At 34.9% G+C, this 72,089-nt stretch overlaps 1 protein-coding gene across 1 annotated transcript; it reads left to right on the top strand.

The window, feature by feature from the left end:
- Window positions 1–35,020: 35,020 nt before the first annotated feature.
- Window positions 35,021–36,088, top strand: LOC101281772 (cofilin-1-like). Its single transcript, XM_033405538.2, has one exon. The coding sequence runs from the start codon at window positions 35,131–35,133 to the stop codon at window positions 35,587–35,589; it is 459 nt and encodes a 152-aa protein (XP_033261429.1). The 5' UTR covers window positions 35,021–35,130; the 3' UTR covers window positions 35,590–36,088.
- The last annotated feature ends 36,001 nt before the right edge of the window (window positions 36,089–72,089 follow it).

Genomic DNA, 72,089 nt, shown 5'->3' with positions numbered 1-72,089 from the left:
AGTCTTTGGCATAAATCACAGCAAGAATTTTTTTGATCCACCTCCTACAGTAATGAAAATAAAAACAGAAATAAAGAAATGGTACCTAATGAAACTTAAAAGCTTTTGCACAGCAAAGGAAACCATAAACAAGATGAAAAGACAGCCCTCAGAATGGGAGAATATATTTGCTAATGCAGCCACTGACAAAGGGTGAATCGCCAAATTTACAAGCAGCTCATGCAGCTCAATATCAAAAAAACAAACAACCCAATCCAAAAGTTGGCAGAAGACCTAAATAGACATTTCTCCAAAGAACATATACAGATTGCCAACAAACACATGAAGGAATGCTCTACATCATTAATCATTAGAGAAATGCAAATCAAAACTACAATGAGTTATCATCTCACATGGATCAGAATGGCCATCATCAAAATATCTACAAACAATAAATGCTGTAGAGGATTTGGAGAAAAGGGAACCCTCTTTCACTGTTGGTGGGAATGTAAATTGATACAGCCACTATGGAGAACAGTATGAAGGTTCCTTAGAAAACTAAAAATAGAACTACCATATGACCCAGCAGTCCCACTACTGTGCATATACCCTGAGAAAACCATAATTCAAAAAGAGTCATGTAGCACAATATTCATTGCAGCAATACTTACAATAGCCAGGACATGGAAGCAACCTAAGTGTCCATCAACAGATGAATGGACAAAGAAGATGTGGCACATATATACAATGGAATATTAGCCATAAAAAGAAACAAAATTGAGTTATTTGTCGAGAGGTGGATGGACCTAGAGTCTGTCATACAGAGTGAAGTAAGTCAGAAAGAGAAAAATACCGTATGCTAACACATATACATGGATTGTAAAAAAAAAAAAAAAAAAGGTCATGAAGTACCTATGGGCAAGATGGGTATAAAGACACAGACCTACTAGAGAATGGACTTGAGGATACGGGGAGGGAGAAGGGTAAGCTGGGGCAAAGTGAGAGAGTGGCATGGACATTTATACTCTACCAAATGTAAAATAGATAGCTAGTGGGAAGCAGCCACATAGCACAGGGAGATCAGCTCTGTGCTTTGTGACCACCTAGAGGGTGGGATTGGGAGGGTGGCAAGGAGGGAGATGGAAGAGGGGAAAGATATGGTGACATATGTATACATATAACTGATTCACTTTGTTATAAAGCAGAAACTAATGCACCAATGTAAAGCAATTATTCTCCAATAAAGATGTTAAAAAAAACAAAACAAAACAAAGAGCTCAGAAATGAAGATAAGGAGTATTTTAATGCAATATTGGAAAAGATAAAAATTAATACAAAAATTCCATGATGAACAAAATATCGAATTTTTAAAAAGAAGTTTAAATAAGATTTTTTGTAGATAATAGGCCCTCAGAAAGGAGTTCATTTGAGTCAGCCCTTTGCTTCTAGGTGAAATGACACATAAAATTATTGCATTTTGGTTCAATGGTTTCTTAAGCACCCTAGTACACAGAGTGAAAATTTTTATTCTCATCAAAGCAATATTGCATACCTATCTTAGTCTGTTCAGGCTACTTAACAGAATACCATAGACTGGGTAGCTTATAAACAACAGACATTTTTTTCTCACTCTTCTGGAATCTGGGAAGTCCAAAATCAAAGTGCCAACAGATTCCATGTCTGATGAGAGTCTACTTCGTGGTTCATGGCCTCTTGTCACCATGTCCTCATGTGGTGGAAGGGAATCCTGTTAAGTCTCTTTTATAAAAACACTTATCCCATTCATAAAAGCTCCACCCTTGGGACATAAACACCTCCCAAGTGCCCCATCTCCTAATACCAACACATTGGCACTGGGTTTCAACATATGAATTGGGGGGGGGGACAATTAAGCAGTTTACAGAAATACTGTTTTTAAAATAGAGAGAATAAGTATGTGCAATAAAACCAACTTTGTACAACTACTGTTATTTTGTGTTTTCATATCAATCTTTTCCCATATATACATATTTATATTTCTGTAATTATGGTCATATATACCATTATTGTAAGCATTACTATATCTTTAAAAATATAGCTTGGATCAATTAAAAATTACATTTAATGCTTTTGTTCTTCCAGTTTCATTGAGATATAGTTAACTTATAACACTGTACAAGTTTAAAGTGTACAGCATAGTAATTTTAGTTATGTACATCATGAAATAATTACTACATCTCATATAGATACAAAGTAAAAGAACAAATATTTTTTCCTTGTGAGAAGAACACTTAGGATATACTCTCTTAACAACTTTCATATATAGCATACATCCATGTTAATTATATTTATCATGTTGTACATTATATTCCTAGTACTTATTTATCTTATAACTGGAAGTTTGACCCTTTGACCATCTTTATCTAATTCCCTCTCTCCCTTTATACCCGCCTCTGATCTCTTTGTCTAAGAGTTTGTTTGTTTGTGAATCATACTTGACCTACAACCCTGAGTTCCTGGTGCACAACTTAGTGATTCGATATTTCTATACATTTCACAATGGTCACCACAATAAGTCTAGTTACCATCTGTCACCATAAAATGATATTACATTGTTAATTACTATATTCCTTAAGTTGTACATTTCATCCCCATGACTCATTTATTTTGTACTTGAAGTTTGTACCTATTAATCTCCCTCACTTATTTCTCTCAGCTCCCTACTACCCTCCCCTCTGATAGCCACCTGTTTGTTTTCTGCATCTATGACTGTTTCTGTTTTGTACCTTTAGTCATTTTAATAATTTTTTAAAACTCTTATTTACCTACTATTAATATATATTTTTGTAAAAGCTACACGTTTTTGAATGCTACTACTTTCCAAGAACTGTATTCAGGGTCAGCTACATAATTTTCAGAGCCTGGTGCAAAATATAAATGTGGAATCCCTTATTCAAAAAGCAGGAAAAAATGCTGTGTCCTTTGTCTGAGGTCTCTCACTGCAAAACTGTTTTTCACCGTGCCTACACCATTTTATCTTCCTACCAGCAAGGTGTGAGTTCCAGTTTCTCCCCATCCTTGCCAATACTTCCTCCATTCTAGTGTGGGTGAAGTGGTAACTCACTATGGTTTTGATTGGCATTTCCCTAATGAATAATGGTGTTGAGTATATTTTCTTGTGCCTATTAATCATTTGTAAGTCTTCTTTGGATAACTAGCTATTCAAATCCTTCGCCCATTTTTAAATTGGTTTCTTATATATTTTTGACACAAGTCTCTTACCAGATATATGATATACAAATATTTTCTCCCATTCCATAGGTTCTCTTTTCACTCTCTTGGTAGTGTACTTTAAAGCATAAAGGTTTTTGATTTTTGAGGAAATACAGTTTATCTAGTTTAATTTTTTTGCCTTTATTGATTGTGTTTTTCCCCAAATGACCAATCATTTTATTGAAACTTGCAACAAAGTTCAATTGTGATTTTGATGTTATACCTAAAAAGACATTGTCTAACCCAAGGTCACAAAGATTTACACCTACACTTTCGTCTAAGAGCTTTATAGTTTTAGCTCTTACAGTTAGGCCTATGATCCATTTAAAGCTAACTTTTTTATATGGCATAAGAAAGGGGTCCACCTTCATTCTTTTACATGTGACTATACAGCTGTTCTTCTTTGATCATTTTTTAACTTGATATTGTAAATGTTGCTGTTATATCCAACATATCTCAGTGAGACATTTTTTAAAAACTTTACTACAGTGTTGTACTGGAATGTCGAAGTGCTAACAGATGCTAAGCTGGCCTCAAACTTTTTTCCTCCCTCCCATCTTCTAGTTATAGATTGATAAACGGATTTCAAGCCATGGCAAAAATGAGGTTGATGGGGTAGAGGAAAGCAGTACAAATAGCTGAGCACATCCACAGAAGCTTGAAAGTGTCGAGTTAAATATCATAAGCTCCACGTTCTTTAATTCAGCCTTCATTAAAAATTGAAACCAGTCAGAGTTTAATTGCAAAAGTCAGAGCAATATCTAGAGATGTTGAGAATACAATGAAATGAACTAGTCCTTAGACTAGAAAATATTTATCAATCAGATATTTTAAAGATTTGAAGAACGAAAACCTAAGCCAGTTTGGGAGTGAAAGTTCTCTCATTGTATATATACCTATTCTTTATTTTATAAAACTAATTACTTTGCAAAGTATACAAAAAATCTCTCTAGATTCTACTCTAACTTCATTTTTCCCAGACAAATGCGTGTAGACTGATATTTCATTGTAACTTTATTTGTATGCCATCTATATTTGTGAATTTGAATCTTGTTACATGTTTGTTGTCCATTTACATTTCCTCTTTTGTGAATTTCTTATCAATATAGGAAGCTTCTTAACGATTTAACCACCAGGATGGAAGATTACAAAAAAATTCTACCAGGATCTGGTGTAGCTTTACTTTTCATTACTCCTTGAAATCACTACCAAGGATTCTTTCCTTTCAGATGGTTTCATGGGTATTGTTTTTAAAGAATAAAGACTTTATTGATTTTATAGAAATGATATATTCACATCATGAAAAATTCAAAGAACACAGAAAAGTACAAAGAGTACAAAGAGGTAAACCAAACTCACTCTAAATCTTACTCCCTTGAAATATCCATTATTAACATTTGGATACCAGAAGTCTTTTCATGAATATTTTAAAAGAAATTATGGATAGAAGGTTCCTGCAGCTTCAACTCACTGCCTTTTTCAATGAAGTTATCAAAAAGTTGTCAATTTGATAATACAGAATGGACGTAGACTAATACACAGATTAATGTGATTTCTTTATAGCTTCAAATAATATTTGTAATTTTTCTAATTAACAGCAAACATCTAGGTAAAAAGTAAGCAGTCATCAGACATTTACAGCAATCTGGAGTCATGTAAGCAAAATGTCTGAATGGGTATCTGCACAGTTGCATTTGACTGTGTAGAAACATCCAGATAAATGTATTTGTAGAAAGATAGCATTCTTGAATATTGAATGTTTTCTCTTTATTCCTATTTTATCAAACTAACAATTTATCCTAGTGATAATTCAATTTTAACATGTATTCAAAGAAGGGCCTATTAACTTCCAACAAGAAAATAATATGCTACAAATCATATTTTGTCCTATAGCATAGTGTCCACTGGTTTGTAAAATTGTACATACAATCTCCCGTGGAGGCACTGCTCAGTCTTAAATTAAAATAGCTCCACGCATCAAATGAATTTTCTGGAAACCACTTGGTTATATTTTTCTCAATCCCAAGAAAATTATGGGCAAAATAATTTATTATTAATAAGGCTGTGACTCAGCTTTTAAATATATATAATATGTATTATATATATTTCTTATTGATTTCATGCTTAGGAACAAAAAGACAATCATTAATGATGGAAAAGTCCTCAAATATCCTTCACTGATATTTAGATACTTTACACGTAATGTCCTCCATCAATTTAATGCTCCAACTACCACCCAAGGAAAATGGGGCATTTGTTTAGTGAAGAGTATGCTCACTTACAAATTTTATGCCTTTTTCAGGTGAAGAAAGAAGAACAAAAGACTCCTTTGCATTCTCCCTACTGGCCTGGTTTCATTTGAATGTGGCAGGTCTGAACCTGGTAGAAATTATATTAAAGTAAGCCCAAGTTACAACTAGGTAGGAAATGCTTCTTCTCACTGAAGAAAGAGCAGTTTCAAACAATTTCTACTATTGTATAATATATTTAATAATAGTATCTACTTCATAGTATTGTGAGAATTTAATGAGATAATCCGTATATAGCACTTAGAATAGGACTCAGTGCATAGTAAGCACTCCATAAACTTTGGCTATTATTACCCAACACTATACAAATAAATTGGTCATTTCCTTTTGAAACGTATTAGACAGTTCTAACTAGCGAGGTGCTTTTTGACCAATGGGGTAGGGGATAAAGTTCTATTTTGTATGCACACTCTTATTTTAAAGTTGCCAACTAAATGATTTGCACAGTGCCTTTGTTGATTCTAAACGTTATCTCTTTTTAGGATCACAATTTCACTTTCTGGCAGATTTTATGATACCAACAACCAAAGTGTACACAAGACTCTACTAAAGAATAGCAAGGAAAGGACTTCAGTACAGGTAATATAACTCAGTGTCTTCATGAAATTCTTTTTTCTTGAAAGGTAGAAAGCCAGACTCACTGTGTTCCTTAAAACATTTCACTTATTCGTGTTTTCATGTCTTTTATAATGTCATTTGCCTCATCTGGATTGGTCATACCTCTTCTTTTCAACCATCCAAATTCAACCCAACTTTCTTTTTTTCTTAATGGGTCAAATAAAATTGAAGTTTATTTTTTGTTCAGAACAAATATTTCTGATTTTTGGGCATTCCTCCTTCAACTGGTGATTCAGAAACTCAGGTTTCTGCCATTGTGTGGCTCTATTGTCTATAGTCTTCTAAGTTTGGATTCCAAGATTTTCACCTGCATCAAGCTGCAAAAGAGCTATTAAGAGGCAGAACTGAGACACAACCATAAATTCCTGTTAACCAAAGATAGATTGAAACCTCTAATAAATAACTCTCATATATTTAAAGTGATATTCACAGCAAATACAAAAGTACAAAAACTTTGAGTCAAACAGACCTGGTTTTGAATCTGGACTCTGCGATGTGCTGACTATGTGACTTAAGCACAGCTATTTCTTCATCTCTAAATGGAACCTAAATTTCCCTCCTCACAGGGTTATTCACTGATGCCTTGTAAATCTTGGTAAATGAACCTAGAAAATACCACCTTGACCTAAGAAAAAATGAGAATCAACATATGGTTTTTGTTTGGTTTGATTCTGAACAGGGTCTCTGAAAAGCTATAGAAGCAAAGTCGGCTTTCTTTTTTTTTATAGATTTATTTATGTATTTATCTATTTTGGGCTGCATAGGCTCTTCGTTGCTGTGCGCGGGCTTTCTCTAGTTGCGGTGAGTGGGGGCTACTCTTTGTTGCAGTGCGCGGGCTTCTCATTGTGGTGGCTTCTCTTTGTTGCTGAGCACGGGGTGTAGGTGAGTGGGCTTCAGTAGTTGTGGTTCACAGGCTCTAGAGCACAGGCTCAGTAGTTGTGGCACACGGTCTTAGTTGCTCCGTGGCATGTGGGATCTTCCCGGACCAGGGCTCAAACCCGTGTCCCCTGCACTGGCAGGCGGATTCTTAACCACTGCACCACCAGGAAAGCCCCCAGCTTTCTTAACAATGTTTGAGCCATGTAGTCATATTTGAAAATGGATGCCTAAAGAAGTTATTCAGAGTATCCTATCTGATTGAAATACAATAGTAAGAGAGCGGTCATTCTCTGTGACTTACACCTGTGACAAAACTTTTTCTTTTTCCTCCTGGTCACACAGGTAGGCTACATTTCCCAGGCTCCTTTGCAGTTTCATGTGGCCCAGTGACTGAGTTCCGGCAAAAGAAATGTGAGCAGAAATGATGCATGTCACTTTCAGGACCTCCAATAAATCCTTCTCTGTACTCTACCCATCTTTAAAAGTGTATCTTAGCACTCTTCTCCTCCATGGAGCTTTCTTTGAGTAATTCAGTGCTATTTCTCAAAACTACTATAGCATTTGGTAAATTTATTACACAATTTACGTCCTTGATCACATACTGCCTTTTATCATTCATTTTGCTTTAATTGTTTCAGGCCTGCTTCACTAATCAAAGTATAAGTTCCTTAAAGGCAAGGATCATATCTTCTAATTGCTTTGTACCTTCCACAGAGCCTAGCCCATAGTAGATTTTCAATATCTGTTGATTAAACTGTGCGACCTTGGACATTCTCTTCCCTTAATGATAATTTTCTCTTTATAGTGTTGCATAAAGCTGTCATAAGATAGAAACAAATACATATGTGCCTGTATAAAGATAAAACTACCATGAGATAAGTGAATTTCAAAATGGAAAATTATATATTGCCAAATTTGTTTTAATGATATTCTCCTGCTTCTGTTTTGTCTGGATTGTAGTTTTCCTGAATGATGAGGGTAACATGAATTACTTTGACCTCTGATACAGTCTGAAAATTAGGCTCCACAACTTAAGGTCTTGTAAACACTTCTTAAAAGCTTGGTTTCGTATTTTCTTGAATGATAGGTCACCACAGTAAAGCTACTGCTAAAGAAACTATATCGTGAAATTTTAATATCTCATTCAATAATTTGGTAGCTTTGGGCTATTGACATTCTAGGAACTACACTCATGTCTATTAATAAAGTGATGAAGTTTGAAACTGCTTTTTCCTTTTCACAACATGTAGCAATTTAAATCTGGTATATCAGACTTGTAATAAACCACACTCATTTTAATAAATTTTTTCTCTGTATAACTAAACTTCTCAGCAGCAGTTTTTTATTTCTGTCATCTTTGTTTCTTATCAGAAAAAAATACTATCCATTTGTTCTAAGAGTGGTACAAAGACCTCCACTCTATTCAAGAATAAAACTTCCACAGTACAGAGTTACATGTACTTTCAGTATTCTTACAGGTCTTTGCCTTAGCTATTATTTAATACATTATTCAAGAATCAAAGCACTGGGTAGGTTACTTTAAATGAACCACTAAGCTATACATTAAATATTTATTAGAGGAAAAATAAGGAAATACTATCATTTTTCTAGAATTATAACTTAATACAAACTCAATTTAGTCCACAATCATAATTATTAGAAATTCAATTGCCTTACATGCATATCTTAGAAAACATAATCTCAAGTATGACTTTTAAAGGGAGGAACATTTTCTCTCTTGTTTAAGTTAAGATCTTAGGATGTTCAGTTTCAAACCTTTGAGAACTTTTTAGTTAAGCACAGTAGCCTCATTTTTGATGTTGAAAACTGAGACTCTGAATGATAAAGTGACTTGTCCAAGATTGTGCAGCTGCATAGTTGCAAAGCTGAGACTAGAATCTACATGTTTTAATTTATTTTCTCATGCTCCTTCTACTATATAATATAGGAAAATCAAATTGAAGTGATTTAAAGCCCTTATCACTGTAACTTTACCAATAGTCCTATTTTTACACTTTGGAGCAAGACAGAATTAAATATTTCTTCTCCAAATATTTGCAAATGAAGCAACTGACAAAGGATTAATCTCCAAAATTTACAAGCAGCTCATGCAGCTCAATAACAAAAAAACCCAAACAACCCAATCCAAAAATGGGCAGAAGACCTAAATAGACGTTTCTCAAAAGAAGAGATACAGATTGCCAACAAACACATGAAAGAATGCTCAACATCATTAATCATTAGAGAAATGTAAATAAAAACTACAATGAGATATCATCTCACACCAGTCAGAATGGCCATCATCAAAAAATCTACAAACAATAAATGCTGGAGAGGGTGTGGAGAAAAGGGAACCCTCTTGCACTGTTGGTGGGAATGTAAATGGATACAGCCTCTATGGAGAAAAGTATGGAGATTCCTTAAAAAAACTAAAAATAGAATTACCATACGACCCAGCAATCCCACTACTGGGCATATACCCTGAGAAAACCATAATTCAAAAAGAGTCATGTACCAAAATGTTCATTGCAGCTCTATTTACAGTAGCCAGGACATGGAAGCAACCTAAGTGTCCATCAACAGATGAATGGATAAAGAAGATGTGGCACATACATTCAATAGAATATTACTCAGCTATAAAAAGAAACGAAATTGAGTTATTTGTAGTGAGGTGGATGGACCTAGAGTCTGTCATACAGAGTGAAGTAAGTCAGAAAGACAAAAACAAATACCGTATGCTAACACATATATATGGAATCTAAGGAAAAAAAAAAAAAGGTCATGAAGAACCGAGGGGTAAGATGGGAATAAAGACACAGACCTACTAGAGAATGGGCTTAAGGATATGGGGAGGGGGAAGTGTAAGCTGTGACAAAGTGAGAGAGTGGCATGGACATATATTCAATACCAAACGTAAAATAGATAGCTAGTGGGAAGCAGCCGCATAGCACAGGGAGATCAGCTCCATGATTTGTGACCACTTAGATGGGTGGGATAGGGAGGGTGGGAGGGAGGGAGACGCAAGAGGGAAGAGATATGGGAACATATGTATATGTATAACTGATTCACTTTGTTGTAGAGCAGAAGCTGACACACCATTGTAAAGCAGTTATGTTCCAATAAAGATGTTTAAAAAAATTAGGGAAATATTAAGGAAAAAATGATTTCTTCTCCCACATACAATTGCTCATATAGCTAAAAATTGATGGTACTTTGCCCTCCCTCCTTCCCCCCATGTTTAATCTAAATACCTCCTATTCTTGGTTATTCTCTTTTGGACAATCTCTAAGTTGTCAAAATCTCTCCCAAACTAAACACACATTACATAGATGTGGTATGGACCTAACCTTCTTAATTTCCTCCCATGCTTAGATTTTTCTTCATTCTACAATAACATTTTAAAATAGGTATTATTGTTATCATCTTCATTTTATGTATGAGAAGATAGAGATTCAGGGATGTTAAGAAAGTTGTCTATGGTCATCTTGCGTTTAAGCTTGTGTACTCATTGTATATTGTTCTAGTATATTCCTAAAAATCCCTAAAAAACAATTGACAAACTTATTTATTAAGCACCTACTGTATAATAGATACTGCTATATCTACAAAGAAGTATTAACCACTTCCTCCCACTGCCTTCAAGGAAATTACATTCTAGGTGAAGTTACATAAAACATACAGATATAAAAATATCCCTTAGAATGCAAAAATTATAATAGAGGTTTAGAGGAAGGAAGAAAACAGGAAGAAAAAAACCCCTAACATTTAAACATTTTTTATAATTTATCATGTGCCAGATGTTGTGTTGTTTATTTTTTCATACAAAATATAAATCCTTACAAAACCACAATGATGTAAGCACTACCCACCCCATTTTAAAGTAAGAAAATTGATTCTGAGACTCAGAAGGAGACTGGATGAAGAAAGGTAAGAGATATACAAGGTGCAAGGTGTATTTGTCAGGTACAGAATTAAACAGTATTAACTGGAGGAAGTTAATATTGGGAAATAGCATGAGATAAAACTGCAACCAATAGTAAGTAAATGAGTTGAATTTCAAAGGTGTTATTGCAAAAGCATTGGAAACAATTAGTTTCAATGTCATATGCTCTAATACTTCAGTACATCTGAGTCTAATAAAGAGAGGAATCTTGCACCTCTGCTCTCAGCAATTTTCAATTTTGGTAGTGAAGGGAATGGAGGAAAGGAAGTATGTTAAAATGTCAAAAGAGTCTTGCTTTACATGACCAACTGCAGTAGTGGGGCTCTATTTCCCTAAGCTCACCTGTCTCTAAAGATTATTACTGACATCCCCAAACTGGGGATCTCAGAGCACATGAACTATATATATATATATATATATATATATATATATAGTGTAATGACGAGTAGTACAGTTTTGGTTTGGGAAATAAGTGGTAATATAAATATGTTGATCTCATACACTAGTGAGGTAAGAGCTTTGACTTCTCAACAAACTGAGACTCTAACAAGTCAACCTATACTATCAAGGTCAGTCTTATATGCAAGCATAAGGGATTACGGCTTATGTAATGGAATTTTTTGGCCATCATGTGAAACCTATATCCCCAAATTTCTGCTGTGTCGATTTGTCAAAGTACTTCCCATTTATCATTTTAGAATCAATACCTTGTGTTAAAGCATTTTACCTACAATGTTACCCTAAAACTTTACCATAAAATGTAGTTGAAGGGGTACATCATAGATCAACCATTAACTTGTTTGCATGAATTCTGTTTTTAGATTATCTAACAAGGTCTAGAGATATGTTCTCCAACATGAGAACCTCTAGCCACATATGATTTCCTTAAATTCAAATTATTTAAAATTAAGGAAAATAAAAAAATTTAGCCCCTCAGTCATATTAGCCCCACTTCAAGTGCTCAATTGGCAAATGTAGCTAGTAACTACCATACTGGACAGTGCAGATATAAAATGTTTCCATAATTGGAAAAAAGCTCTCTTGAACAGTGCTGGTTTAATGGTAATATTTTGGGAGTAACAGAAAGTTGGAGAGGATCAGAGCCTAAGGATACATCCTGACAACAGCAGACCTGGGTAGGGTTCTGCTGTAAAGGATGCTGAATCCTGGGTTAAAGTAAGGTAGTTTAATGTACTAATCATAATTATACTCTCCTCTGGTCATGATTACATCCTTAACCTAGGCCACCATGTAAAACCTATTTTCCCAAAAGGCCAACTACCCAGAAACATCACTCTATTGCTTAGTATGAACATCTTACATGTACAACTTATGGTGAATCCATAACATCACCTTCATGTTTAAAACATATTGATTAATATCACAAATATGTCAACTTTAAGGGCTCTCAGAGACAAATATTTAAAAACTAATCATTTTTACTCCACTGCAGAGTATACTCTGTGTTGTATAACTATTATGAGGCAAGAACTTAAACTTCTCAATGATTTTCATTAATGAGACATTACTTGTTGAGATGAATTCACAGTAAGTACACTGCAGTCACATTTTGTCCAGTGTTAACTTGAAACTAGGTGATATCTGAGAGCACCACATACATACTTAAATTTAGCATCTATTTTCATGTTGTTTGCTAGACATTAAATTTTATTTCTTGGAAGTACATGCATAGTTAACATTGCTGTCTATATCTATCTATCTATGAGATAATAAGGCTTTATTTACAATGTAAATAGATAATCTAATTACTCCTCTACCTTTAGTTGAAAATCCCTTCTCCTTTGAGGCCTGTAGTGTCCAGCCATATTACTGCTATCATCTTTTGCCCTTCCTTGCCATCTTCACCCACTGATCTATTAGCAATTTTTGAAGATTCTGGTACCTAGAGCACAATCTCTCTCTCCATCCCAAATACTGAAATCATCACTGGTAACTTTAAAGTCCATGTAGATAAGTCATCCTAACATCACATATCTTCACCTCAACTCTAACAGCTTTCATATCTCAGTCATTCATCCATGCCCAGAACTGCTTCAGATTTGAACTCTTAAACTGCAATATGTCACTATTCTAATCCAAATCTGCCATTCTTCCAACTCACTTCCTTTCTTATCTAATCAAGAACTTTAGCTCCTTAACCTGTCCATTTTCTCTCAATGCATCAGCTCTTTTCAGTTTTCAGTTCCTTTGCTATACATACAATATCACATTTCCCATTATTATTCCTCTTGCCATGTTCTATAGTCCTTCTATTGCCCTCACCAATCATGCCCTAAAATCCTCAGTTAGTTCTCTTATCTACTTTTTTCCCATTTACCTCCAGGTTTATGATAACTAATGGAGAAGAACACAACAGTGCATGTAGGCATCACTACAAATCCATACTTGCTCATCTTACCTGTGCTCAGTAATAACTTTTATAATGTCACTAGTCAGCTCCTTATCTTGTTCTCCAGAACAGGTAGTTCAAATTATCACCATTTTAATCTATCCCTCTACATCCTCATTTTAATAGACTATTTCACATCTTATTCCACCAAAAAAACAAAAAAGTCCATCAGCCATGGACTCTTTCATCTTCCTCCCTGCCCCTGACAATCTTATCTGCACATACTCTCATCTTGCCTTCCTTCATTCCAATTTCAGTAAAGAATGTGTCTGCATTAACTTGATAGGGCTGTCATAACAAAGTACCACAAACTGGGTGGTGTAAGCAAAAAAAAAAAATGTTGTCTCAGAGTTCTGGAGGCTAGAAATCCAAAATCAAGGTGTTGGCTGGGTTGGTTCCTTCTGATGGCTCTGAGGGAAGGATCTGTTTCAGGCCTGTCTGCTTGATTTGTATATGGTCATCTTCTCCCTGTATCTGTTCACATTGTCTTCTCTCTATGCATGTCTCTGAAAATCTCCCCCTTTTTTGAGGGCACTGATCATATTGGATAAGGGCCCACTCTAATGACCTTATTTTTACTTGATTACCTCTGTAAAGACCCATTACCCAAATAAGGTAGAATTCCAAGGTACTGGAGGTAGGGGCTTCAACATAAAAATTAGGAGGACACATTTCAACTCATAACAGTGTCCTTTCTCTTATTACAGCATACTGCTTGCATCCACATGTGTTCTGGATTTATTCCACTTTGCCTCTCCAATGATCTCATTCCATCAAGTATTCCTCTCTGTTCCTCGGTCTTCAAACCTCTTCTCTCACTGGCCCCATCATGAAAATCCTCCTTTACCATGTGTTGTTATCTAGCCATCTCTTTCTTTTTCTTTTTACCTTGAATTAAAACCTCTTCAAATAATGGTTTATATACACCCTTAGCATGTGTTCACCTTCATTCCCTTCTCAGCCCACTGGCTTTCATCCTCATTGCTCTACTTAAATTACTCTTGCCAAGGTCATAAGTGACCTTCTATTTGCTAAGTCTAGAGACTTTGCAAACATTATCACAAAATTAATTCCACCTTGTATGTTAAGATTCCTCCATTGGTTTCCACATCACTTCTGGGTTTTCTTCTATCATTATTACTATTCTTTCTCAAGCCTCTTTAGGTTCCTCTTCTTCTACCTGTGTCTTGAATGTTGCTTATCCTTGGAGATCAGGCTTATTGAGATATAATTAGCATATAGAAAAATTTACCTTTTAAAAGAGTGCCTTTTAAAGTGTGCTGTTTTGACAAATGTATACTGTTGTATAATTACCACTAAAATCAAAATATATAACATTTCCTTCACCTCAAAAAGTTCTGTTGTTTCCTTCGCAGTCAGTCTTTTCCTTCTCCATCCCTAGCTTCTGACAACAATTGATCTGATATCTGACCCTATAGTTTTGCCTTTTTTTTCAGGATATTATATAAATGGAATCATACAGAAGGTAACTTTTTGTGTCTGGCTTATTTTACCTAGCATAATACTTTTGAGATTCATCCTTGCTGTTGCCAAGTAGTATTCCATTGTATGTGGATGTATCACAAATTAGTTTATTAATTTACCAGGTGATATACATCTGGGTTGTTTCTTATTCCACAGAGTTTTATTCTTGTCCCTATACTCTTTTCAGTGTATACGTTCACTCTTGATTATTTTATTAGTACTAATGGTGTTAAATATTTTAACCTTTACAGTGCTGATTCCACAAACTCCATAACCAATCCAGATTGATTTCCCTAGCTATAGACACTGTATAGGCACTTCAACTCTTGTCCAAAATTGAATTCATCATCTGTTTTTTACAGTCATCCACCTATCTTACTCTCACCCTTATCTCAGCCTACCACCTACCCAGTTACTCAAAGCAGAAACCTCAGAGTTAACATAGGTTCCTAATGTCAATTAATGATGAAATCCTTAGTTGTGTTTCTCTTTTGGGTTTGATGCAGTTTAGAGATTGAGCCACTCCAACTTTTTAACTGATATTCAAGTGGCAAGAACCTCCATTATTGAGAATACTTCTCAAGAAGTGATCATGAGGGATGTGAGTAAATGACTAGATTGTGTTGCGTCCGATTCAATTGCATGGGGTGAATAGAGACTGTTATTACTTCAATCCTTAATAGTAAACTCGAGGATATAAAATCCCTAGGTTTCAACAGAAGGACTTTAACAGTCCTTCAACAGGACTTTTATCTGATAATATCATCTACCCAAGTTTAGAATATGTTTGAATCTGGCTATAGTCATTAGTGTTGTTTGCCAAATATGTCTGCCTCTCCATCTTTTGCACACAGAGTGGGATTGCACTTCCTTGTCTTCATGCACTTGGGTGGGGCCATGAGATTAGTTTTGGCCAATGATTTTGAGTCAAAGAGATATGTGTCACTTTCATGCCAAAATATTGAATAGTTGATGTGAGATTCCCAGTGCTTTCTTTTTCCCTTTGGTATGGTGACTAACAATGTTATGATGGCTATGCTGTCAGTCTGGGATTTTTAGTGACTATGATGATCAGAGACACCCCTGATCATCTGTACTGAACCTGTAGAATGAGTGAAAAATAAACTTTAGTCGTTTTAAATTAGGTTTGGGAATTGATTTTTGCTGCATGACAATATAGCCTATTCTGATTGATACCAGTTCTTTTTTCCATACTTATTCTCTCTGAGGTCAAGTCATATCAGTTCTGGGGAGAATGCAAAATATTATTGTTATTTAAAAACATTGATGATAGGGTGGTTGGAAAAAGAGAAAGTAGTTAATACATTTTAAAAATATATTGGAGGGCTTCCCTGGTGGCGCAGTGGTTGAGAGTCCGCCTGCCGGTGCAGGGGACACGGGTTCGTGCCCCGGTCCGGGAAGATCCCACATGCCACGGAGCGGCTGAGCCCTTGAGCCATGGCTGCTGAGCCTGCGCGTCTGGAACCTGTGCTCTGCAACGGGAGAGGCCACAACAGTGAGAGGCCCGCGTACCGAAAAAAAAAATATATATATATACATATATATATATATAGGAAAGATCTCATAGAAGGCATATAATAATCATAATAGTGATAATAATGACAGATAATACTGAGTGAAACTTACCATGTGATAGGAGCTGTGCTAAATACTTCACATACATTATGTTATTTTTCACAACTTTATAAGAAATTATTAGTATTATTATCATCATCATCACTTTATAGATTAAAAAACTGAGGCACATACAGTTTAAATGACTTGTACAAAGACACACATAAAGACATTTCAAAAGTTTAAAACTGAAAATCAGGCCCCATGGGTCTAAAATAGGAAGAAAACTTCACAAAGTTTGTAGAAGATTACAGACGTTGCTCTGATTGTATTCTCTAAACAATTTTGTATTCAAAGATTAGACCTTCTGCAGAAAAGATGGAAAATTAAATTCAAAAAGCCTATTCAAGGACATTCAGATTCATTACATAATTACCACTGAAATTGCACAGCACCTCATAAAAAAAGGAGTTTTGCTACTAAGATTTCAAAGAAAGCACAAGTATATGTGCAAATTCAGCATTTTAATGGTGTTCTTTTTAAAAAAAGATTTTTTTTTTTTGGAAAACATTACATCAATGGGACAAGTTCTTATGTCTGTGTTATACCTGGTCTTTAAATGTACAAAATATCACATCCAACCTCTGCTTCCGTAAACATTTTAATATGACCAATATCATTTTTATTCATGTATTTCATAACTTGCTGATATAACAAGGCAAATTCTTTTAAAGTGTAAGCAAATTCATAAAGTGTAGTTATTTCAGAAATGCCATTAACTTATTTCAGACCATTATCATTACAGTTTGAATTTTATACTGTTAATAATAGGGAACCATTGAAAGACAGAGACCTAAATTAAGGCAAAGGTACTTTGGACAGAAAGGAGTAGACATATTTGATATGCATTGGGAGGTAGAATGGATAAGACTTAGGATACAGAACAGGGAAGATTGAATTGAAGGAGGAGGGAAAGATTGGCATGGAGTATGTTCCTACCCACATATGATAAACCTAACAGAACACCATTATGGGGATTTTGAGACAACAAAATAATAGCATAAGAATATCTGGTACATATAGGGACAGATGGTGTATACCTGAAAGGGTTGGGGGCTGATGACATAAGGTAGGAGCAGAGTGCTAAGAGAGAAATGGGAAGCTGTTTCCACAGGTTTTCAGAGGGTCAGCTTTATTGTTAGTTCTCATGTGGAGAAATTTGCTTGTCAGCAGATAGGTTTTACTACACAGAGGTAGCACAATTCATCTTTAAACAGGAGGTTCCTCTTAATTTCTTGTCCCTGTCAGTTATTAAATAGCCCATTCACACTGATTGTCCTTCCTAGTCTAACATTTCTCTAGATTCTCTGTCAGTCTCAGTTGCATGGCTTCCTGGTTAGACATCTTTATGTCTACCATCTATCCGATTACCCAGTTTCACTCACATACCTCTACTCTCTGCTCCCTTCCCTTTTTTGTTGCTGTGATGAAACAAGCTAGTTGGATTAATTCATACTGGTCATGACCCAAATATTGCCTGGACTGCTGAAATCTGAAAATAAGTTTCATATTTATGCTATAAAATAAAATGTGTATTCCAAACACAGCAGGTTACATTTTTTACATTTTCTCCCCAAAAGAAGGCTTTTTAATGCCTTCCTTGTAATGCGAGTGCTTTTTTTCTCTGCTGTAAAATTCCTTCTCCTCACTTTCCTAAAGAACTCCTGCTCACCTCTCAATAGCCAATTCCATTGTCACCTCTTCCTTGAAACCTGTTTTGGCTTTCGCTAGGCAGAATGATTAGTTCTTAATCTGTGCTTATAACATCCTGTGCAGTTATCTAAATAATTTATAATCCAGAAAACTGCCTGGTACATGCCCAATTAAACTATCTCCCTCCCTCTCTCTCTCTCTCTCTCTCTCTCTTTCTCTCTCTCTCTCTCTCTCTCTCTTTCTCTCTCTCTCTCTCTCTCTTTCTCTCTCTCTCTCTCTCTCTCTCTCTCTCTCTCGCTCATCACACACACACACACACACACACACACACACACACACACAATTATGTGCCCAATTCAACGGTGCACAGCACAGAAAGAAAAAAAATAACTTCTATAATTCATTCAGCTTAGTCAGGAATCCAGCCTCGCTTTATTGTCATTTATTCATCTGAGATATATAAATTTTGAGGCACTGGGAACCTCATTCTTAGCCAGATTTTCTCCATCTTCTCTCTCCACCTTCTGAACCTGGCCCATATTAGTATGTGTTAAACTTCATTTCATGCATGTGTATTTATGGTACAGTCAAAATTAATAGACATTCATCTTCATATGCCAGTTCTACAAATCTATTGGTTTACATATCCATGCAAAATTCACAAGACACTCTCTTAACACATAACTTAATTCATTTGCCATATCGTGTTTTATTATTTGCCTACATCAGAAAGCCTATGTCGCTAAATAACTTACTCTGTGAAATTAGAATACATTTTTCTTTAACTGTCTGTTTGCCTCTGTCCTCTCCTCAAAATAATATTCAGCATCTGCTCTATCCTCTGGGTAAATCAACAGGCAAACTGACAAAACAAGACAAAAGTTAAATAGTGATGAAAGTGATGTTCTTAGTGTTTTCATATAGAAAGACACATTGTTATGGAAACTGTTTTTCTTTGTTTCTCTTCATAACAAAAATCATTTCAACAATATGGGATATTGTATGTCTTGGCAACATGAGGAAAAGGGCAGGTGTGTGTTTTTGAAAGTCAGATATTGAAAGGAGAAAAATGTGTTAGCATACTCCTCTGACTAGTTAGCTGTCCCATTTGGCATGAGTGTGTTATGCTAAACAGTTTCATAATGTTATTTGGTAAAATTATGTAAGAGAAATATCTAGCTTGAAGAGCATTAGGATTTATATTGCTTAATGGAAGGCTTCTTTTTTAAATGTATTAGGATAGAACTTAGAGAAGACAACTTAGAAATAAAGAACTTAGAAGTGATTATGTAATATAGTATGTGTGTAACTTTGTCTGGCATACCACACTATGGGTCAGTTCATTCACCACCAAATATCTGAAAGAAAACTGAAAACAAAAATAATTCATCTAGATTTTGATGTCAGGTAGGAAACACTTGCTATTTTTAAGGCACACATGATTTTCAATATTGCTTTCCAACTTACAGTCCTTGTTCCCTATGACAGAGAGCAATTAACATTGTCACTAGTAGCTTTTCCTCTCTGGGAGCCACTCCCCGCTGCTGTAAGATTCAACATGTTCTCCAACTCTGTCTAGCCTTCTTTTCCTGGGAGAGTTAGATTTCTAGATATAAATTATAGGGTAAAGAAAGTCCCTACAGTGCACTCTGCACATTGAAGAACAAAGTTCCCATTGTAAAGCCTTAAGTTCAATGATACATTCCTGTAGAGACCAAATGTTTTTGAAGGTAAAAAAGACAATTCTCTAATTCCACATGAAATAAGCGTTTCAAAAAGGGGTGAAGCTCTTTCAGGTATCAGAGTGTCAGAGAAAATGTGGAGTCAACAGAGGAAAGGTGGAGTCAAACGAATGGTCTTGGCACTCTGAGAATAAAAATGTATCAGATCAGTATCAATCATTTGGAGAACCTTCTCCATAATAGAGTATTCAGGGCTACTAGACCACCTTTGCTTGACACTGTCTGAGCCATGGAACCAGAATTCTATGTCTCATTTGCCTGACCTTATTCTCAGCCTACCTTGGCCATTTCCCTCCAACCATCAACAACTTCTGAATTAACTCAGCTATCTCAATCAGTGCCCTTCCTGACTAGCCAGCTCAAGGTTTAAGGTAGTGAGGCTCTCTATCTGATCTGCCCTTGAATTATTCTTTGCTGATTTCTAGACTCCTGTTTTCAACTACTTCTATCCTGAGATCCCTGAACTGGGAAACCAATCCCTAGGCTGTTACCACATGGCCCATCATTTCAGCAGCAAGCCACCATATTCTGTCTCTCATACCTTGATCTAAATAAAACAAAGAGACAACAAACAACAATACCAACAAAATCATTGATGCTAATACATTGGATAATTTGCACCTAAAAGGAATTTTCCTGTGCTAAACTTTTTTTTTTTTTTTTTTTTGTTTGTTTGTTTTTTTTTGCGGTACGCGGGCCTCTCACTGTTGTGGCCTCTCCCGCCGCGGAGCACAGGCTCCGGACGCGCAGGCCCAGCGGCCATGACTCACGGTCCCACCCGCTCCGCGGCATGTGGGATCCTCCCGGACCCGGGCACGAACCCGTGTCCCCTGCATCGGCAGGCGGACTCTCAACCACTGCGCCACCAGGGAAGCCCTTTTTTTTTTTTGTTTGTTTTTTGTTTTTTGTTTTTTGTTTACCTGTGCTAAACTTCTGAATTACATTTTCTGTTATTGATACCTGAAGAAGATTCTAACAACATTCTGCACACATGTATTACTTTTGGGTTTTGAATAATCAAAAGATACCTTTTGTGACTGGACATTACCTTTCTATTAAAGAAAACACTAAAAGTTGAAGTAGAGTGGTAGACAAACAGAGGCTTTACTTCTGCAACACTACGTGGTGCCCTTTCAAGTGTGTAAATATTTTTGTCAGCAGTGTCTTGAAACAAATATGGTCATGTACTTTCACAGTGCTATAGTTTTGGCCACACAAGCATACCTTAATTGTGCCTTTTTAAAAAGATATAATTCACATAACATAAAATACCATTGTAAATTGTAGGATTCAGTGGTTTAGTATATTAAAAATGTATAGCTATCACCACCATCTAATTACAGAACATTTTCCACATCCAAAAAAGAAATATCTTGCCCATTATCAGTGACTCCCTTCCCTATCTTCCCCCTTCCAAGCCCACGAAAACCACTAGTCTACTTTCTATCCATATGGATTTGTCTTTTTCAAATATTTCATATAAAAATATTCATACAATATGTGACATTTTGAGTCCAGTTTCTTTCACTTGAAATAATGTTTTCAAGGTTCATTCATGCTATAGCACATGTCAATACTTTTTTTCCCTTTTTATGGCAGAATAATATACCATTGTGTAGATATACCACATTTGTTTATCTAGTCATCATTGGATGGACATTTAGATTGTTTCCGTGTTTTGGCAGTTTTCAATAATGCTTCTATGAACATTCACGTACAAGTATGTGTGAACACATTTTTAATTCTCTTGGGTATATATATATATATATATATATATATATATATATATATATATATATATATATATACTGGGGAGCTGGGTCACATGATATGTTTGTGTTTAACTTTTAGAGGAATTGCTGAACATTATTACATAGTGGCTGAAACATTTCACAATGACACCAGAAATGTATGAGGATTCCAACTTCTTCATATCCTTGCCAAAACTTGTTTTCAGTTTTTAAAATTGTAGCCATCCTACTGGGCATGAAGTGATATCTCGTTCTAGTTTTGATTTACATATCCCTGATGACTAGTGATGAGAATCTTTTCCTGTGCTTATTGTCCATTTGTATAAATTCTTTGGAGAAATGTCTATTAAATCATTTGCCCCCTTTATAATTTAATTGTCTTTTTATTGTTGAGTTGTAAGAGTTCTTTATTCATTCTGGATGGTAGTCCCTTATCAGATATATAATTTTCACATTTTTTCTCCCATTCTATGGGTCATCTTTTCAATTTTTTCAAAGTGTATTTGGATGCATAAAAGTTTTTAATTTTGATTCAGTCTAATTTATCAATCTTTTTGTTTTTTTGCTTATGCTCTAGGTGTCATATCTTAGAAAGCATTGCCTAATACAGGGTAAAGAAGATTTACTGCTTTATTTCCCCACAAGTTTTATAGTTTTACCTCTTACATTTATGCCTATGATCCATTTTGAGTTGATTTTTATGTATCGTGTGAAGAGAGCAAAGTCATACTTTTCCATGTGAATATCCAATTATTCCAATAACATTTGTTGGAAAGACTAAATCTTTCCCCATTGAATGGTCTTGGCACCCTTTTTGAAAATCAGTTAACCCAGATAAATGAACTTATTTCTGAACTTGTAATTATATTCCATTGATCTGTATGCCTCTCCTTATGCCAGTACCACACTGTCTTGATTGCTGTAGCTTTGTAGTAAGTTTCAAAATTGGGAAATATGAGTCCTCCACGTTTGCTGTCCTTTTTCAAGATTTTTTTTTTTGTTATAGTGGATCACTTGCATTTCCGTATGAACTTAAGTATCAATTTGTTAATTTTTGAAAAATAGCAATTGGAATTTAGATAGAGATTACATTGACTCTGTAGACCAATTTGGGGAACATTGCCAGCTTAATATTAAGTCTTCCAAACCAGGAACACAGATTATCTTTATATTAACTTAGGTTTTCTCTAATTTATTTCAATAATGTTTTGTAGTTTTCTTCTTCTATGACTCTCATATCACATATTTTGGTTTTCTTAGTGAGGTCTCATAAGTCTCTTAAACTTTCTTCACTCTTTTTCATTCTTTGTTTTCTTTTTGTTCCTATTATTGGATAATTTCCAATGACCTATCTTTGAGTTCACTGATCCTTTCTTTTGCTTGATCTAGTTTACTGTTGAGCCCCTCTAGTGAATTTGTCAGTTCAGTTATTGTATTCTTTAGCTCCAAGATTTCTGTTTATTACTTTTGAAATACTTTCTGTCACTTTGTTGAAATTCTCACTTTGTTCCTGCATGTGCTCCTGATTTTGTTGAGCATCTTTATGATGGTTATTTTGAATTCTATGTGAGGTAAATCATGTATCTCCATTTCATTAGGGTTGGGTTCTAGAGAATTATCTTGTCCGTTTGTTTAGAACGTATTTCCAGTAGCCCCTGTAGTGAGGGGCTACTACAAATACCTTCATACTACTTCAAACTTCTGTATTTGTTCTCAGTGGTGCTTAGGTATCTAGAGTATGCTCAGTTTCATCAGCAGTCTGAGACAGGTGAAACAGAACCAGTGCCTTTGGCAGCCCCCAGTAATTTGGAACATTGGATATGCAGTCCAACTCTTTCTCTCCCCAAAGAGAAGCTGGGAGCTAGGTGTTTCCTCTCGATCATATGGTACTGTGCCAAGGATAGGGATTATGGTAAGAGTATATTTTCCTACTGGCTTTGATGTGACTAGTTTCATGCTTGCCCAGGGTGTAGAAACTTCTCAACTAGGTTCTGGACTTCTCACAAAAGGAATTTGTTCATTTATTGTTGTTTCAGTGTGCCTATGAGGGAAAGTGGGGTCTAGTGTTTCTACCATTTTGACATCACCCACCATTTATTCTTTTTTAATGTAGACATTTACAGCTATACATTTCCCTGGAAGCATAGTTCTCTCTGATTCCCATTTGTTTTAGTATGTTATGATTTCATATTTATACTTCTCTAAGTTCTTTTTTTTCTAATTTTACATGTAATTTATTTTACCCATTTGTTATTTAGGAATGTGTTGTTACATTTCCACATATTTATGAATTTCCAAAATTTCCTTCTGTTATTGATTTCTAATTGCATTCTGTTCTGGTTGAAGAACATACTTCGTGTGATTCCAATCTTTTAAAATTTATTGTGACTTTTTTATGACCTGACATATGGTCTACCCATATGTTACATAGTAAACTGCTCCATGAACAATTAAGAATACTGTGTATTCTGCTGTTTGTGGGTAGAGAGTTCTATAGATGTCTGTTAGGGCTAGGTTGGTTGATTTATAGTGTTCAAATCTTATATTTCCTTGTTGATCTTCTGATTATTTTTTCTATCCATTATTGAAAGTACATTATTGATGTGCCCAACAATTATTGTTAAACTTCATTTATGTTAGTTTTTACTTCATGTATTTTGGGGCTCTATAGTTAGGTTCACGCATGTTTAGAATTGTGTGTTTTTTTGGCCTTTTTTTGATTATAAAATGTCCCTTTTGTTTCTAATAACAAATTTTGTCTTAAATTCTACTTTAAACTAATTTTTATTAGAGTATAGTTGATTTACAATGTTGTGTTAATTTCTGCTGTACAGCAAAGTGAATCAGTTATACATATACATATATCCACTCTTTTTTAGATTCTTTTCCCTTATAGGTCATTACAGAGTATTGAGTAGAGTTCCCTGTGCTATACAGTAGGTCCTTATTAGTTATCTATTCTGTATATAGTAGTGTGTATATGTCAACCCCAATCTCCCAATTCATCCCACTCCCCCTTTCCCCCTTGATAACCATAAGTTTGTTTTCTACATCTGTGACTCTATTTCTGTTTTGCAAATAAGTTCATTTGTACCATTTTTTAAGATTCCACATATAAGTGATATCATATGATATTTGTCTTTGTCTGACTTACTTCACTCAGTATGACAATCTGTAGGTCCATCCATGTCAGTACAAATGGCGTTATTTTGTTCTTTCTTTATGGCTGAGTAATATTCTATTGTATATATCTACCACATCTTGATATTTGTATAGCCACTCCACCTCTATTTCGGGTACTGTTATCAAAACATATATTTTTCCATCCATTGTTAACAGGGTGCAGAGGTGGTATGACTGCTTGGATTGTGGGAACACTGGTGGTACCAAATGTGCAGGGAAGCTGGTGGCCACGGGCACAAGAAATATGGCCCTAGTGAGGGCCTCTTCTGGCACCCAGTGTAAGGCACATGAGGGCCAGCACTGGCTGGGGTTTTTCTGGCACCCAACAGCAGGCACGTGAGGGCCAGCCCTGAGAGGGTTTCTTTTATTGTCATTGGTAGGCAAGAGAGAGGTTACAATAGTGGCTCCTCCCCCTGCATGTGACTCAGCAGCAGCACCCTGCCTCCATCGCAGTCCAGTCTTCCTCCACAGGCACTCCCTGCTGCTGATTTCCTCCCTCCCATCCCCCCAGTCTATCTCCCCACAGCCAACAGCAGCCCCCACTCTGGACCTGTTCTTCAATCCCCACGCACTAGCTCCCAGCCCCCTTGCACATCTGTGAACACACGTCGCAGTCCAGGGCACGTAGGGCTGTTGTACAGACCAACTGTGTATTTCTCACTCTGTCCCATCTGCCACAGATCAGCCGTTTCACCCTCTTCCAACAGCCTCAAATGCTTCCCTTCTGTCCCAAACGATTTCCCTGTCAGAGCGGGGTTTCCCCGAATTTGGGAATCTCTCCTCTGCTTCAGCTCCCCTGCCCCGGGGTGCAGGTCCCATCCCTCTTCCTCTCCTCCTCCTTTTCCCTTCTTTTTTTTCCGTCCTACCCAGTTATGCAGGGATCTTTATAGTCCTTTCTGGTGTCCAATCTTTTGCTAGTTTTCAGCCAGTGTTCTGTGAGAATTGTTGCATCTATAGATGTATTCCTGATACATCCATGGAGAGATAAACTGCACATCCACCTACTCGGCTATCTTAAATCCTCTCTCTTTCCATCTTGATTTAATTCACTAATACTGTGTATTAAGTCTTCCAAGTATTCATATTTAATTTCACCTTCTTTGTTAAATATTTTCCATTAGAAAGCTAAACAAATAAACTATTTCATTAGTAGTGGACTTTCACATTTTCTTCATAGAGTCACTGCCATTTATTATATACTAGTGTTTGAAATGAATGTAGGTAGTAGTTTCTCAGACTTAATTTTAGAATTTCAATTTACAGTTGTTTATAATGCAGGAGTTATGCATTAAAAATAGTGACTGTATAAACAACTTTTAAAATTTATTATTTTACTCTCTAGATCAATAATTCCTTCCAGATTTCAAATAAAGTGAAATGTAAAAAGATTTGAGATTAGCATCTATATTTTTAATTTCTTGGGATGAATTTTGCTCTTCTACTATCTTTCTCATATTCTGAAGATGATTAGTCTGGATGATATTAAGATTTTAGGGCCAAAATAAAGTGGTCCAAAAATTTTGTGTAGGTTATTTATATAATAAACCATGCAGCTTGCTTGGCACAAGAATAAAAACAAAGCAAGTAACTGTATTCCTATTGCTCTCAAAATAAATGTTTTTATTTGCTTATTTATTTATTTTGCTCTTCTTTCCACTTTTCTTAATATTATGGATTTATACCCAAGAGGCTACACATTTTGAAGAAGTTTCAGTTTATAATTTTATTAATTAATATTTTACCCAGTGAGTTTAACTAGAAAATATTACATGCGATTTAAGTAGAAAGACAGTAGTACAGTTGTAAATTATGTTTTTTTGAGAAGTTAAGATCATATATTTAATTTACAGAAGATTGGAGCTGGTAATATAGAATGGATTTGCCACAAATGGAATTAATTAATGGTGTAGTGAGAATGGAATAATCTGGTTGTGCAGTCATGAATCTCTTTTTAGACAAAGATACATTTGAAAAGCAGATGCTTTTATTTGTGTATGTATGGACAAATTTGTATTCTCAATAGGATATAAATTTCATTCATTTTATTTTTTAAGAAGTTCTAACATAACATTAGTATAGATAAAAACAATATTTTCCAGTCATTGGTTATGTAAGTGTTATCTTCATTCATATTTTCCATTTACTTCCCTATATTTAGTATTGTTTATCCATTAAAAATTGACTCAATTTTAAAGCCATGTATTTAGGCTATTTATATTCTTTCTAATATATTTAATTTTTAAAACATATATGTTTATTACAAAAATGTTTGCCTATGTATGTCCTACAATACTCTCACGTATTACCAGTGTTAATGGACCACTTAGTCCTTTAAATGGAGACACTGTTAGCAGTCAACTACTCTCCCTCCATCTTGGTTAAGTTCACAAGTCCTGTGCTATCTGTTGAGAAACATCAAGTAAAATACTCTGTAGAGGGAACTAGGGTGTAATCATTTTATAATCTTAGAGCTGGAAAGGTTTTTTGAGATCAATGAGACCAGTGATTTTTTAAAGTTTGTTTGTTAAAGTTGTAAAGCTTGTTCATCAAATCTTCTACAAACCTCAGTATATAAAAGCAATAACACCTGAGTTGTTTGAGCTGAAACTGGTTATTTATTGAGTAGCTACAATGTGTTAGGTACTATGCTCAACATTTTACAAATGTCATCCCATTTAATCGTACAAGTTCCCAATGAGGCAGGCACTATTATTTGAAGAAACTGAAGTTTTGAGTGAGTACTGTGCCTCAGTTCAATGCCAGTCATTTTCTTATTTGCTCCACTGTATTGCATTTTATTACACACTGATATTAGTACCTAAGAGAGTGCATAAACGACTTTACTATCTGAATCACAACCAAAGGAAAGCTAAGAAAATATTCTTCCATGATTTGCAGGAAGATGAGCCCACTTGGACCTGAATATTTTCCACTTAGGAGAGCCTAGAATTGATGAGGGAAATCAGTCTAGGCAAAACCTTGGAGCCAGCTGGCAATACTACTGCTTATGAAACCAAAGCCATAGTTGCCAGTTTCTATGTATTAATGCACCCAGCTGGCTTTTTCTGCAAGTCGTAACTTCTTTGAGTCGTGAATGCCTTAAGGAGATCAACGATGTCAGTTCTGATATACCCATGTAACAGGTCAGGTAGAGAATTGGACTGAGCATTTGTCAATGTTGATTTTCTGTCCTGCCACCTTTTGTCTCTTGAGATTTCAGAATAATATCACCATTTGAATAGTTTGAGGAAAAACCTTTCACAACTTGATCTTTGTTCCCCTTCAGTATGACACAAAGTGGTGTTGAGAAAAAAGAAGCCACAGAATACATTCATTCAAATAGACACCCCTTTCTACACACAGCAAGGAGTATAGTCAAGCACAGTCATACATGCAAGATGATGTGAAGAGTAGTCTAGGAGCCTCTCAGCCCTAAATGAATGTCCCCATCCAAATGCCATTATGACTTAAATTCCACCATTAGAGATTTATTCCTTTGAAACTTTTCATTTTATATTTCTTTGAATATGTCAGTGAATCTGATAATAATCAATGAAATGCTTTATTAACTTTTCTCCTTATATTTATACAGGTTAAAAGAGGCAAACTCTATATAGAAAGGGAAGGCTAGGTATACCAAATACAAACTGCTTTTATTAAAATTTTAGGTATAGCTGATTCTATATCTTAAACTATTTGATTCATTTCTCCCATGTTCATAACAATTTTTTCTACTCTATCCATCGTTTTTTTTGCCCAACTAAAATTGAAGTGACTAGATCTTCCTTTCCAGCTCTTAAAAGAATTTTAAAAATCAAGATGAACACAATATTAGAACTATTCTAATTTGCTAAGTTCAGTTGTTTTCTTGACAAAATATTTTACTCTTTCAAAAAGCATCAAGTGAACCAGTATTTACGTAAAACAAAACAACTAAAAAAATTGAAATATGACCAAATCAAATTTTCATTAAATAGAACCAATTCACACACTAGTATATTTTCCTAAATTCAGAGCATTTATGAAATTTAATGTCCTGAGCATAAACAGTTCAATGATTAAAAATACTTCTCAGTTGTCTTTTCCCTCTTCATCCAATTTAATGATTAAGATTTTCTTAAGGATGCTTTTAATGGTCAACTTCAGAATAATTGTTTGGATCCATTATGTCAGTGATACAATTTGATTATGACAAAACCCACAAACTTTTGAAAAATTATCTATACAAAGGCCAAAATTTAAGATCTTTAACTAATGTAGTTTTAAAGGATTATTCTCTGATTAAAGTATATTCTTAGAAAAAAAGATGATTTAAAAATTTAACTTCTCCCAGTCTTTCTAAAAAAAGAAATATATAAAAATAAAAATTTAACTTCTTTTATGAAGAGGAAAACAAATTTTTTCATGCATGGAGATTTTGTGCATGATTCAGCTCATTCAAAATTTATTTACTTGCCATACAATGATAAAATAAGCAAAAATTTGGACAGAAATAATAGTCATACATTCAAGGTTTAGTGGAATGTCTGAATTTATCAGTCTTCTCAGTGACCTAGGATCAACATCTATAAAGGTATTTTTTAATTCCATTAAGTGATTATTAATAAATATTTCTGTTAATGTGGAAAATGGAAATTCTACATAGACCGGCTTTCTATGTTCTATCATTTGACCTGGTTTAATTGTTTTAGATATATTAGTGCATTACCCATCCCACTTCCTTTATTAGCATATCTTTATAACTACTATGAAATGTTATTTAAAAATGATCAAAGTTGAACAGTAGTTTTGCCTGCAGCTTGAAAGATTTATTTAACAAAGGGTTATTTAACAAAGGGGGATTATGTAGATTTCAAGTGATTATCAAAATATGAGTCAGCTTCATTTTACCTTCAAGAAGAAAAACAAAAAATAATAAAGGAATAAAAGAATCAGAGAATTGGTCAATATAGCAACTGTTGTGATAAAAAAAATTAGAGATAGAAAAGTGGGTCAAAGTTTTCAGATATTATTTATAGATTTCTAAAAACAGCAGGAAGTAGTGCTTAAAACCAACAAAAACTCAAATAACGCTCTCTTTTAGCTCACCATAAAAACAGTATTACAAATAATCTCTTATAAATAAGATACATAGCTAAAATAATATTACTCAAAACTATAATTTTCCTATAAATAGCCCTATAAACCATACTTAGGATATTATGCCATTTAATCACTTACACTCAGGAGGAAGCTAATATAATCACCTAGGACGCCCCCCCCCAAAAAAAATCTTAGCTGACAATTTCTTTGTCTTCAGTGTTATATAGTGAATTGTATATCTAAATGGCAATACTGACCTTAAACCTCTGGTTACAAAATTCTGAGTAACCTTTGACATAGGCGTGAGTTTTTCACTGATGCTCAAAAGGGAAAAAAATGCCAGAGAAACATTTTAAAATGTAATTGTGCTAATTTAGCTGTTTATGAATGGCAAAGCTATATGTTTCTAATAATTACCATGGAAAACAAATGTATATAATTTATTAGAGCATAACATAATGTTAAAGGTTAATGAGATTTATTATTTTGTAAAATATGTAAAATTAAAGAGAATAAAAAGTTAGTTAAAATTAATGCTATTTACCAGTACATACCAGATGCCACTTGTTAACCCTGAAGTGGTTTGGTGATTTGTAGATCAGTTGTCTAAAAATAGACTGGCTCTCTGGATAACTGACATTTTGGAGATTCATTTTAGTTTTTGATCTTCTGTGATTAAGATGGTGAGAAATATCTGATTTCATCCTAATAATGTTGAGTCAGGGTGCCACACTGGCAAGCCAATGGATTACAGAGGATAGAGACCTCATAGGAAAAAAATGCGGGTTTGAAATGAAAGTTCAAAGTGATGCAGAAGTTTCACCTTTTAATATTCACCTTAAGTGAGGATCTCAGCTACCTTGGAAAAAATAGGACTTATAGACAATACTGGAGTATTGTCTAGTATACTAGGAATTTTTACCATGTATAGTTCCTTTTGTCATCTCTACAAGATTTATAGAACTCTTTAAAAGTGCTTACAGTGAAACATAAGAGTTTTAAAACAAAACTTGTTTTATGGTGGTCAGTCTTCATTAATGTTCAATGTGTGTTTTCTGTTTGTTGGTTGCAGTGTTTTACGTAAGTGCGATAAATCAAGCTTATTTTGTTTTTCAAATCTAGTATATTTTTTTCCAATTCTTTAAAGAGAACTGTATTGACTCACTATGTTGGTGGAATTGGCAATATTTCCTTGCAACTGTATTAATTTTTGCTTCATAAAATGTGAGGCTCTGCTATTGGGCAACAGAAGGGTAACACAATGTGCCACCCTAAAATATGCCACTTTGGCATGTGGAGCTGAAGGCAGTCAAGACCCAGTAGACTCAAGAAGAGCTTTTTACCTCCCATTTAACATCCCAGAACCTATTAGTGTATAGGGAAAATTAAAAATACTTATTCTTTTCTTAATTTACATACTATTGTTTTTCAGTATTTTAGTTTTCCTTTGCTCCAGTGACTTATTGGAGGTGTCCCTTAATTCCAACAACAAAAACTACATTTTACTCAGAATCTAGAAATTTTGTGGCAGAGTAGCTTGTCCTGGGCCATACTATACAAAAAAAAGGTATTGAGAAAACAGGAGTTAGGAGTTAGTAATTCAAGTCATTTTATTGACAAATACATTTTTAAATAAATAAGTTCAAAGTAGTTTTCTTGAAAATAAATGACCTTTGTATTCAAAGTAAATGCAGATCAGAAAACATAGAAAAAGAAGTCATATGACCTTATTGATTTCTCTTTACTTATTTAGTTTTCCTTTAAAACAAGTGTAATAGATCTGGTAAGTTATGGACTGATATCCACAGTAATTGCTAGAAATTAATTAATAGAGACTTACTTGACATTTGGATGTGAGGAGAGATTTTTTTTCCTAAATGTGGCTTTTACATATTTTGGCATTTGACGTATGATTCATATTTCACTTATGCAAACATTAAATCTATCATTAGGGATGAATAAGTTATGTGACATTAAATAAGGATTGCCTTCTAATTTCTATACCTATTCCTAAATTCCTTCACCTGACAATTCTTTGCTCAAGTAAATTGATACGTAAGGAAAATAATTAAGAAGTTTTCATTTTACTTAAGTTCTAAAAAATGATTTCTTCAGTCTTCTTCAGTATTGTGTCACTATGTCACAACTTAAGCATGAGTATACTAATATTGAAATTAATTGCATTTTAACACAAGTAACCTTCATGTTCTTTATGTCTAATTTCTTAGCTTTAAAATAAATTGGTTTACTGAGTAATGATTGACCTCAACATACTGATTTTTGCCATATCCCCAATTTTGCTTTTTAAAAGTCAAATCCTTCTTTGGTGAGATTTAATTGCTTTATATTTAGTTTGTAGGTGGGAAAACAATATAGTTGATATGCACAAAGGGATATTGCTTCCTTGAATATTCATTCATACTTATGTATGTGCAGAGGTGGATGACATTCTGTCGAAATAGGTAATCATGAGTATCATTAGGTAAGAAGATGAGATATTCACTGACGTGTCTCCTCTTTAAGTCCAGGAATAAGAAAAACCAAGGCCTTTGGGAAATATCTAAGATTAGGTTTATATCCTAAAAGCAATAAGGAGCTATTGATGGGTTTTAAACATAAGGCTGATGTGGTAATATTTATGTTTTATAATATTATTGGCTTAGACTTCTGGTTTCTGGTCCAGCGTGTAAGGGGTTTGGATGTCAGTTCTCTCATTCACACAGCAAGAAAAACCCTGAACACACTGAAAATCAGCAACTCTTCTTAGATCCATCAGAAAGCTGAGGTCTCAGGGCAAATGCAGCCCCCAAAATTGAAGAAATAGTGGAAAAAGAGAATCACAATTTATCAGAGTAGAAGCTCAGAAGCAGAAAACTCCATGGGAACTGGTGCCAGGGTAGGAAAACCTAATCTGTAACTGATGAATTGCTGGAGGCTCAGTATGGACTACTTTGAAAGTTCAAAACTGCAGGGAAGTGCAGTCTTAGGGGAGCCCCCATACTTTTCATGACTGTTTGAACATCAGAGGAAAATCCCTTTGTGCCTCCATCAGGGAGAGGGGAAATACAGCCATTTTAAGATATGCCCAGAGCATTCAGTTCTTCTTAATAAGGCCCACCCTCAATAGAAACCTAGGTCAGAGCCTAACCTACCTGAGTTTTACCAGGGCCTTAACAATCTGGCGGAAGGGAAATACCCAACTCCAATACTTTCTAGCCTTCCTGTCACTCCTAAGGGGGCAGGGGCAAACAAAACTGAGATATACGTGGAAAGTCATAGGCTAGGGCCAAAGACTCATTAGAAGGCTGAGACCTAGTCATAGGAATATAGAACACCTCACCTCCCCCACACCTCATCAGCACATCAATAGGTATCCTATATAATAACAGAAGAATACAACTGAAAAAAAAGGTGCATCTCAGGCAATATTTAAGAAGTCTCTAGGGAAACCCCAGAACAACAGGGAAGACAAAAACAAGGACACCAGTGGAAATTTTAGTCTCTGATACCTATTGAAATCCTTGGTGTATATACAAAGGTCTTGAAGAGATATTTGTACACCTATGTTGATAGCACTATTATTCATAATAAGGAAAAGGCGGAAGCAACCTAAGTGTCCATTGTTGGATGAATGGATAAACAGAATGTGATATATACATACAATAGAATATTATTCAGCCTTAAAAATGAAGGAAATTCTGATACATGTTGCATCATGGACAAACCTTGAGGACATTATAGTAAGTGAACTAGGCCAGCCACAAAAAGACAAATACTGTATGATTTCACTTATATCCACCTATATGAAATATCTAGAGTAGTCAAATTCACAGAAACATAAAGTAGAAAGGTGGTTGCCAGGGTCTGGGGACAGGATGGAATGAGGAATCGTATTTTAATGGGTATAGAGTTTCAGTTTTGCAAGATGAAAAGTTCTAGAGAGTGATTGCACAACAATGTGAATATAGTTAACACTACTGAATTAAACACTTAAAATCATTAAATTCATTAATTTTATGTTACACATATTTTATCACAATTAAAAAGTCATTTTAATTGACATGAATGTCTATGTAGAAAACTGCAAAGAATTGACTCAAAATAATTTCACTGAACTTATAAATGACTAGCAAATTTGAAGGATACAAGATTAATATATAAAAGTCAATTGCTTTCTTATATACCAACAGTTAGCAATTTGAATTAGAAATTAAAAGCATAGTACAATTTATCTTTGACCCCCCCAAAATGAAATCCTTAGTTATAAATCTAACAAAATATGTATAATGAGGAAAACTACAAAACTCTGATGAAAGAAATCAGATGATTCTAAATGAATGAGAGATATTCCATATGCATAGATAGGAAGAGTTCATGTTAACAAGATCTCTGTTCTTCTCACCTTGATTTATAGATTTAATGAAGTCTCAATCCAAATCCCAGCCAGCCATTTTGTGTATTTTGACAAACTGATCCTAAAGTTTATATGGAAAGCAAAAAACCTGGAATAACCAACATAATATTTAAGAAGAACAAAGTTGGAGTACTGACACTAATCGACTTCAAGGCTTATCATAATGCTACGATAATGAAAATGTTTGAAACTGGTGAAAGAATAGACAAATGGATCAATGGAATGGAATAGAGAGCCCAGAAATAGAACCACATAAATATAGTCAGCTGATCTTTGACAAAGAAGAAAAGGCAATTTAATGGAGAAAGTATAGTCTTTTCAATAATTTCTGATGGAACAACTGGACATCCACATGGAAAGGAAGGAAGGAAGGAAGACAGAAAGTAGGTTAATTAATTAATTTAGACAGACTTTACATCATTCACAAAAATTAACTCAAAATGAATCTGAAAATTAAATGTAAAATGCAAAGGTATAAACCTCCTGGAAAATAACATAGGAGAAACTCTAGGTGACCTAGGGTTTAGTGATGACTTCTTAGATACAACACCAAAAACATGGTCCATAACAAAATTTGATAATTTTTAATTGAGTATAGTTGATTTACAATATTAGTTTCAGGTGTAAAACATAGCAATTAAATTAACAGATTATAGTCCATTTAAAGTTATTATGATAAGTTGGATCCTGGCAGCAGCTGCAGCAGCTCTTGTCTTTTCTGGCTCTCCTTGCTCTCTCCTTTTTGCTTCTGGAAACATAGCCTCCAGTGTGGCTGTCTCTGAAGGGGTCATCAAAATGTTCAATGACATGAAGATGTGTAAATTGTCAACACCAGAGGAGGTGAAGAAGGACAAGAAGGTGGTGTTCTTCTGCCTGAGCGAGGACAAGAAGAACATCATCCTGGAGGAGGGCAAGGAGATCCTGGTAGGTGATGTGGGCCAGACTGTAGACGACCCCTATGCCACCTTTGTCAAGATGCTGCTGGACAAAGCCTGCCACTACGTCCTCTATGAGGCAATCTATGAGACCAAGGAGAGCAAGAAGGAGGACCTGGTATTCATCTTCTGGACCCCTGAATGTGCACCCTTTAAGAGCAAAATGATGTATGACAGCTCCAAGGGTGCCATTAAGAAGAAGATGACAGAGATCAAGATGAATTACAGGGAAACTTGTAAGGAGGTCAAGGACCCCTGCACCCTGGCAGAGAAGCAGGGGAGCAGCGCTGTCCTCTCCCTGGAGGGCAAGCCTTTGTGAGCTCCCTCCAGCCCCCTACCTGGAGCATCTGGCAGCCCCAGACCTGACTGTGGGGGTTGCAGGCTGCCCCCTTCCTGCCAGACCTGAGGGGCTGGGGGGATCCCAGCAGGAGGAGGGCAGTCCCTTCACCCCAGTTGCCAAACAGCAACCCCACCTCCTGGATCTTCCTCCTTCTCCCTCCATCCCTGACAGTTCTGGCCTTCCCAAACAGCTTTTGATCTTCTGATTCCTCTTGGGTTGAAACAGATCAAGTGCTCCCCAGGGACCCCTATTTGGGGGGGCTGTATTTTTTTGACAACAACCCAACTTCCCACCTGTTCCTCCCCTTTCCCACGCTGCTAACGTCTAACCACAATAGTGACTCTGTGCTTGTCTGTTTAGTTCTGTGTATAAATGGAATGTTGTGGAGATGGCCCCTCCCTGCACCACTTGGTTCCCCTTCCCTTTTTCCCCTGGTCACAGCCACTCATGGAAGCAGGACCAGTAAGGGACCTTCAATTAAAAACACACACATACACACACAACAATAAAAATAAATCAATAAATAAAGTTATTATGTAATATTGACTATATTCCCTGTGACGTACAATATATACTTGTAGCTTACTTATTTTATACATAGTAGTTTGTACATCTTGCCCCTCCCTCCTTCCCTCTCCCCCTGGTAGGCACTAGTTTGTTTTCTATATCTGTGAGTCTGTTTCTGTTTTGTCATATTCATTTGTTTTATTTTTTAGACTCCATATATAAGTGATAACATAGAGTGTTTCTCTTTCTCTGACTTATTTCACTAAGCATAATACCCTCTAGGTCCATCCATGTTGTTGTAAATGCCAAAATTTTATTATTTTTATGGCTGAGTAATATTTCATTGTATATATACACTGCATGTTCTTTATCCATTCATCTGTTAATGGACACTTAGGTTGCTTCCACATCTTGGCTATTGTAAATAATGTTGCTATGAACATTGGGGTGCATATATCTTTTCAAATTAGTGTTTTCGTTTTCTTTGGATATATACCCAGGCATGAAATTAGAGGATCCTATGGTAGATCTATTTTTGACTTTTTGAGGAACCTCCATACTGATTTTCAAAATGGCTTCACCAGTTTACATTCCCATCAACAGTGTACAAGCCTTCCCTTTTCTCCACATCCTCACCAATATTTGTTACTTGTGTTCTTTTTGATGATAACCATTCTGACAAGTGTGAGCTGATATCTCATGGATTTCATTTGCATTTCTCTGATAATTAGCTATGTTGCACAGCTTTTCATGTGCCTATTAGCCATCTCTACAGCTTCTTTGGGAAACTGTCAATTCAGGTCTTCTGCCCATTTTTTAATTGAGTTTTTTGTTATATTGAGCTGTTTACACATTTTGCATATTAACTCCTTATCAGACATGTCATTTGAAAATATCTGTTCCCATTTAATAGAGTGTCTTTTTCTTTTCTTAATGGTTTCCTTCCCTGTGCAAAAGCTTTTAAGTTTGATATTGTCCCATTTGTTTACTTTTGCTTTTGTTTCCCTTGCCTGAGGATACAGATCCAAAAAATATTGCTAAGACATATGTCAAAGAGTGTACTGCCTATGTTTTCTTCTAGGAGTTTTATGGTTTCAGGTCTTAAATTTAGGTGTTTAATACATTTTAAGTTTATTTTTGTATATGGCGTGAAAAAAATGTAATTTCATTCTTTTACATGTAGCTTCCCAGTTTTTCCAGCACCACTTATTGAAGAGACTGTCTTTTCACCATTATATAATCTTGCCTCCTTTTTCATAGATTAAATTGACCATAAGTGTGTGGGTTTATTTCTGGGCTCTCTATTTTGTTCCATTGATGTATGTATATGTTTTTGTGCCAGTACCATACTGTTTTCATTAACGTACCTTTCTAGTATAGTCTAAAGTCAGTGAGTGTGCTACCTCCAATTTTGTTTTTCTTTTCCAAGATTTCTTTGGATATTCAGGGTCTTTTGTGTTTCCATACAAATTAAAAATGTTTTTGTTGTAGTTCTATGAAAAATGCCATTGGTATTTTGACAGAGATTTCATTGAATCTGTAGATTGCTTTGTGTAGTATGGTCATTTTAACAATATTAATTCTTCCAATCCAAAAACATAATATACTTTTCCATCTGTTTGTGTTGTCATTAATTTTATTCATCCATGTTATAGTTTTTCAAGTACAGACTTTTACCTCCTTAGGTAGATTTATTCCTAGGTATTTTCTTTTTGTTGTGATGGTAAATGGGATTGTTTCCTTCATTTCACTTTCTGATAGTTCATTGTTAGTGTATAGAATAGAAAGACACTTATTTTTATTAAATTTGTATCCTGCAACTTTACCAAATTCATTGATAGGCTCTAGTAGATTTTTGGTGGTATATTTAGGATTTTCTTTGTGTAGTATCATGTCATCTGCAAGCAGTGAAAATTTTACTTCTTTCTTTCCAGTTTGGAATCATTTTATTTTTCTCTTGTCTGATTGCTGTGGATAAGTCTTCCAATACTATGTAGAATAAAAGTGACAAGAATGGGCATCCTTGTCTTGTTCCTAATCTTAGAGGAAATGCTTTGAGATTTTCAGTGTTGAGTATGATGTTAGTTGTGGGCTTATCATAAATGTCCTTTATAATGTTGGGGTATATTCCCTCTATACCTATGTTGTTGAGAGTTTTTATCATAAATGGATGTTGAATTTTGTCAAAAGATTTTTCTGCATCTATTGGGATGATCACATGATTTTTATTCAATTCATTAATGGGGTGTATCACATTGATTGATTTGCAGATATAAAACCATACATGCATACCTGAGATAAATCCTACTTGATCATGGTATATGATCCTTTTAATGTATTGTTGAATTCAATTTGCTAATATTTTGGTGAGGATTTTTACATCTATGTTTATCAGTGATATTGGCCTGAATTTTTCTTTTTTAGTTATATCTTTGTTCTGGGTATCAAGGTGTTTCTGTGCTTGTAGAATGAGTTTGGATGTGTTCCTTTTTCTGCAATTTTTTGGAATAATTTTAGAAGAATAGGTGTAAACTTTGTTTGGTAGAATTCATCTCTGTATGAATCAGGTCCTTCGCTTTTGTTTGTTGGGAGTTTTGTTTTGTTTTGTTTTGTTTTGCTTTGTTTTTATGGATTCAATTTCATTACTGGTCATTGGTCTGTTCATGTTTTCTATATCTTTCTGGTTCAGTCTTGGGAGACTGTACACTTATAGCAATTTGTCCATTTCTTCCAGGTTGTCCATTTTATTGGCATATAGTTGTTCACAGTAATTTCTTATGATCGTTTGTATCTCTGTGTTGTAAACCGTAACTTCTTTTTCATTCCTGGTATTATTGATTTGAGACCCCTCTCTTTTTCTTCTTGGTGAGTCTAGCTAAAGTTGTATCAATTGTGTTTATCTTTTCAAACAACCAATTCTTATTTTCATTTGTCTTTTCCCTTGTTTTTTTAAGTTTCTATTTCATTTATTTCTACTCTGATCTTTATGATTTTTTTTACTTCTATTAACTTTGGATTTTGTTTGTTCTAATTTTTCTAGTTCATTTAGGTGTAAGGTCAGGTTGTTTACTTGCAATTTTTTTTGGTTTCCTGAAGTAAGCTTGTATTACTATAAACTTCCCTCTTAGAACTGCTTTTCCTGCATCTCATAGAATTTGGTCACTGGGTTTTTGTTTTCATTTGTCTCCAGGTATTTTCTCATCTCCTATTTGATTTCTTCAGTGATCCATTGGTTGTTTAGTGGCATATTATTTAGCTTCTATGTGTTTGTGTTTTGTTTTTTTTTATTGGGGTATACTTGTTTTATAATGTTGTGTTAGTTTCTACTGTACAGCAAAGTAGAGTTCCCTGTGTTATACAGCAGGTTGATATACAAAATAGATACCTAATGTGTTTGTGTGTTTTTTTCTGGTTTCATAGAATTGTATTTGGAAAAGATGCTTGATATGTTTTCAATTTTCTTAAATTTACAGAGACTTTTGTGCCCTAGCATGTGATCTATACTGGAGAATGTTCCATGTGCACTTGAAAAGAATGTGTATTCTGCTGGTTTTGGATGGAATGTTTTATATATATATACAGTAAGTCCCCTACTTACGAACCTTTAAGTTGCGAACTTTCAAAGTTGTGAACGTGCATTCATATGTCCAATCACGTAAGTTAGTTCATGTGTCCGGTGTACATTGTCACATGCTTGCATCCTCTACAAGTGGTTATGGTTTTGTGTACTTTAGAGTACATTAGTACAGTATCTTTATTTCAAGCCCAGGATGTCTGGAAGCAAGTGTAAAAGCAGCAGTGATGTAGTTGGTACTGCTAAGAAGCGCCAGGAATTGGAGGTCCAGAGGAAGGACGAAGAGAGACAAGAGGAAGAAGAAGTAACTGAAGAATGAAAAAGTTTCATGATGCAGGAAATGGCAAGAGGATTTTCTTTATTTGAGGAGGCACTGTTAGTTTTTGAGGCACAGGACACAAGTGTAGAATAGTGCACGAAGGTTGCAGCAGCCATTCAGAATGCAATCCAGTTCTACTGTGTCATCTATTACAAGAAAAAAAGAGCTATTACCCAGATATCACTGGATTGTTTTCTCAAGAGGATAGATAGAATTGAATCCAGCAAGGAACCAGAACCTGTGTCATCAATGTCAGGTATGAGTGAAATTGCAGCTTGCCCTCTGTCTCTTATTGCTGATGATCCTTCAGCTCTACTATCTCCCACCTCCTCTCCTTCCTCCAGTCAGTAACTCTTCTTGCCGGTTCACTCAATGCCAACCCCTGTATGCCAGCTGTTATACTGTACTACTGTACTTTTCAAAGTACTGCACTGTAAGATTAAAAATGTTTTTTTTTGTATTTGTTTTTTATGTATTATTTTCATGAAAAGTATTATAAACCTTTTATATACAGTACTATATAGCCGATTGTGTTAGTTGGGTACCTAGGCTAACTTTGTTGGACTTACAAACAAATTGGACTTACAAACACACTCTCTGAATGGAACTTGCTTGAATGTAGGGGACTTACTGTATATAAAGTCTATTTGATCTAATGTGTCATTTAAGAGCAGTGTTTCCTTATTGAATTTCTGTCTAAATGATCTGTTCATTGATGTACTGGGGTGTTAAAGTCCCCTACTATTATTGTGTTCTGTCAATTTCTCCCTTTATATCTGTTAATATTGGCTTTATGTATTTAGGTGTGTCTATGTTCAGTGCATATATATTTACAATTGTTATATCTTCTTGGATTGATCCCTTGATCATTATGTAATGTCTTTCTTTGTCTCTTGTAAGAGTCTTTGTTTTAAAGTCTATTTTGTTTGTTGTAAGAATTGCCTCCCTGTCTTTCTTTTGATTTCCATTTGCATAGAATACCTTTTTCCATCCCCTCACTTTCAGTCTGCATGTGTCTTTAGATATGAAGTGAGTCTCTTGTAGGCAGCATATATATGGGTCTTGTTTTTGTATCCATTCAGCCAGTCTATGTCTTTTGATTGGAGCATTTAGTCTATTTACATTTAAAGTAATTATTTATAAGTACGTATAAATACTTATTACCATTTTGTTAATTGTTTTGGGGTTGTTTTTCTACTTTGTTTTTCTTCTTTTGTTCTCTTCCCTTGAGATTTGATGACTATCTTTAGTCATATATTTAGGTTACCTTTAGTGATATGTTTGGATTCCTTTCTCTTTTTGTGTTTGTGTATCTATTATAGATTTTGGTGTGGTTACTGTGAGTTTTACATATATAAGTGTGTGAGTGTGTGTGTGTGTATAGTTATTTTAAGTTGCTGATCTCTTAATTTCAAATGCATTTCAACAAGCCTGCATTTTTCCTCCCCTCTCCCCCCCGAGTTTACTGTTTTTGTCATCATATTTTACATCATTTTGTTTTCTATATCCCTTAACTACTTTTTGCAGATATAGATGATTTTTACTACTTTTTTTCTTTTAATCTTTCTACTAGCTTTGCACATGGTTGATTTACTTCCTTTACTGTATATTTGCTTTTACCAATGAGCTTTTTCCTTTCATACTTTTCACGTTTCTAGTTGTGGCCTTTTCTTTTTTGCTTAGAGAAGTCCCTTTTACATTTCTTGTAAAGCTGGTTTGGTGTTGCTGAACTCTTTTAGCTTTTGCTTGTCTGTAAAACTTTTGATCTCTTCATTAAATCTGAATGAAAGCCTTGCTGATAGATTATTCTTGTAGGTTTTTCCCTTTCAACACTTTAAATATATCATGCCACTCCCTTCTGGCCTGCAGGGTTTCTGCTCAAAAGTCAGCTGACAGCCTTATGGGAATTCCTTTGTATGTAACTTGTTGCTCTTCCCTTGCTGTTTTAATATTCTCTTTATCATTTGTCATTTTAATTACAGTGTCTTGATGTGGTCATCTTTAGGATGATCCTTTTTGTCCTTCCTGGATTGAGATGTCTGTTTCCTTTCCCAGATAGGGGACTTTTTAGCTATTATGTATTCAAATATGTTTTCTGTCCTTTTCTTTCTCTCTTCTCCTTCTGGGACCCCTACAATGTGAATATTAGTGTGCTTGATGTTGTCCCAGAGGTCTATTAAACTGTCCTCTTTTCTTTTTATTTTTTCTGTTCAGCTTTAGTGATTTCCACTACTCTGTCTTCCAGCTCACTGATCCATTCCTCTGTATCATTTAATCTACTGTTGATTCTTTCTAGTGTATATTTCATTTCAGTTATTGTATTCTTTAGCTTTGTTTGGTTCTTCTTTATATCTTCTAACTCTTTTAACTCTGTGTTCATGCATTCTCCTGAGTTCTTTGATCATCTTTACAATCATTACCTTGAACACCTATTGGATAGATTGACCTTTTCCACTTCACCTAGTTCTTCTGAAGTTTTATCTTGTTTCTTCATTTGTAACATGTTCCTCTATTTCCTCATTTTGTCTGATTTGCTGTTTTTATTTCTATGTATTTGGTAGGTTGGTTATTTTTCCTAACCTTGGCGAAGTAGCTTTTTGTAGGATATGTCCTATGCATGCTAACAGCACATTCTCCTCTGGTCACCAGAGCGATATGTTCTAGTTGTGCATTCTGTGTGGGCTGTGTGGGTCCTTCTGTTGTGGTGGACTGATTATGTGTGGAATCTGGTAGGTGTGGCTGGCCCCTGGACCAGTTGGTTGCCAGGCTCTGCCTTGTGTAGAGGCTGCTGGCTGCTCATTGTTGGGCTGGGTCAAAAGGGATTTGGCTATGGAACTCTAGGGGTCCTGGGGTTAGTGCTGGCTCACTGGTGGGCAGAGCCACATTCTGGTGTGAGTGATTGTGAGCGCAGGATTCTTGGATCTAGCTTCAGCCTACTCTTGGGTACAGCCAGCTCCTGACATGGATGGCTGCAGGCTCTGGAGTGTCCCTAGGCTGGTGCTGTTGAATGGAGCTGAGGCTCACAGGTCCTGGGGCTAGTGATGGTTAATTGGTTTTTGGAACTCTGGGAACTGGTCCCACGGTCTATGGCTACAGGGCTCTTTGTACAAAGATACCTTTCTAAACACAAATTTTATTGTAGTATAATTGCTTTACAATGTTGTGATAGTTTCTGCTGTACAGTGAAGTGAATCAGCTATACATATACATAAATCCCCTCCCTCTTGGACCTCCCTCGCCCCCCATCCCCCCAATCTAGGTCATCACAGAGCACTGAGCTGAGTGAGCTCCCTGTGCTATATAGCAGGTTCCCACTAGCTATCTATTTTACACATGGTAGTATATTTATGTCAAACCTAATCACCCAATTCATCCCACCCTCACCTTCCCCCCATGTCCCACATACATTCTCTATGACTGCCTTTCTATTTCTGCCTTGCAATTAGGTTCATCTGTACTACTTTTCTAAATTCCACATATATGTGTTAATATACAATATTCGTTTTTCTTTCTCTGACTTAATTCACTCTGTATGGCAGACTCTAGGTCCATCCACATCTCTACAAATGACCCAATTTCATTTCTTTTTATGGTTGAGTAATATTCCATTATATATATGCACCACATCTTCTTTATCCATTCATCTGTTGATGGACATTTAGGTTATTTCCATGTCCTGGCTATTGTAAATAGAGCTGCAATGAACCCTGGGTTACATGTGTCTTTTGGAATTATGGTTTTCTCAGGGTATATACCTAGTAGTGGGATTGCTGGGTCATATGGTAGTTCTATTTTTAGTTTTTTAAGGAACCGCCATATTTTCATCACAGTGGCTGTATAAATTTATATTCCCATCAACAATGCATGAGGGTTCCAGTTTCAGCACACCCTCTCCAGAATTTATTGTTTGTAGATTTTTTTGATGATGGCCATTCTGACCGTTGTGAGGGGATACCTCATTGTAATTTTGATTTGCATTTCTCTAATAATTAGTGCTGTTGAGCATCTTTTCATGTGCCTCTTGGCCATCTGTATGTCTTTGCTGAAATGTCTATTTAGGTCTTCTGCCCATTTTTTCATTGGGTTGTTTGTTTTTTTGATATTGAGCTGCATGAGCTGTTTGTATATTTTGGAGATTAACCCTTTGTCACTTGCTTCATTTGCAACTATTTTCTCTCATTCTGAGGGTTGTCTTCTCATCTTGTTTATGGTTTCCTTTGCTGTGCAAAAACTTTGAAGTTTCATTAGGTCCCATTTGTTTATTTTTGTTTTTATTTCCATTTCTCTAGTAGGTGGGTCAAAAAGGATCTCCCTGTGATTTATGTCATAGAGTGTTCCGCCTATGTTTTCCTCTAAGAATTTGATAGTGTCTGGCCTTACATTTAGGTCTTTAATCCATTTTGAGTTTATTTTTGTGTATGGTGTTAGGGAGTGTTCTAATTTCATTCTTTTACATGTAGTTATCCAGTTTTCCCAGCACCATTTATTGAAGAGGCAGTCTTGTCTCTACTGTATATTCTTGCCTCCTTTGTCATAGATTAGGTGACCATAGGTGCATGGGTTTATCTCTGGGCTTTCTTTCCTGTACCATTGATCTATATTTCTGTTTTTGTGCCAGTACCATACTGTCCTGCTACTGGAGCTTTGTAGTATAGTCTGAAGTTGGGGAGCCTGATCCTCTAGCTCCATTTGTCTTTCTCAAGATTGCTTTGGCTATGTGGTGTCTTCTGTGTTTTCATACAAATTGTATAAATTTTTGTTCTTATTCTGGGAAAATGCCGTTGGTAATTTGATAGGGATTGCATTAAATCTATAGAATGCTTTGGATAGTATAGTCATTTTCGCAATATTGATTATTCCACTCCAGGAGCAAGGTATATCTCTCCAACTGTTTGTGTCATCTTGGATTTCTTTCATCACTGTTTTATAGTTTTCTGAGTGCAGATCTTTTGCCTCATTAGGTAGGTTGATTCCTAGGTATTTTAGTCTTTTTTTTTGTTGCAGTGCTGAATGGGATTGTTTCCTTAAATTCCTTTTTTGATCTTTTGTTGTTAGTGTGTAGGAATGCAAGAGATTTCTATGCATTAATTTTGTATCCTGCAACCTTACCAAATTCATCGCTTAATTCCATTAGTTTTCTGGTGGCATCTTTAGGATTTTCTATGTATAGTATTATATCATCTGCAAATAGTGACGGTTTTACTTCTTCTTTTCCAATTTGTATTCCTTTTATTTCTTTTTCTTCTCTGATTGCTGTGGCTAGGACTTCAAATACTATGTTGAATAATAGTGGTGAGAGTGGATATCCTTGTCTTGTTCCTGATCTTAGGAGAAATGCTTTCCAATTTTTCACCATTGAGAATGATGTTTGCTGTGGGTTTGTCATATATGGCCTTTATTATGTTGAGGTAGGTTCCCTCTGTGCCCACTTTCTGGAGAGTTTTTGTCATTAATGGATGTTGAATTTGTCGAAAGGTTTTTCTGCATCTATTGAGATGAACATGTGGTTTTTATTTTTTAATTTGTTAATATGATCTATCACATTGATTGATTTCCGTATATTGAAGAACACTTGCATCCTGGTATAAATCACACTTGATCATGGTGTATCATACTTTTAAAAAAAATATTTCTTATTTATTTTTTTAACATCTTTATTGGAGTATAATTGCTTTACAATGGTGTGTTGCTTTCTGCTATAGAACAAAGTGAATCAGCTATACATATACATATATCCCCATATCTCCTCCCTCTTGCGTCTCCCCCCCACCCTCCCTATCCTACCCCTCTAGGTGGTCACAAAACACGGAGCCAATCTCCCTGTGCTATGCAGCTCCTTCCCACTAGTTATCCATTTTACATTAGTAACATATATAAGTCCATGCAACTCTCTCACTTCATCCCAGCTTATCCTTCCCACTCCCCATGTACTCAGGTCCATTCTCTACATCTGTGTCTTTATTCCTGTCCAGCACCTAGGTTCTTCATAACCATATTTTTAAAAATTCCATATATATGTGTTAGCATATGGTATTTGTTTTCCTCTTTCTGACTTACTTCAGTCTACATGACAGACTCTAGGTCCATCCACCTCACTGCAAATATCTCAATTTCATTTCATTTTATGGCTAATATTCCATTTTATATACGTGTCACATCTTCTTTATCCATTTATCTGTCGATGGACACTTAAGTTGCTTCCATATCCTGGCTGTTTTAAATAGAGCTGCAATGAACATTGTGGTACATGACTCTTTTTGAATTATGTTTTTCTCAGGGTATATGCCCAGTAGTGAGATTTCAGTGTCGTATGGTAATTTTATTTTTAGTTTTTCAAGGAACTTACATACTGTTCTCCATAGCGGCTGTATCAATTTACATTCCCACCAACAGGGCAAGAGGGTTCCCTTTTCTCCACACCCTATCCAGTATTTATTGTTTGTAAATTTCTTAATGATGGCAATTCTGACTGGTGTGAGATGATATCTCATAGTAGTTTTGATTTTCATTTCTCTAATGATTAATGATGTTGAGCATTCTTTCATGTGTTTGTTGGAAATCTGTATATCTTCTTTGGAGAAATGTCTATTTAGGTCTTCTGCCCATTTTTGGATTGGGTCGTTTGTTTTTTGTTATTGAGCTGCATGAGCTGCTTATAAATTTTGGAGATTAATCCTTTGTCGGTTGCTTCATTTGCAACTATTTTCTCCCATTCTGAGGGTTGTCTTCTCATCTTGTTTATGGTTTCCTTTGCTGTGCAAAAAACTTTGAAGTTTCATTAGGTCCCATTTGTTTATTTTTGTTTTTATTTCCATTTCTCTAGTAGGTGGATCAAAAAGGATCTCCCTGTGATTTATGTCATAGAGTGTTCTGCCTATGTTTTCCGCTAAGAATTTGATAGTGTCTGGCCTTACATTTAGGTCTTTAATCCATTTTGAGTTTATTTTTGTGTATGGTGTTAGGGAGTGTTTTAATTTCATTCTTTTACATGTAACTGTCCAGTTTTCCCAGCACTACTTACTAAAGATGCTGTCTTTTCTGCATTGTATAATCTTGCCTCCTTATAAAAAGTATGGTAACCATATGTTCATGGGTTTATCTCTGGGCTTTCTATCCTGTTCCATTGATCTATATTTCTGTTTTGGGCCTGTACCATACTGCCTTCATTACTGTAGCTTTGTGGTATAATTTGATGTTGGGAGACCGTTCCTCCAAGTCCATTTTTCTTTCTCAAGATTGCTTTGGCTATTAAGGGTCTTTTGTGCATTCATACGAATTGTAAAATTTTTGTTCTAATTCTGTGAAGAATGCCATTGGTAGCTCAATAGGGACTGCATTGAATCTGTAGATTGCTTTGAGTAGTAGAGTCATTTTCACAATGTTGATTCTTCCAATCCAAGAACATGGTATATCTCTCCATCTCTTTGTATCATCTTTAATTTCTTTCATCAGTGTCTTATAGTTTTCTGCATACAGGTCTTGTGTCTCCTTAGGGAGGTTTATTCCTAGGTATTTTATGCTTTCTGTTGCAATGGTAAATGGGAGTGTTTCCTTAATTTCGCTTTCAGATTTTTCATATCCGGTGTAGAGGAATGCGAGAGATTTCTGTGCATTAATTTTGCATCTTGCTACTGTTCCAAATTCATTGATAAGCTCTAGTAATTTTCTGGTAGCATCTTTAGGATTCTCTATGTATAGTATCTGCAGAGAGTGACAGCGTTACTTCTTCTTTTCCCATTTGGATTCCTTTCTTTTTCTTCTCTGATTGCTGTGGCTAAGCCTTACAAAACGTTGTTGAATAAAAGTTGTGAGAATGGGCAACCTTGTTTTCTTCCTGATCTTAGTGGAAGTGGTTTCTCTTTTTCACCATTGAGAATCATGTTGACTGTGTGTTTGTCATATATTGCCTTTATTATGTTAAAGTATGTTCCCTCTATGCCTCCATTTTGGAGGGTTTTTATCATAAATGGGTGTTGAATTTTGTCAAAAGTTTTTTTGCATCTATTGGGATGATCATATGGATATTATCCTTCAATTTGTTAATATGGTGTATCGCATTGATTGATTTTCATATATTGAAGAATCCTTGCATTCCTGGGATAAACCCCACTTGATCATAGTGTATGATCCTTTTAATGTGCAGTTGGATCCTGTTTGCTAGTATTTTGTTGAGGATATTTGAATCTATGTTCATCAGTGATATTGGCCTGTAGTTTTCTTTCTTTGTGACATCTTTGTCTGGTTTTGATATCAGGGTGATGGTGGCCTTATAGAATGAGTTTGGAAGCATTCCTTCCTCTGCTATATTTTGGAAGAGTTTGAGGTTAGGTGTTAGCACTTCTCCAAATGTTTCACAGAATTCGCCTGTGAAGCCACCTGTTCCTTGGCTTTTGCTTGTTGGAAGACTTTTAATCACAGTTTCAATTTCAGTGGTTGTGATTGGTCTGTTTATATTTTCTATTTCTCCCTGGTTCAGTCCTGGAAGGTTGTGTTTTTCTAAGCATTTGTCCATTTCTTCCAGGTTGTCCATTTTATTGGCATATAGTTACTTGTAGTAATCTCTCATGATCCTTTGTATTTCTGAAGTGTCAGCAGTATGGAGGTTCCTTAAAAAGCTAAAAATATAACTACCATACAACCCAGCAGTCCCACTACTGGGCATATACCCTGATAAAACCTTAATTCAGAGAGAGTCATGTACCAAAATATTCATTGCAGCTCTATTTACAATAGCCAGGACATGGAAGCCACGTAAGTTTCCATCAACAGATGAATGAATAAAGAAGATGTGGCATGTATAGACAATGGAATATTACTCAGCCATAAAAAGAAATGAAGTTGAGTTATTTGTCATGAGGTGGATGGACCTAGAGTCTGTCATACAGAGTGAAGTAAGTCAGAAAGTGAAAAACAAACACCGTATGCTAACACATATATATGGAATCTAAAATAAAAAAAATGGTCATGAAGAAGCTAGGGACATGATGGATATAAAGACACAGACCTACTAGGGAATGGACTTGATAATACGGGGAGGGGGGAGGGTAAGCTGGGACAAAGTGAGAGAGTGGCATGGACATACATACACTACCAAACGTAAAATAGATAGCTAGTGGGAAGCAGCCACATAGCTCAGGGAGATCAGCTCGGTGCTTTGTGACCACGTAGAGGGGTGGGATATGTAGGATGAGAGGGAGGGAGACACAAGAGCGAAGAGATATGGGTACATATGTATATGTATAACTGATTCACTTTGTTATAAAGCAGAAACTAACACACCATTGTAAAGCAATTATACTCCAATAAAGATATTTAAAAAATAAATCTCTGGGAATTGATCAAGTAGCATGCAGCTAGAAAAACAAAATTTGTTCAAGAAAATCTACTAAAATTCAGTAAGAATAGTGAGACTTTCTGGCATTTGAGCCATGAGCAGTTCCCTATTCCTAGGTCAGCCTGTTTGAAGTTCCACTCTGGGTGGGTTTGGGTAAGAAGACAGTTCATCCTCTACCCTAACCTCTTCATTAAGGGCTATCTATATGTATTGGTTGAATTGTGTCCCCCAAAATGATATATTCTAGTCCTAGTCCCTGCTACCTCTACAAGTTACCTTGTTTGGACTTAGTCTTTGCAGGTGTAATTAAGTTAAGAGAAGGTCCACCTGGATTAGGGTGGGCCTTATATCATCACTGGTGTTATCATATGAGAGACAGGAAAATTTGTTGCACAGAAACTCAGAGGAAACACAGGGAAGGAGGACATGTGGTGAAAAAAGCAGTGATTGGAGTGATGCAGTTACAAGCCAAGTAATGCCAAAGAGTTCTGGCAACCATCAGAAACAAAGAAAAGTCAAGGAAGGAATCTTTCCAGAGCCTTCAGAGGGAGCATGGCCCTACCATTATGTTGATTTCATTACTTTTGGCCTCGGTAACTGGTTTTAAGCCACTCAGTCTGTTGTATTTTGTTATGGCAGCCCTAGGAAATTAATACCACATATCTCACCAGGAGGGGCAGGCTTCCAGTTGCTCTAAGCCCCTCCAAGGTAAATAGATTAAATTTCTGGTGAATACAGCCAAGAGGTTGGTGTCTCAGTTCCTCCACCCAGACCATGCCCTAAGGATAGAGGCTCTACTCCAGTCATGAAAGGTTGAGAATATAGGGGCCCTGATCACCCTCACTCCACCTCAAGTTAAACTCAATAACAAAAGACAACCCATTAAAGTGGCCAAAGGATATGAATAGACAGTTCCTCAAAGAAGATATACAACTAACCAATAAGCATATAAAAAGATGCTCAACATCATTAGCCATGAGAGAAATGCAAATCTAAACCACAAGGAGATACCACATCACACACACTAGAGTGGTTTTAATAAAAAAGACAGAGGATAACAAGTATTAGTAAGAATGTGGAGAAATTAGAACCCTCATACACTGACAGTATGGATGTAAAATGTTGCAGCCACTTTGAGAAACAGTCTGGCAGTTCCTCAAAATTTTAAACATCAAGTTACTTATGACTCAGCAATTCCACTCCTAAAGATTTGAAGAAAGTTGTTCAAATAAATGTTTGTACATATGTGTTCATATTGGCAGTATTCACAATAGCAAAAAGGTGGAAGCAGCTCAAATATCCATCAAGTGATGAATGAATAAACAAGTTGTGGTATATCTATACAGTGGAATATTATTTGACCATAAAAGTGGATTAAGTAGTATACATGTTACAACATGGCTAAAACATGAACACATTATGCTAAGTGAAAGAAGCTTGACACAATAGGTCATGTATTGCATGATACTATATACATGAAATGTCCAAAATAGGCAAATCCACTGAGATAGAAAGTAGATTAGTGGTTGCATAGGGCTAGGGAGAATGAGAGTATTGTTAGGTGATGGCTATGTGGTGTGGGCTTTCTGTGAGGCAATTGAATATATTCTAAATCTGACTGTTGTGATGACGTAAAACTCTTTCAGGATACTACAAGCCATCAAACTATACCTTAATAAAGCTCTTAAAAGGCTATCTGTTATTAGTAGTGACTGTTGGGTTTAAGAATGAAAATAAAATTATCTATTGTAATATTTGGGTGATCAAGATTAATATATATGTGTATCAGTCTTCATCAATGATATATATGTATATATACATCAATCTTGATCATGTAAATATTATAATATATATTTACTTGGTGTTACAGGTCATTTTACTTTATTGTATTGTATTGTATTGTATTGTATTTTTCATTCCACAAATATTTATTGAGCACTTAAAATATAATGTTTGGTCACTTTTCTCCAACCACTTTATCACTATCACCCCAATTTTTTTTCCTGAGGATATATTACTTTCACAGTAAATAAAATAAAGTTTCTTAGAAGGATATTTGTTTTGCAAAGAATGAAGTGCTGGCTAGAAGAAATGAAAATAGGGTTCTTAACTAATTTACTATGCTATGTTAAGAACCAAAGGAAATTAATATTGGAAAGGGGAGAAGAAATATCCCTTTTTTCCATTGTATTTTTTGACATACAAAAAGCTGTATATAAATAATGTGTACAATTTCGTGAGCTTGGAGATAAGTGCACACTCATGAAACCATCACAATAATTTATGCCATAAACATATCCATCACCTCGAAAAGTTTCTTCCTATCATTTTATTTATTATTATTATTATTATTGCTTTTTGTGATAAGAACACTTAACAAAAGATTTACCCTCTTAGACAAATTTTAAGTATATAATACAATATTTTTTAATATCTTTATTGGAGCATAATTGCTTTACAAAGGTGTGTTAGTTTCTGCTTTATAACATAGTGAATCAGCTATACATTTACATATATCCCAATATCTCCTCCCTCTTGCATCTCCTTCCCACCCTCCCTATCCCACCCCTCTAGATGGTCACAAAGCACCGAGCTGATCTCCCCATGCTATGCAGCTGCTTCCCACTAGCCAACCATTTTACATTTGATACTGTATATATATCAATGCTACTCTCTCATTTTGTCCCAGCTTCCCCCTCCCCCACTGTGTCCTCAAGTCCATTCTCTACGTCTGTGTCTTTATTTCTGCCCTGCCACTAGGTTCATCAGTACTGTTTTTTTAGATTACATATATGTGCATTAGCCTCTTTGACAAAGGAGGCAAGACTATACAATGGAGAAAAGACAGCCCCTTCAGTAAGTGGTGCTGGGAAAACTGGACAGCTACATGTAAAAGGATCAAATTAGAACACTTCCTAACACCATACACAAGAATAAACTTAAAATGAATTAAAGACCTAAATGTAAGGCTAGACACAATTGTACAATATTAAATATAGGTACTATGCTGTTTACCTTATATAACAGAAACTGTGTACTTATATATATACAGTACATTTCTGTTACCTTATATAACAGAAACTGTGTACTCTAATAACTCCCCATTTCCCCCTCTTATTTTATATTATATTTTGACATATCTATTTTATTTATTTCTAATGATGAATATTTGGCATACAGTGAAATTCATACATCTTAATTGTTCAAGTCTGAGTTTTGATGAATGTATATTCCCATGTATCCACCAACAAAAGCAAGATGTAGAACATTTCTATCACATCAAATATTCCCTCATATGGTCCAGTCCATCTCTACCATCTCAAGACAACTACTTTCTGATTTCTATCACTATAGATTAGTTTTTGCCTCTTCTTGACCTTCAGATAAATGGAACTATATACTATGTTTTTGTGTTTGACTGCTTTAGCTTAATATAATATTTTTGCGATTCATTTATGTTGCAGTGTTTTTGTCAGTAGATTCATTTTTTTTTTTTTTTTTTGCAGCACGCGGCCTCTCACTGTTGTGGCCTCTCCCGCTGTGCAGCACAGGCTCCGGATGCATAGGCCCAGTGACCATGGCTCACGGGCCCAGCCGCTCCGTGGCATACAGGATCTTCCCAGACCGGGGCATGAACCCGTGTCCCCTGCATTGGCAGGCGGACTCTCAACCACTGCACCACCAAGGAAGCCCAGTAGTTTCTTTTTGATATCAAAATTTGTCTATCCATTCTCCTGTTGATAGACACTATTTTTTTCTAGGTTTGTGTGCTATTGTGAACCAGGCTGATATAATTACACAAAACTTTTCTTTTTGAATTGGTATTTTCATTGCTCTTAGATAAAAAAAGAAACAAGGAGTGGAATTACTGGGTTTTAGTATACACACACACACACACACACACACACACACACACACACACACACACACACACACACACATATATATATATATGAAACTGTCAAACAGCTTTCCAAAGTTGTAGCATTTTGTATGTCAGCCAGCAAGCAGTATATTAGAATTCCTATTTTCCCATATCCTCACCAGTTTAGTATTGTCTCTTTTCTTTAATTTTAGTTATTCTGGTGCATGTTGATAGTATCTTATTATGATAATTGATTTCCACTTTTCACAGTGAATAATGGTATTAAGCATCTTTTAATGTGTTTATTGGCTATTTGTATATTCTGTCAACTGTTCAAGTCTTTTACCTATTGTACATTGCATTGTATGTCTTTTTATAATTTATTTGTAGGCATTTTTATATATTCTGGATAAGATTGGTATTTAAATATGGGATATCAGGTATAGTAATCCTTTATTAAACTCTTGTGATATAATAAACTATTCAGGCTAAGTACATAAGGATATAACAATAATTAACTATTTTTAAAAAATAAACTGGTAAGCTAATGTCTTATAAGCACACCAGCTGAAATTTTCATTCTTTCCAATGTAGATCCAGTTATAGGTTATTTCCCCCCTCTGAATTAATCTTAAGCTTATAGGAGTGATATTTCTATACAGGAGAACAGTAAAGCAATTTTCTCTAAAACTTGTTAGTTGCCTCGTTCTCCTCAGTCCTCCAATATCTTTCTATTGTTTTAGGCCTCAAAATAGTCTTATGTGTTAACCAAGAGGTAATCCCATCCTGAATTTAGGAGAATTTATCATTATTGATGATTTCATAACTTATTTCCTCGTAAAATGTTTCATTAGCAGCTTTATAATGACTATATGCCATTGGAAGTAACATGACCATTTTATGAACTCAGCATAAAATTGCTAGAAACTCAGTTTTAAGAGGAAAATTGTTATAGCTAGAAATAACCCTGGCAAATAAACTGTTAGAGAAAATTAAATTCCACTGGATACAGACAATTTGAGTTAACAGTATACTTGTCAGGAGGTCCCATCATCCTAGGGTAGAACATGAACCTACAATTTCCCGGTGTACTTTTTAAATATCTGGCGAATACATTTGAAAACCATGTTATTTATTCTAGATAATAACAATTTAAATTGCTACAGCCTTCTTCATCTTTCTCAAGTACAGTACTATTTTACAGGTGAAAAAGAATATTCTTTTTGAGGGAAAAAAATAGCCACTGGCAAAGAGATTGAACTAGCTTAGAAGAGGATCAAAAAAAAAGAAATAGGAAAAGACATTATTACAAAATTGATTATAAACCTCCAGAATAATCTGTGTTGGTAGAAAAAAAACATAAATATAAAGGACTGCTAATGAAATACAGGAATGTCTGAATACTTGCATTTTTCCCCTCTGATGTATTGCAATAGAATGGACAAATAATCAAGGACCTTTATTTCCTTTTCTGCTTTTTTCATATGGAGGGTAATGTGGAGTTTCTTTCTTTCCCAGGGCCCTCCTTGCTTTCCACCTTCTTTCCAGTTCTTCTCAGGGTTACTTGATGACAGTCTTCTGTCTATCTGGAATGGAGATGAAAATAACTGAGGAGCAGTCAGGTAGTTCATAAAGTCTGAATCACTACTTTCACCAAGAACATGTAAAGTGCCGAGTGTTGAATTAATTACCCCAGGAAATGATTTGTATAGGCACTAGAGACTACAAAGATGATGACTAGAAGCCCAGTGCTTTCTATCAACTCTTAGGGTAGGTTGACCCATGAGTTACTGAATGCAGTCTTCTTGGTGTAATATCTAGTTCAGGACTGCAAGAGTGTTCCCCCTGTATAGCAAACAGTAAACTATACTATAGCAAACTATACTATGGCAAACAGTAAACTGTAAACCCCACCCACATGTGTTGCAACAAGACATTTCATGGATCATTGTTGCTAAAATCTTGTAAATAAACATGTATTTTCTGACTCTATAAAATCTCATCATAATACAATAACCAGTTTTTCAACATTGGATCTTCATGTCATATCAGTGCAAAGTAGTCTGGAATATAGTTCCTCAGGGAAGAGTAAAATTTTTCATTTGTGGACATTTAATTTTTATTTTGAAAGCATTATGACTTTCGGAATATTTAATATTTTTTCATGCAATAAAGTTGACTCCCAAGATAGTGAAAAAGTAAATACTTTAGTCACTCACAACATTAACCTCCCCCCCATATGTATTTAAAGCTTCCAAAATAATCCTAAGAACCATATATATATCCAAATATAAGGACGCTACTGTGTTTTCAGGGCTTCCTCATGCTTTTTTAATTTCAATTTATAATAATAATAATATATCATTTTGAATGTCTTTCATCTGTATCATAAAATATTCATTTAAAAGCTCTTGATCATCAAATGTTTCCATGTTAATTGTAGATATCGATTTGTAGTTAAACATTTCATATCTGAAAGAATAGAGGCTAGCATGATCTGGATATGCAAAATCTAGAGAGATCATGGACCATTTACCTACCATGGAAGGGCTATTGGGCTCCATCTAGTGGATAAAAGAGGTAAGTTTTCCCTGCTTAAGGAGTTAGAGGCATGTGCAAGTATATTATTGACACCACCCAACAATTCAGAAAACTAGTGATCCAAATGGTCAGAGTGACTAGAGTTACATATAGACACAATTATAGCCTGATGTGTTAGAGAAATATAACCTATTTCTTGTAATATAGAGCATTTAAGGGTTTACATAGCTCCAGTAGCTACCTTTAATCCTGGATCTTATAATTTATGAAAGGAGACAGAAATCATAAGCCATGCACACTGTCATTTTCATTTGATAACATTATGGAAAAATGTACTAGGAATTAGGAAATTTGAGAAAGATTAATAATAAAAATTTAAGTATTTGAGAATGCCCAGAGAAGAGAAATATAATTTGAAAGCTAAACAAATACTACAGTAGTTCAAAATTCAACAGGTACTAGTTATATGACTTCCTGCACCTAATATAACCTACTGATATCTAATTAAAAGAAGATATCTGGAAAACATCTCACAAAAGTAGAAAAATCAGATATTACCACTTGACCAAGAGGAAGAAGTCAAATGATGTGCTCTGCTGGGCAGTGCAAAACCTTGGGGCCAATTATGTTAACTCTTATTTTGCAATCTTCAACCATTTGTATATTATTTGTATGGCATTACATAGATGTCATAAGTTGCTATTTTACTGTTTCTGGATATTTCCCTCACTTTCTTTACCATATTCATGTGTGCTCCTGTGTATCTCCCTACCTTAAATACCTATCACATTATCTTACCTGTCAAAATCATACCCATTCTCTAAAAAACAATTTCAAATGCTACCCCTTCTCTTAGGGTTTTTCTAATCTCCTGTAGCTGGTAAAAATGGCCACATATATGTTGGCACTCCTCCCATTAAGAGATGTGTTCTGTGTGCCCTCCTCTTTAATTGGTCTGAGCTCTGTGACTACTTCGACTAATAATATAATATGATAGAAATAACGCTGCCAGTTTCTACATACAAGCCTTAAGAGGTCAGCAGTTTCCACTCTGAGGTTTGGATTGGTACCTCTGAGGTAAGCCTACTGCCATGGAAGATGTCTGATTGCCCTAAGACAACCATGCTATATGGAAGCCAAAATTACCCACGTGGGTGGGTTGAGTGGAAAGTGAGAGATACTTGGCTAGTATTTCCTATTCCAGCCATACCATTTCAGGTACCAGACATGTGAATGAATAAACCATATAGGACATTATAGTCTCAGATGGCAAGACAGAGAGAACAGAAAAACCCAGCCAAAAGCCAGAGTTGAGGTCCAGACATATGTTACCTGTTGAGTTACCCAGATACATCTAGCCATCTGAGGAACCTTCAACTATTTAAGCCACATTAGCTGAGGCCTCAGTCATTATGCAACACAGAAGACACTGTGTATGGTGTTAGAGAGTGTTCTAATTTCATTCTTTTACATGTAGTTGTCCAGTTTTCCCCACCCCATTTATTGAAGAGACTGTCTTTTCTCCATTGCATATTCTTGCCTTCTTTGTCATAGATTAGGTGACCATAGATGCGTGAGTTTATCTCTGGGCTTTCTATCCTGTTACATTGATCTGTATTTCTGTTTTTGTGCCAATACCATACTGTCTTGATTACTGTAGCTTTGTAGTATAGTCTGAAGTCAGGGAGTCTGATTCCTCCAGCTCCATTTTTTTTTTCTCTCAAGATTGCTTTGGCTATTCAGGGTCTTTTTTGTCTCCATACAAATTTTAAGATTTTTTGTTCTAGTTCTGTAAAAAATGCCATTGGTGATTTGATAGGGTTTGCATTGAAACTGTAGATTGCTTTGGGTAGTATAGTCATTTTCACAATGTTTATTCTTCCAATCCAACAGCATGGTATATCCTTCCATCTGTTTGTGTAGTCTTTGATCTTTTTCATCAGCATCTTATAGTTTTCAGAGTACAGGTCTTTTGTCTCCTTGGGTAGGTTTATTCCTAGGTATTTTATTCTTTTTGATGCAATGGTAAATGGGATTGTTTTTTTAATGTCTCTTTCTGATCTTTTGTTGTTAGTGTATAGAAATGCAAAAGATTACTGTGTATTAATTTTGTACCCTGCAACTTTACCAAATTCATTGATGAGCTCTAGTAGTTTTCTGGTAGCATCTTTAGGATTTTCTATGTATAGTATCATGTTATCTTTAAACAGTGAGAGTTTTACTTCCTCTTTTCCCATTTGGATTCCTTTTATTTCTTTTTTTTCTCTGATAGCCATGGCTAGAACTTCCAAAACTATGTTGAATAAGAGTGGCAAGAGTGGACACCCTTGTCTTGTTCCTGATCTTAGAGGAAGTGTTTTCAGTTTTTCACCATTAACAATCATGTTTGCTGGGGGTTGTCATACATGGCCTTTATTATGTTGAGGTAGGTTCCCTCTATGCCCACTTTCTGGAGAGTTTTTTATCATAAATGGGTGTTGAATTTTGTCAAGAGCTTTTTCTGCATGTTTTGAGATGATCATATGGTTTTATTGCTTAATTTGTTAATATGGTGTATCACATTGATTACTTTGTGTATATTGAAGAATCCTTGTGTTCCTGGAATAAATTCTACTTGATCATGCTGTATGATCCATTTAATGTGCTGTTGGATTCGTTTGCTAGTATTTTGTTGAGGATTTTTGTGTCTTTGTCCATCAGTGATATTGGCCTGTAATTTTCTTTTTCTTTTTCTTTTCTTTTTTTTGCGATATCTTTGTCTGGTTTTGGTATCAGTGTGATGGTGGTCTCGTTGAGCTTGGGAATCCTCCTCCCTCTGTGATTTTTGGGAAGAGTTTGAGAAAGATAGGTGTTAGCTCTTCTCTAAATGTTTGATAGAATTTGCCTGTGAAGTCATCTGGTCCTGGACTTTTGTTTGTTGGAAGATTTTAAATCACAGTTTCAATTTCATTACTTGTGATTGGTCTGTTCATATTTTCTATTTCTTCCTGATTCAGTCTTGAAAACTTGTACTTCTCTAAGAATTTGTCCATTTCTTCCCAGTTGTCCACTTTATTGGCATATAGTTCTCGTAGTTGTCTCTTATGATCCTTTGTATTTCGGCAGTGTCACTTGTAACTTAAAATCAATTCTAATTTTATTGATTTAAGTCCTCTCCCTTTTTTTCTCGATGAGTCTGGGTAAAGGTTTATTGATTTTGTTTATATTCTCAAAGAACCAGCTTTTCATTTCATTGATCTTGCTATTGTTTTCTTCATTCCTATTCCATTTATTTCTGCTCTGATCTTTATGATTTCTTTCCTTCTACTAACTTTGGTTTTGTTTGTTCTTTCTCTAGTTCCTTTAGCTGTAAGGTTAGGTTATTTATTTGAGATTTTTCTTGCTTCTTGAGGTAGGATTGTATTGCTATAAACTTTCCTCTTAGAACTGCTTTTGCTGCATCCTATAGATTTTGGGACAATGTGTTTTCATTGTCATTTGTTTCTACGTATTTTTTAATTTTCTCTTTGATTTCTTCAGTGATCCATTGGTTATTTGGTAGCATATTGTTTAGCTTCCTTGTGTTTGTTACAGTTCTTTTTTGTAATTGATTTCTAATCTCATAGCATTGTGGTCAGAAAATGTGCTCAATACAATTTCAATTTTCTTAAATTTACCAAGGCTTGATTTGTGACACAAGATGTAATCTATCCTGGAGAATTTTCCACGTGCACTTGAGAAGAAAGTGTATTCTTCTGCTTTCAGATGCAATGTCCTATAAATATCAATTATGTGGCACTTCTTAATTGGAACATCCCACTAATCAGATGTGATCTACCTTGTTTTTGAGAATTAATAGTAAGCACTATATGTTTAACTCTTGGAATTTATCATATTCTGCCTGTACTATATTTGTAAATTTGTCTTAAGTTCTCTAATTTGGTTGTAAACTCTTTAATGGTAAACAGTTGTATTTGTCCAAACAGCTAGCTTAATATCCCTTACACAAAGGGGAGTATTCAAAATATATCTGTTGAGATAAATTTCCTAATTCTTAGTTCTCAATAGATTCTATAGTTTCAGTAGTTATAGAAAAATATCATGGGGGCTATGTTTTCAACCAAATAACAATGTTAACTAAAAGCTGCAGATAAAACAGAGGTTAATAATACTACCCGTCTTTCCAAGCTATACTGTAGAGAAAAGGAAAGATTAAATTCTTTGCATAGGGATTCAACTTTAATTTGAAGCATTATTTTTTAGTAAATATCACTGAATAGGCAAAACTAAAATGGGAAGCTCTGACCTGAGTTACAAGGCATATGAGAAAAAAAAATCTTAAAGTCAAGGAGTCCAGATCTCAGCCTAGATGAACACTATCCAAAGGTTGGTTCTTCAGGTTGGTGTGTGATGTGTTAACAAGCAGTGAATCAAAGTGCTAAAATGACAGGCAAAATTGCTTGCTTCAGAGAACACTGATAATCTGTTGAAACTGATGATATTCAAAGTAGCAAATTCAAAAGCAATTTCAATATGCTGCTAAGTAAACATAAAAATACATTTTATGATAATGTAGCCTAGGCCAAGGTTTATTTATTGGATAATCAAAACCCCAGCAGCCAATTTTCCCACCCTGCAAATGTAACATCTTCTCAATATAAAAAAAAATCCTTTTTGAGTCCATGAAGTAATGATTACTAGTCGCAAAAAAGAATTTTTATGTTATATATTTATTTGTTTTTGTAGCTTTTTAAGATGCGTATTCAAGTACCATAAGACAGTTCCAAAACATTTCTTTCTTCCTTGTCAAAACAAGGTATGTCTGTTTCTAAGCCTCTTTTTCTTTTTATCATAAGACATTATAAGAAAATAGCAATTTATTGCAAAATTATGCCAAGTATTAATCTACTTTAAAAAATTATACATTGAAAACATATTCTTTAGGTCTCTCCTTGGTTAACAGTTCTAAATTTTATTGCCTATATCACAATTATTTATATTTTTCATTACTCCTCTAGTTGATTATACATTAAACATTAATTCCTTCAAAAATCATTGATTACTATGTGTCAGGCCCATAAACTAGACTCTGTGAACAGAAAGATTAATAGCATTACAGGAGAAATACACCCCCCACCCTGGAGTTTCCATAAGGAGGGATTTTTAACTAAACACATTTTGGGGCTCTTTCCTCACCTTTAATCACTGTAGCTGGGAAGCAGAGATGGCTTGCTTGATAGCTAAATTTGGAAATAATAACTAGGAATGCATAAGCTGTACCCTTCTTTTGCTGTGTGCAGGTGAGTTGTCCCCCAGAGTTGCCAGTTCTCCTCGACTCTGCCTCAATTCTTACCTAAGCAATGCTTTCATGGAGTGTAGGCATGTCTGGCCCTGGAGTGACTGTGATGGGATGAGTAAATCTGCCTAATTTTAGGGTTCACTTAGTATGTCCATTTGTCTCTTGCAGTATGTGACATCTTCCAACTTAGCCACCAGTAATAAAAGAAATAGTTTGGCCACCAATTTTACCATTTGTTTGATTCTATTTTCAGAACCTCAGTAGAGAATATGACTGCTCTTTAGGAGGGAGGGCTCTCTCCAGGATTCCAACAATAAGAAATGGTTCTTGTCTTTGTAATTGAATTGGATAGACATACCCAAAAAATTATAAAACAGGTGGTAAGTACACTGATATATATATATATATATATATATATATATATATAATTAAAGTGTGTTATGTGTGTGGAGGCCTGGGGTACAGCATGCATAACATCCTAAGAGAGAACTATCAAGGTTTATGTATAATTACAAGTTTGATGCTGCTTGAAATTAACAGTGTGAGGTAGGGAATGGTATGAGATAAGCCCTAGGCAGGGCCTTGTATGCTATGTCAAGAAGTTTGATCTTTATTTTGACAGGGATGATAAAATACTGAAAGTTTTAAGCATGGGAGTGACCTGATCAGATTTATCCGTGGCACCACTTGGTGGTATATATAATGAATTGGATATGGAGAAGAGTAGAGACAAAGAGACCATTTGGGAAGCTGTTGACATTAGTGTAGGAAAAAAATAATAAGTATTTGGATTAATAAATAATAGTAGTAATAAGACAAAAAGAGTAAATGATTTAGAAAATGCTTATGAAGTAAAATAAACATGATTTGATCTTTGAACAACTGTGGTGATGATAGGGAATGAGAAATCTAGGGTGATACTCTGTTCTCTAAGTTGAGTAAATACATTTATTACAGTGTCATCAACTACAAAAAATTAAAGCGGAGGAAATACTTGGGGTGATGATAATGAGCTTTAATTTTGGAAATGTTAGAAGTTGATGTGTTTATGGGAAATCTACGCTTGAAATGTCTCCAGATTCCTAGATAAATAATTCCAAAGCTTTGAGAGGAAGTTATAGTTAGAAACTTATATGTGGGAGTTATCAACTGAAAGATAAGGAATAAATAAAATCAAATCTAAGTGTGTAGTATAAGATAAGTATTGGATCAAAGATGAGACTCTCATTAATACCATCATTTAATTGGTGGATGTTTGAAGATGAGCCCATGAGGGAGACAGACAAAAAGTAATCAAGAGAACACAGTGTCATGGAAACCAAGGGAGTAGAGGGTTTAAAAAATATAAGACCAGTAAACAGTGAAGAATATAGTAGAGCAATCTAGTAAAGTAAAAACTGAAAAATATCTCTTGGGTTTTATAATTTAGAGGTCATTGAAAGCTTAATGAAAGTAGTTTTGACTGGAATGTTTTGGACAAAAGCCAGATTAAAGAGAAATGAGAGAATGGGAGGTGAAGAAGGAAAGAAGAGTGAATATAAATAACAATTCTGAGAAGTTTTCATGAGAATAGAAGAGTGATTGGAAGGTAGCTAGAGAGAGCAAGTATTAAAAGTATTATTTTTTCTTATAAGATATCTTAGCACTTTTATATAAAGATGGACAGGAAATCTAGAAGTCATAGAGATTAATGATACAGGGAATATAGTGTAATTGATGGCATGGATTAAGGTCCTAGAGGAGATGAGTTAGGGGATCAGATCAAAGGCACAAAATGGAGTGACCTTGAACAGAAGAAAGGATATCTTTGAGACTGTGGTGGGAGGTTGAAATGGATTGTGATAGATGGTTGCAAATTTTTACATATTCTTGAAACCTAGGTCATCTGATGAAAGTGAGGGTTGAGGATACATTTGAGGCTTGAGGAGAGTTGAAATTTTGCAAAGGCGTTTTCAAGAAATAAGTAATTTACTAACTGTAGCATATGTACATCTATTGTTTTTGCTTCCCATAATTTCCCTCTGGTTATTAATTCCTCCCCCACCTCAATTCTGACTTCGTGCTTTGGCCAAATTTGTAATGTAGGTTTAAGCCAGTAACTTCATTGATTAGTTTAGAAATTGTCATAGATCCCAATTTAAGTCAATCAGAACAGATATTCAGACTTTGTGGTGTCCAGAGAGAAAGGTGTGTTTGTCCTCAGGGACACATCAAAGAGTTGCACAGCCTGTACATTGCCCATCTTCAGAGGCTCTGTTTGTATTGACTACAACATGAATGGTGCCACCTGGAGTTTTGCAGCATGGCCCATCCATTGTTTTTGGATGTGGCAGCCATTGTGCCATCACCAGGAGAGAACTTGTCTGAGAATGAAACAACACAGAGAATGCCCGGTTCAGAGAAAGACACAAATCAGCCACCAATGACATTATTCAAGTTTCTGCTTTAAGTCACTCTGAGGCTCCAGTTTATCCCAGGATTTTTCATCCGTTGGACATTAATATAAAAATCCACTCCTTTATTTTCATATACCACTGGGATTCAAGTTCCCAGCTCTTGCACAGCTACACATTTTATTTATTTAAATTTTAATTACATAACTTTATTTAATTTTTAAATTAACATGTACTAAAATTGATTTTAATTGATGTACAGATCTAGGATCTTTAATGCATGAATCTATTCATGCAACAGTCACCACCATCAGGACACAAAACAATTTCATTACTACAAACAAATTCCCTCATGCTATACCTTTGTATTCTGCCCTAAAACCTGGGAAGCACTGATTTATCTTTCACCACTGTAGTCTGGTCTTTTTGGGAAAATATCATACTAATATAATCATACAATATGTGAACTTTGAGACTGGCTATTTTTACTCACCATAATAACTCTGAGACCTAAGTTGTTGAGTGTATCAAAAGTTTGCTCGTTTTTTATTGTTGAGGGTATTCTTTGTATAGAGGCACCAAAATTTGTTTGTTCAGCCACCCTTTGCAAGATATTTGGGTTGTTTATAGTTTTGAACAATTATGATCTATTCATAGATCATAAACATCCATTAAAGATTTTTGTGTGAAAACAAATTTTCATTTCTCTAGGGTAAATAAGTAGGAGTTGGATTGCTGGGTCATTTGGTAAATGTATATTTAACTTTATAAGAAATTGTGGAACTGTTTTCCACAGTGGCTATACCATGTTGTATTCATACCAACAGTGCATGGGTGTTCTACTTGTTCCAGATCCTCATCAGCCATTGGTACTGTCAGTATTTTTGTTTTAATTTTAGCCATTTTAATGTGTATCTTGATGTGCTTTTAATTCACATTTCATTAATGGATATTTATATTAGACAACTTTCATGTGCTTATTTGTCATTAATATATCTTCTTTGATGAAGTGCCTATTCAAGCCATTTGCCCATTTTTAAATTGGATTGTTTGCTTTCTTAATACTGAGATTTTACTTTTAACAGCTTTACTGAGTTATAGTTTATGAATCTTAAAATATACTCATTTTAGGTGTATGATTTAATGATTTTTAGTAAGTTTTTAGTTATGTAACCATCAACACAAGTTTAATTTTAGAACATTTCCATTACCTCAAAAAGAAACCTCACTTCCAATTATTTTCTCTAATAGCTTCTAACATATATATATGTTATAATTCTTCTAATATATATATATTTATATATTTATTTATTTATATTCTTCTAAAATATATATATATTTATTTGTTAACGAGGTGTGTATATATTTTCCCTACTAGAAAATAAGCCCCAGTGAGAAGAAGGACTATGTCTTGATTTCTACTGGATTTACCAGTATCTCTAAAAGTGTATTGACACATATAAATCACTCAATAAATACTGGTTAAATGCATAACTGAACAATATACATGGCAAGATGAAACACATGCAAAAACACAACCCAAAAATAAAACACCATGAGTTGTCAAGTATTATATGGCCACAGTATACCTATCTATCTGAACTGCCATTTCATAAATGTTATAACATCATGAGGAGGCAAAGGAAAGATCTTACTTTTTATTTATTAAAGTTATTGTCTCCTCTGGGGAAAAAATGTTCCAAAAATACACACTAATATATAAATGAAGATATATGTTTTAAAGTATTTTGGAAACTGTATTTTTCAAATACTGGTCATTACTTTTATGTTAGATTAGCAGTACAATAATTGTCACAATGTATACATAGTAAAAATAAATGTTAGCTGTTTTATCTCTTGGATGTTTCTTATTTTGCATGCCTTTATTATAGCACTTATCATGTAGTGTTGTAAATATTAGCTGGGCACCATTTAAGAATACAGATATAGTCTTTAATATTCATGACTATTGAATTTAGTAATTTTGCATTATCTTATGTAAGTACTTCTTTGGGACCTCTGAGACCCAATAATCCTAAAAGAAAGTGTCATTTAACAAAACATTGCCCAACTTCCCCCATCACTCTCAATACACATTTGAGACCAACTTAGAATTGTGTCATTTGTCTAAGTGAAGAAAGCTGCTGAATTGCCCAAACTATTGTTGACTTAATAAGAGGCTATACGTTTATGGAAATCATTCTTTTTAAAATGGAGGGTCTATGGAGTATCTTCCACTCGTCATAAATTGGAGCAAGGGCACAGTCACCAATGTGTTGAAGTTCAAAAACTCTTCATCTAGTTTGAATCTTAGGTTATTATGTATTTTCTAGGTTAATCTTTGATGATAATAGTTATCATTTGTAGATCCTATAAAAATAAATATATATTTATATCGCTAAGATTTCTCCATGTTGTCAAATGGAATCTGATTAGTAAGGCCCAATACTGCCTCTCCAAAACTACTAAAATGAAATCTATACAGACTCAGATAAATGTGAAAAGTCAACAACACTTAAAGGTAATACCGACAGTCCTTATGATGCCATATTTGGGGAAGATTTTCCAGTACCATCATTCTTTTTTTTAGCTGAACCAAGAATAACCTTCAGTGGATGACACATTTTGTTGCTTGAAATTGTGTAGAGCTTGAAAACCTAGCAGAAATAATTTTTCCTTCCTTGTAACTTGAGCCTTGGGTCAAAAATGTAGAATTTGTCCCATCTAGAAAATTGCATTTTCCACCCTTCAAGTCAAAAGTAACAGTTTTTTGGTTTTTTTTTGGTACGCAGGCCTCTCACTGTTGTGGCCTCTCCCATTGCAGAACACAGGCTCCTGACGCGCAGGCTCAGCAGCCATGGCTCATGGGCCCAGCCGCTCTGCGGCATGTGGGATCTTCCCGGACCGGGGCATGAACCCGTGTCCCCTGCATCGGCAGGCAGACTCTCAACCACTGTACCACCAGGGAAGCCCAAAAGTAACAGGTTTTGAGTTGGCCATAAGATGGTCCTATCTCCTTCCCACTCTAAAAAGCACTTCTCCATCAGGGTAAATAATGGAAGGAACTGAGATAGCAGGTTGCTTTCTGAGTGGTTTATTCCCATCAAGTTAAGTGCCAAAACTAGATGAGAGACTGATAAAAATCTGGTAACAGTGCATGTTTGAGATGAAAGTTTTTCACACATTATGTTGAGTCAGTGTCAGAGAAATGGGCAGTGCATGGAGAGGAATGTTAATGTTTAATTCAGCAGAAATGTACCAGATTGCTGGGAAACACTGGGAATTGGCTTAGGACTTCCTAGATTACCTGATCAAATGTATTTAAAACATATGGAAATTCAGTAAAATGTTTGAATAGAAAATAAATGTATACATAATATTTTTGCTGTATAGCATCACTTGCCATTTAGAAAAGCATAATTTATTCATTTAACAAGTAGTTATTGAATGTTATCTACATGGCACTGTGAAGATTCTAAAGAAAAATATTCCATGTAAAATGGAAAATATATAAGCAGCTTAAAATGAACTGAATAAGGAATGTAAAAACCCATATGAAGAAAACTAGAAAAACAAAACAAAACAAAACAAAAAAACTCTGCTGAATGAAAAATATAGACTTAAGTATAGGGCAAGGTATTTTGTTTCCTTTTATAGGAAGAATAATATGTAAAGATGTGGTAGGCAGAATCATGCCTCCTGCATCCCCAATTATGTCCATATCCTGATTGCTGGAACCTGTGTATATATTACCTTACATAGCAAAGGAGAGTAAATGCTGAGGATGGAATTAGGATCATTAATCATCAGACTTTAAAAGTTGGAGATTATCCTGGATTATTTGGGTGGCCCTAATGTAATCACATGAGCTCTTATTGAATATAAGAAGGTAGAAGTAGAGAGCCATAATGACAATCTAGAAGCTGGAAATTACCCTCAGCATACAGCCAGCAAGAAAATGGGACCCCAGTCCAAAAATAACAAGGACCTTAATTCTGCTGTCAACCCAAGTGAGCAAGGAAATGAATCCTCCCCTAGAGCATCCAGAGAGGAATGCAACCCTGCCAAAACCTTGATTTTAGCCCAGTGACATACACTTCAGACTTCTGACCTATGGAACTATAAGATAATATATTTGTGTTGTTTTATGATGCTAAATTTGTGATAATTAGCAGCAGCCATAGAAAACTAATACAAAAGATATGAATTCTTTCCAAATTAATTTACAGCATTTAAGCTACTATTCTAACCAAATACCAAGGGGATTTTTTTTTTCAATTTTACAATGTCATCCTAAAATCTAATCTAAATAATCTAAAAGAATGTATTAGAGCAAGCATAGTCTAAATATTTTGAAAAATAAAAGTAATAAAGACAGTGTATATTAAAAACTCTTAAATGTATTAAAATTCTATAATAATTAAGACATTTTGGAAGTAGCACTGGGACTCAGCAAATTAATAGAAAATAATTGAGTGTGCATGATTTTATCTTTATATACTAATAATCATAATATATGAAAATTCTGTACAAATCAATAAATGAAAGATGAATACATCAATAGACTATTAGTAATTGACACAAACATAAATATATAAAAAATTCTTAGTCTTAATAAGAACAATGAAAATTAAAATTATATATCTTATCTATCAATTTATCAAGATTTTAAAGTACTTATATTTTTTAATTTTGGTAAACATACATATCATAAAGTTTACCATTTTAAACATTTTTAAGAGTATAATTCAGTCGCCTTTGCATATTCCCGATATTGTGCAGCGCTTACCACTATCCATTTCCAGAATGTTTTCATCATCCCAAACTGAAAATCTGTACCCCTTAAACAATACCCATCTTCACAGCTCCTGGTCACCTCTATTCTACTTTCTGTCTCTATGAATTTGCCTATTCTAGATATCTCATATAAGTAGAATCATACAATATGTGTCCTTTTGTGCCTGGCTTATTTTACTTAGCATATTGTCTTCAAGGTTCACACATGTTGTGACATATCAGAATTTTATTCCTTTTTAAGGCTGAATAATATTCCACTGTATATATATATATATATATATATATATATATATATATATATATAGGCCACATTTTGTTTTTCCATTCATTTGTCAATGGACATTTGGGTTATTTCCACCTTTTAGGTATTGTGAATAATGCTATTACATTAGTGTGTAAGTATCTGAATCCCTGCTTTAAATATTTTCAGTATATACCTAGAAGTGGAATTGCTGATCATATGGTAATTCTATGTTTAAATATTTGAGGAACCACCATGTTGTTTTCTACAACAGCTGTGTCATTTTACATTCCAACCAGCAATGCCAAAGTTTCCAACACGTTTTACTTTCCATTTTTCAAAATAATAGCCATCATAATGTATGTGAAGTGCTATCTCATCTGGATTTGATTTGCATTTCCCTAATGATTGGTGATGTAGAGCAGCAGTTTTAGCTCTTAGTTTAGGTCTTTGATCCATTTTAAGTTAAATATTATATATGGTATAATATAAGGGTCCAACTTCATTTGTTTGCACATGGATATTGTTTTCACAGTACCATTTGTTGAAAAGACAGTCCTTTCCCTATTGAACAGTTTTGGCACCCTTGTCAAAAATCAGTTGGCTATATATGTGAGGGTTTATTTCTGGGATCTCTATTCTATTTAATTGATCAATATGTCTGTCCCTATGCCAGTACCACACTATTTTGATAACTGTAGCTTTGTAGTAAGTTTTGAAATCAGGAAACGTGAGTCTTCCAACTTTGTTTTTCATTTTTAAGATTGTTTTGATTATTCAGTGTTCCCTGAGTTCCACATGAATTTTAGGATGCATTTTTCAGTTCCAAAAAATGCTATTGGAATTTTTATAGAGATTGCATTGAATCTGTAGATCACTCTAGGCAGTATTTTTATCTCGTTTTCTTAATTTCCTTTTTGAATTGTTCATTGTTAATGTGTAGAAATGTAACTGATTTTTACATGTTGATTTTGTATCCTTTGCTGAATTTCTTTATTAGCATTATATAATTTTATTGTGGAATCATTATGTTTTTTTACATATAGGATCATATGATCTGAAAAAAGGGAGAATTTTATTTCTTCCTTTCTAATTTAGATGACCTTGTTTCTTTTTGCTGTCCAATTGTTCTGGCTAGAAGTTCCAGTGTTATGTTGGATAGAAATGGCAAAGCAGGCATCCTGGTCTTGTTCCTGATCTTAGGAGAAAAGATTTTAACCTTTCACTATTGAGTATGATGTTAGCTGTGGATTTTTCATACATGGACTTTATCATGATAAAGAAGTTTCCTTTCATTCCTAGCTTATTGAGTGTTTTTATCAAGAAAGGCTGATGAATTTCGTTAAATGTTTTTTGACATCAATTGAGATGATCATGTAGTTTTCTCCCTCATTCATTCTATTAATGTGGTAAATTATATTGATTGATTTTTATATGTGGAACCATCCTTGCATTAGGGAAATATACCCCACATGGTCATGGTGTATAACCCTTTTAGTATGCTGCTGTATTCATTGGTAATACATTGTTGAGGATATTTGCATCAATATTCATAAGAGATATTGTTCTGTAGCTTTCTTTTCTTGGAGTGTCTTTGTCTGATTTTGGTATCAGGGCAATTCTGACCTCATGGAATGGATTAGGAAGTGTTCTCTTCAATTGTTTTTGAAGAGTTTGAGGAAGAATGGTATTTATTGCTCTTTAAATGTTTGGTAGAACTCACCAGTGAAGCCATCTTGTTCTAGATTTTTTTTCATTGGGAGGTTTTTGATTACTGATTTCATCTCCATACTTGTCTACACAGATTTTCCTTTTTCATGATTTAGTTTTGGTAATTTATGTGTTTCAGGAAGATTTCTATTTCATCTAGACTATCCAATATGTTAGCATACAAATGTTCATAGTATTCTCTTATAATCCTTTTTATTTCTATAAAACCAGGAATAATGTCCCCACTTTCATTCTAGATTTGAGACTTCTCTTTTGTTTTAGCTTTATTCAGGTATAATTGATATAGAAGAAAATTGCACACATTTAATATATATTTTTTGTAAGTTTGGGCATATACATATACCCATGATACCATCACTGCAACCAAGATACTAAGTATATCCATCACTGCCAAAAACCTCCTTATATTCTTTGTGTTTTTATAAGAACACTTAACATGAGATCTATCCTCTTAATGTATTTTAAAAGTGCACAATGCTGTATTGTTAACCATACATTCTAGGTTATACATCAGATCTCTGGAACTTATTCTTCTTGTACAACAGAAACTTTACCCTCATTGTAAAACAATTACCCATCTCTCCCTCCCTTCAGCCCCTGGCAACCACCATTCTATTCTCTGCTTCTGTAAGTTTGTTTAGATACCTCATATAAGTGGAATCATGCAGTATTTGTTGTTCTGTGACTGGCTTTTTTCACATAGCATAATGTCTTCTAGGTTCATCCATGTTGCTGCAAACGGCAGGATTTCCTTTTTTTCTAAGGCTGAAAATATTCTATTGTGTATATGTATGTGTGTGTGTATATACATCTATATATATATATATACATCCATATATATATATATATATATATATATATATAGCATTTTCTTATCTTTTTCCATTGCTTAGTCAATGGACATTTGGGTTATTTACATATCTTGACTATTGTGAATAATGTTGCAATGAACACGGAGATATATATATATATATCTTTGACATTCTGATTTCAATTCTTTTGTATATAAACCCAGCAGTGGGCTTACTGGATCATAGGTAGTTCTGTTTTGAATTTTTTTAAGAACCTCCATACTGTCTTCCATAGTGGCTGCATCATTCTATATCCCCACCAACAGTGTATAAGTGTTCCAATTTCTTTGCCTCCTAACTAACACTTGTTATCTTTTTTTTTTCATAATAGTCATCCTAGCAGATGTGAGTTGATACCTCATTGTGGTTTTGATCTGCATTTTCACTTATGAGTAATGATGCTGAGCACCAAAAGTTTGTCAATTTTGTTGATCTTTTCCAGAAATCAATTTTGGTTTTATTTTTCTCTGTTGTTTTTCTCTTCTCTATTTTTTCTCTTTTCTAAGTGTTAGTATTTTCTTCCATCTACTAGTTTTCACTTTAGTTTGCTCTTTTTACTGTAGTTAGTTAAGATGTAAACTTAGGTTATTGACTTGAGATCTTCCTTCTATTTAATGTGTGCATTTATAGCTATAAGTTTTCCTCTTAACACTGCTTTTGCAGCATTTCATAAGTCTGATATGTTGTATTTTCATTTATCTCAGGGTATTTGCTAGTTGCCCTGTGATGTCCCCTTTGACCCATTGGCTGTTTTAAGAGTGTGTTGTTTAATTTCTACATAGTTTAAAATTTTCCCATTTTCCTTGTTATTGCTTTCTAGTTTCATTATATTGTGTTCAGAAAAATATAATTTATGCTTTCAATTCTTTTAGATTTATTAAGACTAGTTTTATGGCCTAATATGTGGTTTATTCTGGAGAATATTTCATGTGGACTTGAGAAAAATGTGTATTTTGCAGTTGTTGATTGAAGTATTTTGTATATGTCTGTTAGATCCATTTTATCTGTAGTGTTGTTCAAGTCCTCTATCTCCTTGATGATCTTCTGT

Source organism: Orcinus orca, chromosome X (assembly GCF_937001465.1).
Source record: "Orcinus orca chromosome X, mOrcOrc1.1, whole genome shotgun sequence".
Taxonomy (NCBI): Eukaryota; Metazoa; Chordata; class Mammalia; order Artiodactyla; family Delphinidae; genus Orcinus; species Orcinus orca.
This window is presented reverse-complemented; position numbering and strand designations above follow the sequence as displayed.

What these genes read in the sequence shown, in the direction of transcription:
- LOC101281772 (XM_033405538.2), top strand. Translation starts at nt 35,131, where the DNA reads ATGTTCAATGACATGAAGATGTGTAAATTGTCAACACCAGAGGAGGTG.